The 72,089-nt window shown below is 35.0% G+C and overlaps 2 protein-coding genes and 1 long non-coding RNA gene across 6 annotated transcripts; 1 reads left to right on the top strand and 2 right to left on the bottom strand.

The window, feature by feature from the left end:
- Window positions 1-20,090: 20,090 nt before the first annotated feature.
- Window positions 20,091-24,256, bottom strand: LOC110382719 (uncharacterized). Its single transcript, XR_002429988.3, has 3 exons — window positions 24,075-24,256; window positions 23,805-23,928; window positions 20,091-23,350 (listed from the first exon to the last, which is right to left on the bottom strand). It is a non-coding gene; the product is annotated as an uncharacterized LOC110382719 (long non-coding RNA).
- A 296-nt stretch (window positions 24,257-24,552) lies between these two features.
- LOC110382718 (uncharacterized) lies at window positions 24,553-27,256 on the bottom strand. 2 transcript variants are annotated; one of them, XM_064039318.1, is made up of 7 exons: window positions 26,884-27,234; window positions 26,569-26,597; window positions 26,317-26,363; window positions 26,141-26,229; window positions 25,861-25,893; window positions 25,151-25,274; window positions 24,553-24,776 (listed from the first exon to the last, which is right to left on the bottom strand). In XM_064039318.1, exons 1-7 carry the CDS (start codon window positions 26,969-26,971, stop codon window positions 24,623-24,625), a joined length of 564 nt encoding a protein of 187 aa, XP_063895388.1. In that variant the 5' UTR covers window positions 26,972-27,234; the 3' UTR covers window positions 24,553-24,622. The 2 variants fall into 2 exon arrangements, with proteins under 2 accessions (XP_063895388.1, XP_063895389.1); XM_064039319.1 differs by lacking the exon at window positions 25,861-25,893 and having other exon boundaries at window positions 26,884-27,256.
- Window positions 27,257-28,275: 1,019 nt separating this feature from the next.
- On the top strand, window positions 28,276-56,243 carry LOC110382717 (uncharacterized). Of its 3 annotated transcripts, none has more exons than XM_021343389.3 (8): window positions 28,276-28,701; window positions 29,261-29,464; window positions 30,970-31,008; window positions 40,439-40,549; window positions 52,070-52,234; window positions 52,538-52,629; window positions 53,245-53,392; window positions 54,760-56,243. In XM_021343389.3, the coding sequence occupies exons 2-8, from the start codon at window positions 29,353-29,355 to the stop codon at window positions 55,038-55,040; spliced, it is 948 nt and encodes a 315-aa protein (XP_021199064.1). In that variant the 5' UTR covers window positions 28,276-28,701; window positions 29,261-29,352; the 3' UTR covers window positions 55,041-56,243. The 3 variants fall into 3 exon arrangements, with proteins under 3 accessions (XP_021199064.1, XP_021199063.1, XP_021199065.1); XM_021343388.3 differs by having other exon boundaries at window positions 28,276-28,707; XM_021343390.3 differs by lacking the exon at window positions 30,970-31,008 and having other exon boundaries at window positions 28,276-28,707.
- Window positions 56,244-72,089: the final 15,846 nt, after the last annotated feature.

The following is a 72,089-nucleotide window of genomic DNA, read 5'->3' as shown; positions in this document are numbered from 1 at the left end:
TAATCCAGTATTATATCCTTTTTATAAGCCATAGTAAAAGTATGCTACCATAAAAACACATAATGCGCATCAACATCAATCATTATGAAAAAACCGTTGAAACCATACTCGCCCTAAAGCTGAGTTAAAAAACATGTTCCATATTCATTGTTTGGTACAGAATTTAATATACACAACCCATCAATTTATTTATCTACACACAACATATTTCCACACGACCCACAAAATAATAGTATTTTGGACTAGCATAAAAGCGACGTGGTTATGGTTTTGAAAATGTGCCAACAGTCAACTCGGTAGATTGTGAATTGTTTGTGTCAGAGACGCAACGTCAGTTTATTTTAGAGTAGTTTCCGCCAGCGGTTTTACCCGCATCCCGGGGGAACTATTTCGTGCACCCAGATAAAATTCCTCCTAAATATACATAAAATACCTTAGTTTAAATTCAAAGCTTCAATAATACAGCGAGCGACAAGAAACAAATGATAGTGTTACAAACGTTCATTCAGTATAATAGGGAACTCAAACAAAGTTGAAACTCTGCTTACAATACGTAAGTTTCACTAATTAAATATTAGTGAGTACAGCGAAGATTCATTATGTCAATTGAGGATAGTTTGTATTGCGGACGCAAGTTTCGCTTTATTTCACGTGAAACCGAGGTTTGCTTAACAAGTTCAGCGCGACAGTGATTTTCCTATTCTTCCTATTCACTTGTAGACTTGGTCATAAAACTTGCATGATAATGGCACCTTCGCACCCAACATATCAAAGTATCAAATGTTTTGTTCATATTGTCAAACTGTCGGGACGCCTTTCACATACGGTCGGTTAGCCCCACGGTAACCTATTACTAGCAGGCGGTAACACCACTGTTGAAGTACACATACTGTAAACACCCAGACCAAAGCCAAAAAACATGCTCATCACACAAATGTTGCCCCTTAGGTAATAGAATAGAATAGAAACTAACAGTGTCCAGTCACAATATTAAGGCCTTTTAACTATCAAGAACCTGCCTATTATTTTAAGTCAAACAGTTGTATCGGCAACATGCAGACTATTTTAAGCGTTATAATGGGCCCTTTATGGTCACGTTCACACGTTTTGCCCATAGCTCATACATTTTACTCATTAGTTTATCGCGCGGGTAGTCAAAAGCGGGGTTGGTGGTTACAGTCATACATCACAATCTGACATTTGCGAAAGTTCTTACATAACTTATGAGGCACAAGGATTTATTAGAGCATTTCGCTCTGTTACCTATATTAATGTTTTTGTTTGATGGATAAGATAGTTAGTAAGAAATGTAGAGAAAACAAAAGTTATTCTATTCTGATGTGGAGTGCTAATTTCCCCCAGATGGGTGTAATCATATATTTTTCTGGCGCTTTTAATGGTTTTTTCAATTCACCAAAATAATGTAAGCAGACGACACATCGGAATTATATAGCTGACTCGGACACATTATTGTAGTATAATTTCTTCAAGAAAACTGTCGTTTAAAAAAATATATTGCTTTTGACATTGCACCGTAGCACTATGAAACAATTTTTCCTCTCACGTTAGGGTGTACACTCATTACGGGGGCTTTTGATCACCCTCATATGTAGGGCACTGTAATTAAAATTGTCGACGCTATTTTAATGAACTTACTTGGGTTTTCCTTTCGTTTGCGCTTAAAATTAACAGTTATATCTTGGGTGTTCGTATGTCTCACCTATGCAAGACGAGTGTGTAAAAGAACAATCTTTGATAATATTTTATATATAAACAACCGACGTCAATGGGATCGGGGGACCAACAGGTTCCTAGCAGGGTCTCCGCTAACGGTGGTTGTGTGCAGCGCATGAGATGGACTCAAAAAATGAATGAGACCGTTATACGCGCATGCTACGGATCCACAGAGAGAGGCACTAACGTCATTGCGTTCTGTGATAGAATTATAGGATGCTGTCTCTGTTCCAGGTATTTGAACCGACCATCAACGTCTCGGCGGAACAACGCTGTGCTTGATCGGCTACGCTTAGGAAGCCCTAGCTATCATTCACTTCCAGATGGCTTCGGCCGCCCCGCTTCGCCGAAAAGACCTAATTGACCTCGAATGAAATTGAAACTCACCTTATACCACACCTAAGTGTCAGCATCTCTGTGTAACATTACAAATAGTGTCACTTTAACGGCCAACTAGCTATGCCCCCCGAGTCAATCGCCCACCACTTTCGATTCACGGAGACGCAACGCACCTACCATCCATAGTTAGTTGTTCGGCTTCTTAGCATCCACAAGTTATCTCAATAAATTGTACCAATATATACTATATAGCGTGGCTGTAATTTTAAAAGTGTTCTTTATACTTTTTCACCCGAAAACTACTGAACAGATAATATTGTTGTAACTTTAGGTATACCTATATACCATAGGTACCACCTATACACCATAGGTATACTTTAGGTATACCCTTATGCATCAGAATAACACAGAGGACAGGTACTTTTTATATCCGATATACATACCTATAAATAGGAAATTGGCGTAACGCAGCCCAAACTTTAAACCTATAGTGACAGACGGACAAAATCGAGGGCAAAATCCAGTATCAAATAAAAGATAAAATCTTCATGCGCATCTAAAAGTCGGAGAGGCTTTACGTTCAAACAAACAAACTGTTTACCTTTATAAGAGCACAAAGTATAGGTAATACGGCCTCAGTTGCTTAACACCGGCTGTCACTCAGGCTAATTGAAAGCCTGTGAAAAGGGGCGCGTGACGTCATTATGAAATGAAAGTTCGGTGACGAAGGGCGTCTGACAACTTGATATATTCATTATACACCTGTACTTTTGTGATGTTCACATTTTGTGAGGGTGTACAGTGTACATTAGTTGGCATAACAATGATTTGTTCTAGTAAGTTGAAGCTTATGGCCATTCCTGATGTGTCTAGATTGGATCTATCCGTAGCATACATCTACATTGAACAACATTGACTAAACGTCAAAATTTCGATTTAAAAAAAAAACTTAGAAAACAGACACAGGCAGTATTGTGTGTTTATCCGAGTAACGCATGTCGCATAATCAAGAAACCACAAAGTCAACATTTCTAGATTCAGAACTATGTGACAACTATGTAAATTCCAGCAAAATAAAGGGCACTCTGTGTAGTGTACTTCTTACGTCTTCAATACAATAAGCTAATTGATCCCAAAGGTTTTCTATTTTTGTCCACATGATGACTGTCTTCTATAAAAATAAATCCTCACATATGAACTAGGTTGGGCCACACAAGGAAAATATATACGGTTGCATTACCTTTAATCATCTTCAAAATATTTCCCGTCATTATCGACACTCGTACAATTTGTGACGCTATGTTTTCAATAGCATCAAGTGTAAGAAGGCTGTTCATTAACCCTTCAATATATTCGACAAGGGCATAGTTTATCATTTACGTCATCAATCAAGTCTTATCTCAACAGCACGCAAATCTTATGTACTGTAAGCTGCCTCGAATTCATTTCATGGTGTGTATTTGTTTTCGAAGAATACGGAAAAATTATGTACAGCTAGTATCACATAAGAACACCATTTCATAAAACATATGTGGGAAAAAGGATCAGAGTTGTTTCTGGACAGAACGAATAATGTTTGCATTAATCGGAAACAGCAGAGATGAGGGTTATTTTGCAACATTGAGGAAAATTTTAACGGTGTTGTAGTGATCTACCATTTTAGTGAATACTCATTGGTACCGGCCGGCTGGTTTTACAGCTACGCTCTAGAAGCCAAGGCTTGTCAAACCAGTCGGTTTTCGTTCGCGGTGCTAACGCCTATGTTTTTCTACAATAGTGGTAATGTCTTGGAGAAGAAAAACGGATCATCATCAAATTATGATTTTAATACATTCCTAAAAAGAGAATCGAGTGTTAAATAGATAATCCAATATCTATGCATTTTAACAATGCAATGTTAGATGTTCTCAAAATGAACAAATAGCATAGATTGCTTTGACCTGTGTTTCCAAAATAAGTCGGCAGCCCAGGTAACATAAAATTGCCTTTGTGCAAGGACAGTCTTTCAAAAAAAATATACTTCGTAAATACTCTATTAAAATAACCAGCTACCTTATATAACTTTTGCAATAATAATAATAGAAAAACAAAGACGCTTCAGCTCTTCAGCCACTGATTTACATAAATACATATTCCGAGATTCGCGCTTGGCCACATTGACCATTATCATTTACAATTCTCGCAGATCCAGATGGGTTAGCAGAATTGGGAAAGTAAAATTTGTAAGCATGGCCCAGCTTAATAAAGTTTTTAAATATAATGAATCAGTAAAATTAGTACATAATAGTATACCTTGAAAAAAAATTTTTTTTTTCTTAAAACATATTTCATTGTTAATATACCAAGACGTGGTTTTATTATATTCACGTAATGGAAATCATATCTTGGATCGCCAGAGATATCAATCGCCAAAGATCTTAAGTATCTCACCTTTCAATTATCATTTTTGGATGCTTTAGATGAAATTGTGTTTAAACTATATTTTTTCACTAATCATACTTTTACAACTTAAACTTATTACGATATTCTCACCATACCTTTGCAACAAATCACGTCAACTCAATTTGTAGACTCGAACCTTAATGTAAGTCCTAGGTTAAAGTCGATGTCACCTTTCGAATAATAAATTGGAATCGTAACACCGAAAGTTCTGTCGAAGCTATTTGTTAAACACGACCAATTTCACGGCTAGATGTGTAGCGATAGTGTGATTAGTTTTCGTGATATATCGTCTCATATTTGGATCTTGCTGTACCGTTGAGAAATTATTGCGACAGTTTCATGTCATATGTGGGACGTTATTTATGACAGCACATTTTTTTATTCTTGTTAGGTAAAGGTAATTTTAGAACAGATTCCGGTTTTGAAAGATTGTTTCAATGAAATGGCATATATGTACGATTCGTGAAATGAACGGATCAGTTTCAGCAAATGTCGGAGATGTGTGAATTCAAACCTTCTATGAATTTCTATTATGCTCAGTCTGAATTGCTTAAAAAGGAAAAGGGTTAAATTATAAAAAACTCCAAACTGAGAACGAGCACCTTGCAGCCGCATCTAGGGACCACGGAGTAAGGCTATCGTTGGTGGAGCAAAGCTTACGAATGAGCTGTCTGTACCTCGCAAAACATGTATTCAGTTTGACGCTTCTTACAAAACAATAGGAAAAGTTGTAAACACAAATGCGTATTCCAATTCCGTTTCCTCGCTTACACTAGCCATATTACTTCTCAAGAAAAAGAATCTCATTTGCATTATTATAATGAGAATGAGACATTTACATTTTTCTTGTATTATCTTGGTAAACACAACAGGAAACTTATAAAGTGGGACATCCATCGTTCTAATGGCCAATTTATGTTAACGCCACTCTGAAGCCTGTCGACCGAAAATAAAGGGATGCCTCAAAGATAAATTGAATAATTCTGGGAAATCGCAGAGTAAAAGTTAAAAACATTTTTATTACAACATTTTGTTTTAAATTCGACACGGGTTTTCAGTGTGGTTTGATGCTAAAAGATTTATTTTCTACGTTTAATCGTAATGGTAGGACGGTTCACACACATTTATGGCACGTTGTAGCAGGCGTGAGGTATTACAATGTCAGGATGTTTTCATACGCAGCTACAATACCTTTTGTAATGATCACAAAATTTAAAAACTAGGATCTCTTTCTTGTTCAAATCATTTTTATAGTATCAGCTCATTTTGAGCTTAATAACAACTACTTTTCATATAAATTGCGCTTCGCATTGTATGAGGGTATCAAAAAGTAAAAATTTCCTACAACCGCTTGGCACCATTATTTACTTGTATCAGTTTTATTGCGTTGGCAATTTGGGAACTTTGTACTATAATGCTCTTTATATAATGCTATTTATGAACATTTGAATCAACGACACCGAAAAATAAACATTTATTTTGGATTTCAATCCAACACAAAAAAATTAAGCAAAATCTCCTGAACTGTCAAATAAAATATGTAGAAACTTGTTGTTTCTGGAAAAAAAGTGTTTTCAGTGTTTATGCACCTAGGATTGACAAAAATTATGATACCAAGGCCAATTTTTATGCAGAAGTTTCTTAAAGAACACAAACGCTTTCGAAAATCCCCAAAAGGTCAGATACACGTGATGGGTGACTCTAATGCGAGAGTCGGGCAAGTTTAGCAAGATGTAGGTACTCAAGAAATGGGCAGAGCATTTGAACAACTTGCTTAATGTCGATCGAGCTGTAGACAGTTAAGCAGCTAAACGATCCTCTGACTGCGTGAGATCATTTTTAGCTTTCAAAACCCGCAGAACAACAAAGCATTAAAAGGATGATGGGTAAGATTGGCCGGTATATCCAATAAAAACGATTCGTATATCAAATGATAGCTTATACCCTAGGCTTCATTTTTTATTATGGACAAAACATTGTGAACCACCGGAGAACGAAGATATGACACTTGATAGCATAGGTTAGCCCATGGACTTGAACCACTCCATTGAGTATGGGAGGGATGTTTAAGTGCATTATTATTGCCAATAATTGTCAGAACGAGTCACAGAAGGTGTCTGTGCCCATATTTTCCAAGTTTATTGAAAAAAAAAAGATTATTTAGCAGGTAGTATTTACAACGTATGGTGTACGTATTCCGCAGTTCTGGTGTGTCTAACCGGCATAACCAATGAAAACCGTTTGCATATCAAATGATAGCTTATACCCTAAGCTTCATTTTTTATTATGGGCAAAATATTGTAAACCACCGGAGAACGAAGATATAACACTTGATAGCATAGGCCAGCCTATGGACTTGAACCAATTCATTATGTATGGGAGAGACTGATGTTTAAGTGCATTATATTATTGTCAATATCAGTCAGGACGTTTCACAGAAGGTGCATGTGTCCATATAAAAAAATAACAGGTAGTATTCACAACGTAAGGACCTGACCACCCGGTTGGTTACTATTTGTGTATCACTATATAGCATAAAATAAAGTCGCTTTTTCAGTCCTTATATCCCTATGTCCATTTGCAAGCTTAACTCTTCCAAACTACGCAACGGATTTTGATGCTGTTTTTTAATATATTATTATATTCAAGGATAGAGTCATTGAAGAGGAAGGTTTGTATGTGTAATAACATCCGTTATATACTGTTTCCCGTGCGAAGCTGGGGTGGGTTGCTACTTCACTATTAAAACAATTATGCCTAGCTAAGACCGATTTTTATTGATAGTCTACCCTAGGCTTATTTCAATAAGTGATAAGTTGACTAAAATACATCATATGATTTTTTCTACTATAGATTCGATTTTAACAAAAAAAAGATGGGTGCAAAAAGTAAACTCTTTTGTGCCCGACTGTACTTATTTCCGGTAGATTCTTGACATGAACTATTTTATTTCAGTAACTGTAGGGTATAAGCAATAATATAATATACATTAGAACTTTATTGGTAATCAGGCCAGGGTTCATACAAAATTGCCCATCATCCTTTCCTGAAGAACTCTTGAAGTATAGGGGGACCATCTGAAAACTCTTCGTTAGGATATGTGCCGAGGTACGAGTACCTGATGACTTTCGAGTCTCGCGGGTGCGCTCTATATAAAGAGATTAATGACGCCTTTCGCTAAGACAAAACAAGGCTGGTCATGAAGATAGAGATTAGAATAACAACACGTTTATACGGCAGTAAATCTTTACTCAATCTCGGGGAATAGTGAACACTGTAACATAATCGCCTTGCATTCAGTAACAAACAGGATTGAGTGCGGCGTTGATCGCGTTAAGCTTCATGTGCTGTGTAGGGAACGAATAGGCACCATTTTCAGTTCAAAGCGGACCGTTTAATTGCGTGAGTTGATTCGAGTGAATGTTATATATCAAACAGCAATTTATAAACAAAAATATTATATCTTATTCAATCCAATAACAAAATAAGGGCACAATTTTCTTTTTTTTTTACTTAAAAAATATTCTGAACTTTTAAAGTTTGCGCCGAATGCTGAATGTAAGCGCATTCAGAATTGCTAACAATTACAAAAAAAATACAAACATCCTCTTTTTTGGGAAGTTGGTTCAAGTAAAAGGTTAAAAAATATTATTTACTTATTCTTCTAACTTGTTAATTGTAGCTTAAATATGCATGATTTAAAGTGTTACATCAACATTTGTAATTTTGTATGCGAGTGCTGTGTACTTCTTTTTTATTTTTATTCACCATAATGTGATGCATGTGTAACAACTTATTTGCTTGTACATTATTGGATAAGTCGTTGAAGTACCTAATAAACAAATAAATAAATAATTTAAACACGAACTAATCGTTATTTTCATCTCCATTATCAAAGCAATATTAATATAAACTGACAGGCTAATGGCACGATTCGGGACCTTATTTAGTGTTATCGTGTCATCGTGTCAATCAAAGGGTCGAGGACACTTTGGAACTAAATCATCTCCTGCTAAGTGGAGGGTGGTCTGTTGATTGAATAACGTGGACACTTTGAGGTCTTCTTAATTAAATTTTCAGTCTTCAAGAAGGAATATAATTCTATAAATTATTAAGTAGAAAGTTTGCTCTGATATTTAAAATGATATTATGTATTTTAGATTTAATCATTATTTTTGAGTGCCATCAAAAAGCAGGTTTTAATTCAGATTAATTTAGGTTTATAAATATTTATTGACCAGTTTTGAAAAAAGTATTTGTGAGTTCCTATAGTGACAGTTTGTAATTAAAGCATTGTAAACTTGAGAGTTTATAATGACAGAGTATAATAACGTTCTTTTATTAAAGACACAAATTGAAACCAGCTACACAAGGTATTTTAGGTATAAGGATTTAAGCTGTAATTTCCTATATAAAAGCATAACAATACTCTAATCAATTTTAATTGATTTATGTAGAATTAGTGATATTGGATCTGCTGAAAAACGAAACATATTGCCAAAACAAGTCGGTACAACAGACCGGTATTTCGCCCGGCTGGGTCTTCGCAGATCCGGTCCAATCGGATTAATCTCCGGATATTGTTTCAGAATTGTCTTCTTGTTATTTTGTATTAGATGATTATTTATTGTTATTCATTATCTTTATCCTACCAGCCCTTTAGCCATGATATTACTGAGCTTCTGTCACATGTGAACAACAACAATTTCCAACTTACATTCTGCACTTTTGTATAAAAATAAAAACAGAATCTTCCCTAAAAAACGTAAATAAATAAAGAAGAGAAAATACGTAAAAAATATTTTTACTACGCTTTAGATAGCTGCACGCCGACAGTTGATTGGACGACGAATGAAAACCAACGGACGCACGGAAATTGGAAATCTCATGGCGTAATAGAAATTTCACTGTTCAACTGCAGTATGATGCTTTTTGAAAATGCACTCTCTTATTATATGTATTTTTATGAAGTATTCTTATGCCGTTTACCTGACGAATATCTACCTAAACATATACAAAGTACATACGTATGTATTTTGCTTATTATAATTTTGTATAAATATAAAGCATAGTAGAATGATATAAAGGACAATGGGCGATTCCGGTCCAAATGTCCACCACGAACGAGACCTATATGGCTAGATAGCCCGTTAAATATAGAACATTTTTTGTTATGGAAGTAAAAAAAATATAATGCCAGAAAAAAGTTATAGCAAAATCAAATAAAACATTTTATAGATTTATTCAATTTCATTTTTTCAATTACTTTTCATGATGTTCGATTTTCGTACTTTCTGTAACTTCTGACAAAATAGAATTGTTCATTATTAGAGAGAAGACACCACCAGTTACATCGAACTTTCTTTCTTAGATCCAGGCACCACTGAGTATTCAAGCACTTCTGGCGCCTCAATTGGTTAGCGATTCGTACATCCATCGGTCAAAAACTGGGTTGTTTATATGCAAATGTGTCTTACTCATCTTAGTTTAAGATAAAGTGCAGAAATGGAAGTGGAATAAAATAAAAAATAATAATGATAACATACAAAAAGTACCGAAAATTAAGAATACATTTTTAGCTATAACTTTTTTTTGGCATTGTTTTTTTTTACTTTCTTAGTAAAAGTTACTCTAAATTAAGTGGACTATTTAATTATATAGGTCTCGTTCGTGGTGGACATTTGGACCAAACTTCATACATTCTTGCCCAATCTCCTTTTCTGGTTGTATGATGTATGATGCAATTTTCTTTTCGTGGTTTACCCGCATTCTGAGAGAACTACTTCCCGTGACCAGATGCCGCTCATAAAAATTAAAAAATAGTGATTACCAACTAGCATTTGTGATGATAAACAACCTGTTTTGGAAAATTCAACACTCATAGTGTAGGTAAATAGAGTAGAGTAGTACTACATACCAGAAAAAAATTACTTGTAAGAAGTCGATAAATAAATTATACCTACACTATTCCAATCCAACCATATTTGAAACCACCAACTTCTGAAATTAACGTTAACTAACAAAACAAAATAAAATATGAAAGACCTTTCAAGATAATTTAATATTCAACGAATTGTGACAACCGTAATTCCGGTAACAATTCAATGTAGATCTCTCCGGATTCAGGTTTAAACGCAAATATACTTCATCCCTCGAAATTAGAACCGGGAAACCTCATCCGGGATACCCGTATTGTACAATGGCAATGTCGCAGCGGCCGGATGTTAGCGTTCACTGATCTAATTCTGATGAAAGTTTTTTTTCTATAGGTATACCTGCTTATGTACTATAAGAGCCCCCGCAGACCACAGACTTTTTATCGGCCGATAGTTTGGTCGGGCTCTTAATCAGTACGCAGATGTAAGCAAGTGCGCACACTATGGCGATTTGGTATCGGCCGATAAACAAGTTTGATGGGCTTCCCGATTCAATTCAAACTAAACTGTCGGCAAACTATCGGCCGACCGTATAATCAGTATTGGCTCCCTACCACACGCGCACACATAACGATTTTTTTATCGACCGACTAAGCCGATTGTTCAGTTTGCTCCGAGCTTTGACAGCGAATGGTCGGTCGCGCGTGTTTTGTAATTTGTAAAATGGCGTCGCCCAATTCTCAGTCACTTATTTCGGAATCTTCGATCGTAACTTTGATTGAGGAAGTCGGCACTTTAATAATCGAGTAATTTGGAATGCATAGCGTAAAATTTTCCATTTAATAATCTATCACTAAAGATATGATGCACCCAATACTCTCGGGCTCTCTTTTTAATTTTCCTTCTCCGGTGTATGAGAGCAATAATAACATTTCTATGCAATGTTATATTAATTTTCATTGTGCGGGGCGACCACTCTTTTCACCAGTTGGTTAGAAACTAGCACATAGTCGGCAGACTGTTGGATAGTTTGCGCACTCATCACCGACTAAACTGTTTAGTTGGCTCGGTGTGCGTACTAGCAGGCCAACCCGACTAAACTATCGGCCGATAAAAAGTCTGTGGTCTGCGGGGGCTCTAACACTGACACACCATTTCTATAGGTAAATACGCAAAAAAGCGTCCTTAAAATCCTAGTGCGCCCTAGCCCTAGTGCAATATAAACTGACATTAATTTGAGTGTTTAAAATTAAATAACTATCGCTCAAAAACTTTTTTTATGAACGCTAATCGAAAGAAGTGTCCTAGCCGCCAGACTTTTTGCGTTCATAAAAAGCTCCGGTTTTTTTTATAAATGATCATATTCCTAAAATAGATTCAGTACGATATTCAATTCGTGGATTACGATTATTACGAAACAAAAATCACAAAGGAATTGAAAATCATATCATCACGACTACATTTTTCGTTTTTATTTCTATACGGTCAATTGCATTACCTTTGCTTTTCCAACTTTGACCCGGAGTTAATAAAAAGAAATTGAACTTACCTTTAAAACGTTCCTGTTGGATGTGATTTCAAAGCAATACTCAGGAGAAATACATTTCTAGTATACTTAGGAATACGGAATATTACAGACTTTTAAATTTCGCATTTTCCAGTAGAATTCGTTGGGTAATAGAGCCTAAATAGCCTTGAAGAATTAGCACTTGATAGGCAGAAATGGAAGGATGCACTAACTAGAGCTTTACACATTTTTACTTTATACTTTATAAAAAATTTGCCTACATGGCGAGAGCCAATCTGACCTACCGAAGTGAAGCCTCATTAAAATTTAGTTTAGTGTTTTGTTTTATGAAGTAACCTAGTAAAGACTCAAAGTTAAGAACAAAAATCACTGACGTAAAATGTGGACCATGAAACATTGGACAGATCAATAACTGAGAATTCGAATAGCAATATCAAATTATAAAGTTTGTAAGTCAAAATTCAACAGAAACGAACAGACTAAAGTTTCTGACTGTGTACGTAGGTATCTACAAACTTTGTTTGCGTGTTTACATAACGTGTTTCACCTCAATGAAGACGAAACTTCGTGGTAACAAGCTCATCGGCAGCACTTCTAGTACTTTGTGAACCATTTATACCACGCGATTTATCGTCACGATCCATTGTTTCAAAAAAATTAAAAAGCACTTATCAGGGTTCCGAGCAAATACGAAACACTCGAGCGCACTGTAATGCTCGATTCGATCCTGACCAGTGACCACCGCGAAGCCGAGCAAATACGAAACACTCAAGCACACCGGATTGCTCGATTCGATCCTGATTACGACTACGATGCCGAGCAAATACGAAACACTCAAGCGCATCTTGTGGCTCGTCAAGATGCAGATTGTGGTATCAATGAACAAAATGCAGCTGAGTCACGTAAACAAAGGTTTATGTCCAATTGGGAAGGTGTTTGTGAAGACTATCTTTCTGCAGCACAAGAAGGGCATTTTAAACCCATGTCACTGTTGTGGACGTTTGTGGCACAAGAAGAGTATTAAAATTTCAAAATCTTCATTGAGATTAAAAAGTGATAAATATACCGATGACTATTTGTCACAAACCCAGATGTAGATAAAGGTTGTAACACATGCACAACAGATGTACGGTGTTTTAAAATTCCTCGTTTAGCCAGAGCAAATGGGTTGATATTTCCTGAAATGTCAGGAAGGAAATATCAGTCTTACTCCTATCGAAAAACACCTAGTATGTGCTCGACATATTTTCATAAAAATTGTGAGCGTTATTTTCATAAAAGAGGAAGCGGCCTAGGATTTCAGCATGGCCTTGCAGGAAATGTAATAAATATACCTGTTGAAGTAAACACCAGTGGCGAGGCGTCCTTATAAGCCGATTCCCATCGGCTTCCCTTTCGAATTTCAAGAAAGAAGCATAGGTATAAGTTATAATATAGGTATTGGTATAATTAATATAATCATTTAAACCACACAATTTAAATATGTAGGTATAACAAAACGCCTACCACCGTAAAAAAATTGTCTATAGATTACTTGAAACATTTTGCTCCTACTAAACAAGCCGCGGCTTCCTCCTCCATACAAAACTACGCTTGCGTGACGTCATCCACGCCGCGCCGCGCGATGTTCTCAAAATAAGGGCGAGCGGTAAGCCGGCTCACGGAGCGGCTTCCACCAATCAAAACTCGCGAGTGAACGAGAAAGAACGCGTCAAGAGTAGAGTAGCTATATCTGTCTACGCGCGAGTGACAGCGCTTAGAGCTCTCAAATATGTAAACAAACAAATCAGACAAATTCACTCTCATTGTTCTTATTTTGTTTTAGATAATACCATTAACAATTTGTTCTTTGTATTACTTAATTGAATTTATTAGTGTGTGTATCATTTAGAAATAACATAGTTCGTGTGTGTACAATATTTTATGTTAGTTTAAGTGTTTTAGTTACATTATGTCAACATAGATGGCGTTGTGCATTTTTATGCAAATCCTGAATCGCGGTGTTAAGATTCTCCGCGATTTAATGACCCTACTTGGGAATTTATAATTTTTTGCGTTCATCAAGTATATAATTTTGTTTCTGTAGTTGACAGTATCATACTCCCTGCTAATCACCGCGATCGCACTGTGACCTGGTACTCAGTATAAGTACAGTGTGTGTAGTGAAAATAGAGAGACCTACGTTGAAATGAGTTATTTTGATACGTAGACAGTTTGCATCAGGTTTCTTTTTAGTGTACCTACTTTTAAAACTTAACTAGGATAGCATTTACCGCATTAGACGTTTTCCGACAGATTATTTACTTTAGGAAGGAACTTATTTTTTATAAAGATAATAAAGTTTTATAGATACCTATTAATAATCTGCCGAATTCTTCGAGAAAACATGTTGAAACTATCAGTCTGTCAGTCAGTGCTAAAAGGTGGACTGAGAAATTACCTCCATTACCTCTCCCCCCCATCCCTGAGTACTCCCCCCCCCAGTTTTTTTTTGCTGCGGCTTCCCTATTTCATTAAACCACCCTTCGCCACTGGTAAACACTATCGTTACTTCATTGCCTAGGTCAGTATCAGATACGCATGTTATTACAGTAGACCTGAAACGTAAGATGTTCCACAAACACGGACGTGAGGAGCGTATAAGACCCAAAAAATAATAATTTCAAATTTGTATTTGCAATGTAATCTTTATAAAGATCATAACATTCATATTGACGAGAATTGGTCATTTGATGATCAGAATAATAAAGATGTGTGATGAGTAATGAAAATAACACCAATGAAGACGAAGATCTTGGATGTACTGAAACGTTTTAAATCAGGTTTTCACTTTGATGTAAAAACATTAATTTTTTGAAAGACAAAAAGATGTTCATCAGGCAGATGTGACCGCTTTACAAAAATACGCAAAAACCGATAGTGAAAAAGCCACGAAAGCCTCATTCATGCTTAGTTACAAGATTGCGCGAGCTGGAAAACCTCACACAATAGCCGAAGATTTGTTGAAACCATGCATGACTGAAGTTGTTGCCTGCTTGCTTGGAGAGGATGCAGCTAAGAAAGTGTCAACGGTGCAGTGCTCAAACAATATCGTATCTGACCGTATTCACAAGATTTCAGATCAATGTTTTTTTCTTTCTTTCAATACAACGGGAGAAGAAATTTTTAAAGTTATTGATAAAAAAAAGACATAAAAAGAAAAGACTTCATTGATTGGAACAAATGTATTAATGTATGCAGCGATGGAGCTGCAGCCATAATTGATAAAGTAAAAGGAACGGTGACAAGAATTAAAACCGTTGCGCAAAATTGTACTAGTAGTCATTGTATTTTACATCGTCATGCTCTTGCCGTGTAGAGTGCTTTCATTTAAAACAGGTCCTTGAACCAGCAGTACAAATCGTCAATTTTGTGAAAACACGTCTCGACTGCAAGCAAGCAATACCTCCTATCTGACTCCGGGTGGATTTTAAAGGGGAACAATAAAACTTAATAAAATCCTTATTCCGAGGTAGGTATAATGAGATACTGAAAATCAAAGTTTTCTTTTTTTACGCATAGTATTGCTTAATAAAGTTTTTTGTTTTTATTTCGAATCTAAAGGTAGTTTATGGTAGATACGAGTTTTTTGAAACAAAAATGTCAGATAGAAGGTATTGCTTGCTTGCAGTCGGTCTACTGCAGGCAAGGCTATTCAAAAAAACGTGTGAAGATATGAAAAGTCAGCATCAATCACTCATCTACACACGGAAGTGAGGCTTTCCAGGGGAAGAGTTTTAAACAGATTATACGAATTACGCGATGAACTGCGAGTTTTCTTACAGAGCCTTCCTTCGCCTGCAACTGTTAGCCATTTTGGACTGTTAAGTGTTTTTTTGTGTTGTCAAATTACGACACAATACTTAAGTTTTCTTATTCTTAATTCTGGAAGCAATTTGGACTTACGTGTTGATAAAAATAACTATGAAGATCAGTTGAATCCAGAAGTGAAGAGAAAGCATTTTCAATTCTCAAATGGCTCGTTACATTTTGGGAGTATTGTGAAACAAAATCAGATGTTATACCTCTGTTCAATGACTTTAATTAAAGTTTACGTAGCATTAATGTGTGTAGGGTGAGGATTTAGGATGTAGGTAGAGACCCATTGGAATATTATACAGGTACATACATGTAAGTACAAACTCATGGGTTTCCCCGTGAGTTAAGTACCGTAAGCTCAACAAGACCACAGCGAAGGATTTGCTAAGGCTATTCAATCCAATCTATTATGGAATGGTTTCAATGCCTATGTAAATAACAATATATATTATTTACCACAAATACCTAAATACCTTTGTGTAAGTTGATTTTCCGAAAGAGTATCTGACAAACTCTTCTAACTAACGTTTCATGCTTATCCGCCTGCAATACCTTTGTGCCTCTAAAATGCGAATGCTGTCCTTATACGCCTTCGAGTGTGCAGGTCGACGCGTCTTTGGCAGTATTGAATAAATTGATTTATGGCGGCTATAAAATCTAAGTAAACTGGTACTCAGATTTTATGGCCGCCACGAAAAAGTTACGAAACGATAAAGCTAATAGATAGTGAAGATCACTGCTCGCAGTGAAGATACCTTGAGGAATAATCAAACAATAATTAAAAAAATATCTTCCTTTTACAGCCTTTAAAAAACTTTCAATTACTAGCTTTCATATAAAAGTATTCTATTGTTTTGTACCGCAATAGCATGTGGAGCCGCTAAGATTTCTATCAAAGTAGTCCCTAGATTACCTAATCTTGGTAGGCTTAGTAACAACCCCTTTACATATATCTCGTGGCAAGTTATTGTACCTGAGATTACACCTTGGTCCTTTAAGTCGAGTCGAGTGAGGATCCCCTAATGTCAACAAGAAAACTGTGCTGATGTACAAAAAAGCCCAGAACACATTCAAACTCAAGGTGGTATCATGAAATTGAATGAATGAAATAGTTAACGAAATTGTATTGTGATATTTTACTAAGTTTTTATTTTGTTTGCACGAACCGATGCCAAGGGCTGACCGCGACCACAGATTATATAATAGTTACTACGTAACAGATAAATCACTCCATACAAAAAAGTCCATACCTACTGTTATAAGCACCTACAAGTTCCCCAACTACCTACAAATTCCTAGCTGCGTTATAAAATGAACCTTAAAAGCTCGAGCGCTTGATTGTTATTCTAATGCGATAGCGCACAGTTCAGTGACCGTGAGGGTTGCTTCTTACAATTTATTAAATATTTAAGTAGTAAAACAAAGTTACGCTTATTTTAAGATAGCCTTTTTAAAAACTGAGTTTTTAAATAAAAAGTAATATCAAGAATATTTTTTTTTTAGTTAACTATTGTATTGCCTACTAAAATGGAGTGTACCTACATATTACTAAATATTACCTAATACGTAAGCATAGGTAAGTACTTAAGTAAAGCTTTCGTCAAAATCAAAGGCGGTTTCCAAATATATTTCGAGCACAAGTGCAACCCATATGGTACAACTCCGTCGAGTGTTGATACATACCTAAAATTGGTTTCTGCGTAGCGACACGCATAATGTTCCGAGTCGTCATTAAGTTGGACCAGAACTATACCTACTTACACTCGAGATGTGTTTTGAGCTGCAAAACTCACAATACAGTTCATATAACTAAGAAACGTACACGTTAATGCAGCGATTCCCAAATGGGGTTCCGCGGAACCCTGAGGTTCCGTGACAGGTCCTCAGGGGTTCCGCGGAAAATTTAAGATTTCCATATAGTTAAACGTTTCACTTTTGACAATATTAAATTATTATTTATTATCAATTAAATTGTTTTAAAATATTGCATTCCAAAATTACATTTAGGCACCATGTAGGTACCACTCGCGAGTGTACAGTTACCGGCACGGATATTGGGCTCTCGGCGGAAGAGTGGGCATCGCTTTGCGCATCCGTACGTATAAGGCAATAAGGCAGTAAATCGCTTCTGCGCAGGTGAAGGTCAGCGCTCAATATCCGTGCCGATAACTAAGTACGAGTTCGCGACAAGTGACGGGGGAAGGCCACAGCAGCAGATAATTTAATTCCGTGTTTTGCAAATTGTAGACTTACTCAATACCCCCAGGTCTTCGGCAATCGGCAAAAGAAGGTAGCAAGTCGGCCAAAAATCACCGCATTTTTTGGTTTTTGACAGGACGTGACGTCATGAATCAAAGTGTTAAATTATTTTCAATTTTTGCACCTCCAAACTGAGGAAATTTCGCGCTCGCTTCGCTCGCGCCTCCGTGTTACGTGATGCTTTTCTGTTCGTTTCCACGATTTGTCTTCCGTCGAGGTTTATTCATTTTTCCTTTCATATGTTTATTTTTAATTCCTCTGGTTCAGAAAAAGCAATAGCGCTTTCTTCGCTAGCAGCTCCTTATTCATTTGTATTTGCTTTTTTGTGTGGATATTGTAGTTTTTGAGACCTTATTAATTTACAGTGGTTCTATTTATTTTGTGTTGGTACTTAAACTAACAAAAAATTGGCGCTCGCTTCGCTCGCGATCACGGCTACTACTGCATGTCTTTCTATACTAGCGGGTGCTTGGAACTTCTCTTTTTAGTTAAGAAAAAATCGCGCTCGCTCGCCTCGCACCTTTACAATACCCAAACTATCTCTTTTTACGTTTACTTTGTCTGTCTTCAAATTGAAAACTATTTACATACCTAATACATAAAGTCAAGGGCGGCTAAATTGTTTTCTGGCCCGTGCGGTAGATAGTCATGCCACGCCTGAGTATACTAAGTATGTCTCTAACCATATAACAATTTGGTGCGCTACCACGCGCCATGAGCCGTATCTAAGTGTATTTACGTCTTCAGTTTACTTCTTACTTAAGCTAGGGTTCCGCCAAAAAATGGTGAAACGAAAAGGGTTCCGAAACCAAAAGAATTCGGGAACCGCTGCGTTAATGAGAACTACATACGAGTGAAGGAAACTGCCAAAAAGAGTAAAGAAATAGCAAGTATAAATTGCAAGGGATATAAGATAAACAAGGAGACAACGAAATAATTTCTGATGACCAAATAACAGAAATATTACATTGATACCTAGAAGGAACAGGAATTTACAAACAATCCGATTTTTGTCGTAATAGATATTTTACAAGGAATAAACGAATAATAAGAATTCTTATTAAATACGTTATTTTTCTAGACCTATAACAATGTTATCAAGTACCGATACTCGAATTCAATTTTTATTTAGCTTAATTTCTTAGAGAAAATTTGGGTCAAAATAATATAAAGAGAACGACTGGAGGCTGCGTCAACATGATAACAGTGATAAAGCTATCTAAAAGCGTGATGCGAATAATCCTGTGAGGTTGAAAGACGTGATACTAATAACAAGTCAACTGCCTCTATTTTGTGTGGTTATTGCACTGTAAACAACAACTACCTCTAAAAATGTATTTCCTTGACGACAGGGGGAGTGATTTCAAGGAAACGTTTGCGCGGGAAATGAACACTGACATTTTGTAAACCAATAGTGTGCTAAAAACATGGCGCCTTATATTCGAATAAGAATCATTCGAAACTCAAACACGTTATGAGATTTTTATCGGTTATAGCTTTTCTTTTTAATTTCTCGCCCAAACTTTTCGTTAAAAATCACTCCCCCTATAGGGAAAACCGGTAAAAAAATCCATGAGAAATGTTTAATATCTCCTGTTCTAGTAGGTACTTGAACAATGCATAAAGCTGTACGGACATGTAAGTAGGTAATATATTAATAATACATTATCCAATAATAATTATAAATATTGCACTTACCTAAGCTACCAACTATTTGATTTTTAGATGAAATAAACAAACTATTATGTGGTAAATAAACAAAAAATTATAAGTCAAAAATGACAATGACAATTCTTTTAAAATAATTTCAAAAATCAAAAAAATATATATAGAAAGGAGGTTTATAACAAAATTATTTATAATATAAAACCTCCATTGGGTAATGGCGTCGCCTTTAGAGTACCTTTCCACAAGAATCAATTTTGATATATAAACATTTATCTACCTAGGTATATAAACATAATTGGGTCGCTGACAAGAATACTTACAGTAAAATAAATAGCAATTCAACATTTTTTTAAACTTAAGTGGGGAGAGCAAGAAAATATTGAAACTTGCTTTTAAGAAATTACTTTATTTCAGTTTTCTAAAGGTTATAATACTTTGTTCTTTAAATAGTATCTTAATTCTTTCAGTCACACGAAACCAATGGCAGTATATACATTTTGAAGCAGGGGCATCATCAATAGATAGTAGATAGTGTAGTTAAATTAAGGATATAGAAAATGTTTGGCATATTCTTTACTTAATATAGTCTTATTGTGCGCTACACTTACCTAGACATAATAGATTCTGAAACATTTCTCCGCCATTAGTTTCGCCGATGAAAGTTTCACTTTTTTTTCACCGTTAGAATGTTTCAATGACGGAACGATTCGCCGACTCAACTGTTCCCTGGATATAAAAAACATACGTAGGTATTCGACAGCAATAATCGGTGTCACTTGATTCAGGTGTAAAGAATAAATGAAAAATAGGTCTACATGACAGGCTTGTTTTATATCCCAGGGTTAGACAAAAAGTTGTGTCGGCTAATCGTTCTTCTGTCGGTGAACCGTTCATCGGCAAAACGAATGACGGAGAAATGTTTGTCACATAATATAATAATATTTATTACGTGTAGGTACAATAAGGGCTATCAATCTTTTTTAGCTATCTTTAATCTAATCAATTAATTGTTTCTCTCATCAAATTGGTACTAAGAGTTCATGTTAGAGTTAAACGATATTAAAATAGAGTTTCATAAATAATACATTTTTCAGCTATTCAATTTTATTTAGGCGTTGTTAATTTCGAGTACATTTAGCGATTTAACTTACACATGTAGGTATGTATTTCCAAAACATTTACAGAAAATTGGCAAAGACTTCATCTTCCTGGCTTTACCCCAATTTTATTAGGGGCCAGCGCAGCCTGTTTTACTACCAAAAAAGTGGTATGCTGTGTATAGTAAATTTAAAGTCATTTTCAAAAATGTGGCGTCAAATATAAGACTATAGGTAAGTATCAATGAGAATAGATCAATATACAAAACTATTTTAGGCGGAGTATTGATCATTATTAAAAAAATACAAACTCGAGCATTTCATTTAGTTTCATTAAGGTAGTTATGTAAAAATATATCTGAATAAGAACGTTCACACTATTAAGGCAAGTTTTTCCACAAAAATGTCTTACTTCTATAGGCATAATGAGATTATAATCCCCTTATTTTAAAGTGAATGAGTTCAACTGAGCTAAAATTCTCTTAATACATATTTTTTTATAAATTCTACGTTTTTACCTGTAGCAAATGTTGGACACTTCTACGCTTAATATACATATTTACCTCGTATTTGATACAATTGGGAAGTCAGTAGCAGAAAAGAATCTAGATTATAAATCATGAAGGTATGTAGGTATATGTAAATCTAATAACCAGGCCATAACATGTCTATGGTCATTGGTCATATTAGAATTAGGGCCCTTCGTAGGCAATGCAATACTCACGTGCATTAGTGATAAGATCTAACTCACAATATAAAATACGAAGCCGTACTTGGGGTCTTTTAGTACTACAATAATCATTACTATTTAATTAATTTTACTGTTTTTATGTAAAATTACAGTTTATCTTTTACTGTAGTAATAAACACCAAATACTCGATTCAATACAAATACAATCTACCGGTACATAAATACCATCTCACTTTATAATTGAACACTTGAAAGCTACTGAAAGCTTCTAAGAAGCAAATAATTTACAAAGCACTATCATGTAGCTTGCTAAGCTCCAATGAGCCAAGGTGACCAAGACAATTATTTTTGTAATATTTTAAATATTAATATGACCTGTAAAGTGCATTCTAAAATACTATACTATTACTATACACAATCTAAACCTAATCTGTCTTCATATTAATAAAATTTACATAAAAAACTTCTTGGCCAACAGGTAGAAAATAGACAAGTATTGAGTTATCTTGTAGGCAATACTAAGTCTATTAATCATTTAGGAACTTCAGAGAGAGCTATAGAAATATGAGTCTTAAAACAGTCAAAAAATAGCAAATTAAGTTATCAAAGTATCAAAATAAAAGTATAATAATTACCTAAATTCTTTGGTCATAAATTAATACTGGTTTTCCATTTAGTAAAAACTATGCATTCCTATTACGGAATGTCAAATATAATTATAAGAGACATGCAACATCCTAGAATTGGGATTTAGAATATAATTTCACATTACACTATAGCTAATATTAACCGCACAGTGGTTTTAGTTTTTTATTTGGCAATTTTTGCTTATACAATACAATGCAATAAGTTAACATGGGGTTTACCCCAAATATATTGCAATAGATAGCTACAGAATCTTAGCCTATCACAATCATACCATTGATCAATATCCTGACAAATGCTTCAGTTCAGTCCTTTAGCAGAATTCAACAAGAAAACTCTTCTTAAAAAGATTAAAGATTCTTATAAAAACTTGACTATTTACCCCAAATAGAATCATACTCATATATCTCAGATTATTTAAAAGCAAGTTTTATCTTTAGTTTGTTAAACTACCTTCTCTGTGACTTCTAGTCAAACAAAACTTTAGTATCAATCTAACTTTTAAAGTATTCCAGATTGTTCAGTAGAGAAGCTGATGATAATTATGACAACTGTTCCCAAGAGTACCCAAGTCAGTGGGTTCTGCAAGCTGGGACTACATGCCAATTCCTATAAACTTGGAAAAGGCTAACTTGCTCAGGAGCGCAGTGTCTATAGAGTTAACTTATATACTTTAAACATACGCAAATTCATTGGTATCCCCACAGATATAGAATAGTAGATAAATTGGCATTTGAGTGATTTTAATGAAGCCAAAACTGAAATACATCAAGCGACTGACTTTTACATGGGTGTCTCAATACATATGAGCTGCATTCCTCAACTTTAAAATCAGTATTTGTGGTGTTACATAATTTCAATCATAGGATTATTTAAAATTTAAAACATTTTTCAAGATGTTGCTTGTTTTTGTTAAAGTGCCTATGTTTTAGACTCATCACGTAATAGTCAATCTTTGGAACAATAGTAGGAGCCTAAATCTATGGGTATCCCAAAACAGTATACTCCTTTAAAAAATGTTAATGTTTAAATGTAATGTTGACCAAGCAGGTTAAGCTAAAGAACAATGGCGACATCTGGTATCATTATTGTGCAGTTCTCGTTTAACTGTGGCGAATCACATTGTTTGTATTTTGGATCCAGTTTATCTAAATCCACTTTAATACCTTTCTTTTTAGCCATTTCCACTACATAACTCTTCATCTTGCGGTCACTGGAATGATTGGAAGATAAAAATTAATGATTAAATGCATTTAGTTTTTTATATAAATTATTCTACAGATATATTGATAATAGATCAAAATCAAATGTCTCTCATGGAACAATGTCACCCTAGGATGACACAATATATTTACCTATATTATAGAACAATGATGCACTTGAAAATTTTAAAGTCTACTACTTCACATGAATTTGTAAATCCAGGTTAAAACAATGTATAAACAAGTTAATATGTTAGTTTTTTTTTTTCTTGACCTCTACAATGACAGCAAGGAAATCTTAATTTAACAGTAGATGTTCATTTGAATATGGAATGCAATTGTGATTGATTGCAGGATATTCGCTCTTTTCATTGAATGACTCAAGGAAGTTTTCAATTGCTATCTCAAGTTGCGAGTTTATAACAGAGGCAATATATGCTTCAATAACAATACATTCATACGAACCTGAATTTCATACAAATACAGCATAAACAGCTTAACATCGCCATACTCAATAGTACGCCCAGAGTAGTCAGAACCATATCCATCAAGCTACCGTCCAGCATGATCACCAAAAAGGTTGTATGCCCTGTAAAAAGGTACACATACACATTTATAACATAATAAAAATGTAATGCAAAATGTATTTTCTTCACTGTTATGAAATATAAACAGAAATAATAGGTATCAACAGTAAATAAAAAACAAATGTAACTTGATGATTAACAACCGCACCTTGTTGGAAATCGCAGTAACGTCACAATAGTTTGACATCAGATATAAAAGCTCTAGCTTATAATTAACAGTATTTTAGTTTTATTTATTCAGAAAACCTCGGAAATTCAGTCAATTCAATACATGGCGCAGGCAGAAAACCGACGAAAACATAAACTAGCCTGTCAGTGTCAACTGCCAAGTTTGTCAAGTTCTTGCTCTTGCTCTACGTCAATATTAAATCCACCAATAGCGAACGAAAATGATTTTTCTAACCAATAAGGTGAGAGCGTTTGGTAGTGTTTCGTTCAGAAATTTACGTCCTATTTTGAAACAGTTTGGTACATTGTTACTACTGACAATCATCACCTTTTGTAATTTCGTTATTTTCCGTATTTAGATGAATGGGTCTTATTAGAATATAAAAATTATTAGAATGAAAAATAAAGCAGCACTCTTCATCCTAATAGATAAAATAATCAAATAATATAACAAAAAATGTACTGCGAGTGTTGTGTTGTAGTATTTATTTTTAGTTATTGATACAAAAAAAAATTTCACTTAGTAAATTAAGCAACAAAGACACCCGCTGGTTCCACAACGACGCTACAGCTTTCAGATATCGCTGGTAATGGAGCAGGCTTTGGAGACATTTTCTTAGGATCGTAGTTTGTTTTCAGGTTCTTTGCCAGAGCCTTAACGTTATGTTTCAATGTCCAATCCCTGTAAAACAAAAATGTATTTTACCTTATAAATAAAACTAGTTTTACGGATTTTATCGCGGTTATATTAATATTATTTAATCCAGACGTTTCGGATCCTTTACAACATCCATGGTCACAGACAGACTAAGGTGTTGGTCGTCTTGATATTTTAGTTACAACAGTTAGGTCTAGCAGTTTTTGGCTTGGATTTTGATATAATAGTTTCTATGATGGGGTATTCCAAGCAATTGACATGCTCCAGCCATCTTTTCTATCGAAAGGATGTTTTTTTTTTCAATAGTTGGCGAATCATTCTAGGCAGGATACTACAGCAATTAATAATCATGTTTTTTAGAGAAGCATCATTCCTTACATCAAATAGTTGGCACTTACGAGTAATTAATTCTGCAGCAGTAGATGCAAGCAGCTAGAACACAAGCACTTGCGCACGCTATGAACAGGATTACTGAGATCATGATCCCTCTGAATAGATTTTCACCTTCGACGTAAATTGATCCTGGAAATAAAAGCAAAATAGGCTCAAATTGTTGGATAAAAAAGCGCATTGAATGTAGGCATAGGATTTAATCAATAGAATTTAGATATATGTATATAGGTATCTTCTTGCCACACCCAAAGTGAGAGGAGTCATGTTATAATCATGACTTGTTGTACAAAGTCCATAGATTGGTAGATCAATATACAACGCTCTACTATAAATCTGCCATAGCAAATCGGTGTTATAAAAACATGTTGTTTAGGATTAGTTAACAATCAAGCCACATTACATTTTTAGTGAAAGCAATAAAAAAACTGTGCAAAAAGTAGCGGAGTCGGATACCTACTATGAGACCAGCCGAGAACATTTTTTTTTTAATTATTCCAGAAAACAATTGCGTTTTTTTTTTCAATAATAGGTAAGCTTAATAAATATTAGTAGAGATTACTGAAGCCACAAACAACAAAATCCTGAACTTCGAGCATTTTGTTTAGTGAAGGAATAGTTACAATGGTCGTGTTTTTTACTACTATTATTCGTTTGTTTGAATTTCTTACACAAATGCATTTAAACTCAATGCTTGATCTTGTTCTATCAGACTTACTTGCTAATTCATCTTCGGGTAAAGAGTTGACATCTGTAAATCAATTTATAATTAATATTCGTATTTTTACGATTAAAAGGACCGAGTAAAGACCTGCTACAAAGGTATGTGTAGATGCATTGCTTGCCAATGTTAAAACGCTTACTTACATAATTACTTTTTACTAGTTTTCACAAGTAAGGTCATGCTTCATGTCCACATGATTATTTTCCTAGATTTTCCTTTTTTATTTCCATAAGATACCGAAATAGGATACCTATATCATTAAGAATTTACTTACCTGTCTTAGCGTAAGGAACCATGACTTTTTTCAAAACTTTTTTGAAATTCACCATACATCTGTCATTAACGGCATCGTAGACAAACATTCTGAAAAAGTTATGTTTATTTTTAGGACAACATAAAAAATTAAATTAAAAAAACACACGACAGAAAATTATTTATTTATTTACGTACTCGTCACATCCACATTTCGAAGTTTCATTGTCCGATGGCAATTGCATCTGCAAAATAATTAAATCTGTTATTATAAATTAAAATCCTAGGAAGGTCTAAATTTTGAAGGGTCGAATGTAACTTTGTTTACCATTCGGTACATACCTATCGTGTTAAAATTCATATTAAATCTACAAAAATGATTTTTAGTAGATATTTTACTAGAATCTGCACTTATAATTATTCACTGCTGTTTAATAGGTAGGTACTTACTATATTTTCGGTTGAAACGTCTTCTGCAACTGTGTACATAACAGAAAAAAATAATTATAACTTAAAAATATTTTCGCAATTGTAGGCTGGCAAAGGAGATGAGGTCTTGCTGAAGGAAAAGTATGTATGTAATGAATAGATCAATAATAACTGGCAAATCTTCATAACATGATAATTATTACAACAAAGTTGAGTAAAATCATTTTACACTAAAACATTTATAGCAGATTTAGAGCACAAGCCACTCAATCAAAGGGTATAATTTCAGTTCTAGATCTTAGAGAATATAAATAAACGAAAAAAAAAATGACTTACAGGCAATCGAGTTGCAAATAAGAATAAAAAACAAAAAAATAATGTTATAAAACATTATCCGCACCGAATCTGTCCGTACTTGCATCATATTTAGGTATCACTTCTGAATGAAGTTGTGTCCTGTTATTAACCACACAAAGCCGCCTGCTTAAATCCTCTTTGATACAATGTTACGAAAGATTCTATTAATAATATGCAGCGCACTCAATATTTCACTGATAGAAATTATTTTATTGTATTGATTTTCAATAGAAATTCTCAGTAGTAGCGCAAAATACTACTGTTTGGTTTGCACCTTTTAGCCAAAGAGTATCCCTCTCAGAAGCGTGGGTTACCGAAATAGATGTATGACCTCGCTGCCATTCGGCTTACGAACGGAGTTATTTTATTTAATCTTCACCGTGCAGATTATCCATCCATTCCGAAAGTTTGCTATACTCACTGATATTATAAAAAAATGTGAAAGAAACTGTGCCTTCCGGGCTTTCACGTAAGAACTACCAAACCTGCCCATGAAGTTGAATTCTAGAAGCCCGCGCTACCACTGCACTTTGTATACTCTCTCTTCTAAAGAGTTTTTCTATGTGCTTCTGGGTGTAGTGTAGTTCTACGTTATATTCCCTCAAGATGAAAGGCTTATTGACTGTAGAAAATCCATACAGAAGTGTTTAATAAGATTTCAATCAATTTTAAATCAATCAGTTTTTTACATAAATTATATCAGTAATTGTATAAAAGCATCTAATAGGTATTTAGGTTCCCGAAATAATCTTGTGCGAAAGTCTTGTCTTTTGACTTATTACCTACTTGTTTAAAATATCATTTTGTCTAACATTATGATATGATGTGTTTATGATATGTTTTAGTATCGTAAAATTATGATATTTTGTATTTGTGTAATAAAAATAAAGCTACAATAATATCAATTTCCAAAATTCTTTTTCTTAAATATTCCCGGGCTTTTAAGTGACGCAATGTATTTCCCGCTTTCGTTCAACAATAAATATTGAGTATAACGAAATGTAATTTTTCGTTCAGAAACATGTTACATATTCTCAATTGCAAGAAGTAGCAAAAACAAATGATAATATTTAATGTTGTTTGACTGTATTACATTATTTGTCAAGTTATTTACGAGCAAATAAATCAAACACAATTTGATGAATTTAAGTTTAAAGCGATGTTCATCTAGTCATTCAATGAGTGCACATTGAATGCAATGAATAGGCAATGAAATTCTTACTAAAATTATTGTTATCCTTATCTAACTTACACAATACGTATATAGGTTTTCCGTTAGAGCGAAATAGCAATATTTCACTTAATTGTTTGAATCCCGTAGTTGCAACGCGGCGTAGCTCGCTCGCTCAAGAATTGAGTGAGTCAAGAAGTTGAAATCAAAAAACCAGTTTATTTACCGACCACGTCCACGGCGCGCGCGTTCTATGGCTCGTGCCCAAAATTATAGTCCGAGTTTTCTCACAGAGACTGATATCACGAAGTTAATCTGTGTGGCTAGGTGGAATTATATTTCGTGAAACATTACAATCTACTAGCAATATTCTAGTGTGATAAATGGTTTTGGAAAGTCATAAATAAAGTAACCATTGGGAGTGCTAAAAAGGTGTGTCGTGTTTCGAATTTTGAATCGTGAACAAACTTTTGTGCATTCACGTGAAAAATACAAGTGTTTTATTTCGATGAGTTCGTGTGTGCAAAAGAGATGTTGATACGGAAAAGTTTTCCAGTCAAAATCGATTGTCAGTTGCATAGTTGAGTGATTTTCGTGTGATTTCTTCAACGAGACGAGTTCGCAAGGTAAACGTGAGTAAAAGTTACGCTAAAATAACTGTTTCTAGCCTTAGATACCAACTGTTCGCTGTATGGTTCAATTAACACGATGAAAAGTTCCCACTGGGTGGTTTCTAGTGAGATTTTAATTGGAAATCTTTGTTGTGCATTCCAATAGGATTGATAATAATATTCGTTGTGCCGAAATGTTTTGATTTGACATTCCTTTGTGCTAGTATCGGATGAAGACCGGTTTGTGTACTTTAATTACTCAATAATGTTTATGATACCAGTTAAAATATCGATTGCACTTCGATAATAATTAAGTATACAGATTTTTTAAAACTTATAACTGCATCAACTGAATCTGATTTATTTCCAACTTTAAAACAGCTAAAATCTATGTTGTGTGTTGTTACCATCATTACTTCAGATAGGACACACCATTTGCTGTAGGTTCTGTAAACTTATTCTCCTTAAAAAAACCTCATTGTCCAACCATTTCCAAAACACAAAAGAACTTTTAGCGCTTCAATTATTAAAACAAGTGAATGTAGAATCAACTTTAAATATTATTCTTCTGCAGATGTGCGCATCAAGAATTCAAACACACCGAACAAGTGGCCACCAGCCCTGATGCAGTCCGGAACATTCCATGAAGTCGGCTGACATGTAGCCATGGCCAGTGGCAAGGCTCTTTATTCAATAGCGGTGGTGGCACTGGGGTTCATTTGCTTCGTAGTTGGTGCCATCGCAGTGGGCCTTCCTACCTGGGGGAACTTCCATAGCTGTGAGTATTGAAACAAAGTTTTTTATTTAATACCTATCTCTAATTTATGGTGTATTACTTTCCTGCCTTGTTAGTTTGACCTGAAAGAAGCTCGTAGGTTAATATGTTAGTAACCAAAAACTGTTGCCCTAAATGTATACACATTAGTAACAAAACATAATCACCAATTTAGTAATTTGCACAAGTTTTGCATACTAATGAATAATAATAATTAAAGTAATACACAAATGTATGATACATGAATCACTTGTATTTAGTTAATCACCTACTTCAAAGTAATTAACAAAATATCATTAAAAGCTAGAAAAATATAGAGCATGTTCTTGATCACTGCAAAAAAGATAAAAAAGTTATGCACGGCTGATTTAATAATACAGCGCCGCATTTATCTCGATGGTTAATTAATACTGATCATTTCACAGTCTAATTACATACTTGCACACTGAAAACAATATGAAAAGACAAACTACCATATTATGTTACCTGAATGAATATAATACACGAAATACAATAGAACTTAATGAATCAGACATGCTTTGTTTTAATGTAGGCTAATGTAAACCCAGGGTTACATGACGCTACTGACTCAAATTTGCTTTAGTGCTTATTTCAGTATTCCGTATACAAGATCTTTCCGTATACAAGAATTACATGAAACATTGGTTCATATAATTCATAGCAATTACCTGAATACTTTCATAATAAACTCAATTGAAGGCATTTATAAAGTACATTGCAAGTATTGTTTTAATATCAATAAAATAAATTCTTGATTGGTACATTTTTTCTTATTTTTATTTGTGGCAAATCAAAAAAGTATGAAACATATTTTTTCTTTACTCAAAAGGCACTGGGCATAATTATGTATTAGCTTATGATATATTTTCCTTCTTAGTTTATTGCTAATGCGGATACAAGGAAAAAAGATAAAACAATTTTCAGAATTGTTTGTTTCCTTCTAGGGACAGAAATATCTTACATTGTTATTCAAGTGATTACAATACAAATAGGTACTTACCTACATAGAAATCTTTTTTCACATAATGATTTAATAAAAAGAGCTTCAAAATATTTCTACAACTGCATATTTATTTTATTTTACAATTGCAAATGTATATTTTGTGTTGTTTAGTTGTTAATAAGTAGAATTACAATATATTAGTAATAGGCAAACCAAAATAGTAAGTCCCTATATAGTAAGTTCTGTGCTCCCTGACTTCGCACATCGTCGTGACGTCATACGTTCTAACGTGACGTTACTGTTAGACGATTCACACACGACATAATCCCGCAGCGGTTCTCCGCACGGTCCATGAGAAAGATACGACTGAATTTCATAGAAGGTAGAATAACAGGAGATCCTTGACTTACGCCTGCCTTGAAGGAACGCGGTGTCGTGTGTGAAACACCTTACTGTTTTGGTTGGCCTATACACTTTATTGTCACTAGTCACTAGTAACTGCTTTGTATGCACCTAGATTTGTATAAAAAACTAATTCTTTCAGATGATTCTGACTTTCAACTCTCAGTCCCTGGGTATTATTGTAAGTATGCAATCCGTTTCTTGGTGATTGGAAAAATCGATACACTTACACTTAAAATGCAATTAACTATTGTGGTGAAGGTTTTATCGATCTACTTATAATGATTTTATGTATCTGACGTGCATATTTTAATATAACATGTAATAAAGGGGATGGAATGATATTTTAACTAATTAAGCTGATGAAGATCACAAACTTGCATTGAGTACATACATAGCATGGATCATTATAGTATCACAGTACCTATTCATATCCACAAAGCTTATTTAATTGGTATCTTTAGTTACTTAATAATCGCCTTTTTCGCTGATTGTACAAATACAAAAGACACATTGCAGACAGACAGAAGTAGTTGAAATCGCTACGTCACACCGCAACTTGTTAGAAAGCAATAATCTAAAACGTGTCTTATCTCGTAACAGACTCATCAGTAAACAAATAACCGTGCACGTATAAAAACCGGATTGAAAGATAATAAAAGGTGTTAGTCTACAATATTAGATGCGGAATATGACCCACGCACACACACGCAAAAAGGTATCTTACGGCTATACACTCACACTTATGAGAACTGCAGTCAGATTACGCTAGTTACGTACTTCAGTGTAGTTATCATCCATTAGAATCTGCCTTATTATAAACAGATGCACTTGTTTGCTCCAATTGGCCTTATGAATCTAAGAAATGAACTTTAAAAAATCAAGTGTTCCTTTTGCAAACGTGTTGAATGCATCCTTTCTCGTAAAACATTTGAAAGCGATACATACATGCTTGATTAATAATACAGAAACCAAATAGGAGCAAAAATTTAGCTAAATTATATGATTTAGCAACGATATCCCTTTTTGGATAATATATTTTTTTTAAGGCTTCCTTTTCCAAACATGTCTTCACATTTTGTGTATACAACCTTCATATACAGGGTTACTGGTAAGTAGACCGCATCCTTTCAGGAGGTGATAGTATAGGTCAATACGGACAAATTTGACCCTGGGATATACTGGGCAAAAGTTGACCCGTTTCAAGATAATCGAATTTCAAGATCTTTTCTTTACAAGTCGTCTAGGTACACGAATACATTTTTATTATTAGTTAAAAGTCTCGTTTTTGCGGATTTTTGTGTGTTTTGTGCCTTTTTGGATAGCTAGATAGATGTAGATGTTTTTTAAGTATTCTGCACAAAAAAATGAAGAGTAACATTTTTGAGAAAATAACTACTAAAAAAGTCATTGCTGTTCGCTATAATTTCCTCTGTGATTTGTACAGTTTTATGGTTTGTTATTATGAAGTGATTCATCTTCTATCCAAAAACACACAAAAATCCACAAAAACGAGACTTTTGACTAATAATGAAAATTTATACGTGTACCTAGACGGCTGATCTTGAAACTCGATTATCTTGAAACGGGTTAACTTTTGCCCAGTGTATCCCAGGGTCAAATTTGTCCATATTGACCTATACTATCACCTCCTGAAAGGATGCGGTCTACTTACCAGTAACCCTGTATACTACTATGCAAACAGGAAAAACGCTTTGTTTGTGTGTGTTTCTGTGTCTCTTTTTATCTAAGGGCACACAACGGAAGTATGGTCCCAAGCTCATGCGCGCTCAAAGTGGGCCAAACCACGCTCCTACCTACGTCTACTGTTACCTTTGAAACCTTCGCCTTTCTAACTTACCTTAGTTATTTATAAGATAACATCAATGATTGCTCGTCAAATCTTATAGAAACTAGCTTCGTGTACACGGGAAAATTATACTTTAAACATTTATTATTTTCGAAGCATTGTGGTAGGATAGACATTTATAAATCCATTTCGATTTTTTGCAGTAATTACACTTTTTAGAATAGTTTGAAATAGGTAAAACTATCTGCGCCAAAATTACTTTTCACTTTTACTTCCTAGTACAAGTAAAATTAGTTACAGAAAATTTGGAGATAGTGTAAATTTCGTGTCAAATTCTACAGACGTAACTGTAATAAGATAACTTTTAAGTTTGATTTAACACCGTTACTAACTTTATTACATTTACATTGTAATAATTAATGCTAAGGCTGCTCTCTGTGCTTACTTAGGACGGTATATTCAGTGTGCATTAAAAAATGTGGCACGCCCGCCAAACGGGTTATTGACCCTGGAGACCTTTGTGACTAATTGTGACAAAACTTGTGGGAGATGTGCCAGCGGTCGCTGTTATGGACTTGTTTTTTTTTTCTAATTTATACAACATCTTGCATTCAACCTTTCTAGAATATTAAAAGTATAGAATGTATAGGTAGTTAATGCTAAATCACTTTGTATTCGTCACGTACGTTGTAAGAGGCTTTTGAAGTTGTTCGACATTCAAATCACAATAGGTACTAGAAAAAAAATCTTTGCTTTGATTCCTACTTTTTGCAACTACATGATAAATTATACAGGACAATTGATAATAATGAGTAGTTTGCACAAACATTATAATTTAATTATGATAAGACTAAAAGGCTCAATAGGTTAAAGAAAAGATTTTCTAACTTAAATAGAGTCTGGCCAACGAAAGCTGTCCAAGAAAAAAGGCGGTAATTTTAAAAAATCAAGAGCTGGCAACCCCGGCTATACGCTGCTTAAACGGAGTTGATACTTATTATTATTCTAAACTAATAAGCGATATTTATATCAGTGTTTCATATTAGAAAATTACGACTATAATAACATTATTAAAAAATGCCATAGCATAGCCATTTTTTAACTTCTGCATGCATTGAAGTCCACAGGGATGAATTAAAAAAAAAAGTTGTTACAAAACGTTTATTTGATGGATTTTTTTCTAAGTACTGTGTTTCACTCGCAAACATTTCATTATTTTCGAGAATTTTCAATTTCTTTACTGTTTCCGCAATTGTAAGTTTTGTTTCCTCGTAGTCGTTGTCCTCGTTAATATTATCTGAAAAGTAGATACACCGTGAAAACGATTGCGTTTTTTGCAAATAAGTCAAAAGTATCAAGATGTTTCAATGGAAATTCAAAAAACTAACCTAAAAGTGAAATGACTGAATCCAGTCGTCGTATTTTCTCTGCAAATTTCTGATTCAAATCACTTTGTACGTCTTTATATTTGTCAATCATAGTAAATAGAAGCTTTCTCGTCGAACTTTTGATTGTTTTCGGCATTATTTTATACAAAACCAATGAAAAGAAGATGAAATAAAATAACAAACTGACTTTTTAAGAAACGTCAATGGGACAATTTTGACAGTTCTAAAATATTGCCATATTAAAAGTTTAGAAATTAATTCGTGGTCAGCTTTCGTTGGCCAGACTCTAAACGCAAACAGGTCTCTGAAACCCGACAAATTCGTCCTTTTCTGGTCTCAATATGTTGGGATCCATATCGAACATTGGCCACCAACAAAGTTTCGGAATATTCAATTGCAAAAACATAAACTTCTCAAATTAATGTACATGAAATAACTATCAGTTGGTAAATACCACCGTAAAATTAAAGTTAACAACAGGTCTTCCGTATAATTGCGCCATTACATCGGTTCTCAGACGACAAGCTATAATTCTCGCCCACGGTAATAATGGACCTAAAATAGAAAAATGTTAGCTTATTAATTTTATATCAATGCATGTCTAATAAACAGTCGGTGTCCAATAAATGATGCAAACAGATTAATTTGACAAAGAATTTTCTTGAGCACCCAAATTCCCAATTAATAAGAAACTTTACTGTTTTGAGCGCAGCGCGTGAAACGGTACATCTGACATCATATTATAATCTGCTTTAATTTTCTTCTTATCATCGATGAAATGTAACTTACAATGGTGTTTCGTGTAACTGTTGTAGGCTCGTCATCTCGAACCAAGCGATCAATGGTCAGCATGACAGCGTCATTTTTTACTGACAGGCAACGACCTCGGCTCAATCGCAAGCACGATACGCGAAGGTCCTAAAAAGAAGGTTTTTTCATACAATTCTTTTTGTTTAATGATTAGTCTTCAGTGTCTTCATTGTCCGTGACATTGATGCTAAATGAAGTGTCAAGTCTAGTATTTGTAACAGTTCATTTTTAACAGACTGTTATGCATTCCTTTTTTACAATCGTTTGTGGTTCAGTAGGCAGTAATTAATTAAGATGTTGGCGCTATATAACACCATTCATTAACTAGATGTAGGTATCTATTACTGATATCTCTTGTCATTGTGAAGATGAAATTAGAGTTATAAAATACCTTATACATTCCTGAAGTCCAACCGTTTCTGCTTATTACTAAAGATATTAATATTTTGTTTCATTTATTTTAATATCATCCAGTGTTGGTTGTACATTATTTTATTAACAATTTAGTATTATAGCTTTTTATTTCATTTTTTTTTAATTTAGTCAAAGGACTTTGTCGCCTAGCGACCACATCGCCCTTTTATTTCATTGATGTGTTATTTTCTAGGCGTATAGGAGCACACGATTGATCCTCAATCTAGGCTATCGTTTTACCGGGACTGGTCTGGATCGTAAAATTTATCGTTGTATTTTATGACTTATTGTTGCGCAGAGTTCTTTAACGTTCACAGTTATATTCTGCCTCGCCGCTGTAAATTACAATCGCAGTCACGAACGCCTTTAAACACTACTATGTTGATTTGCTGTCTTCAGATGGACACAGACAGACAGATAATTACATAGAATTATCGAAAAATTTTAGAACAGAATATAAAAATATCACGAGTATCCATTTACGGTCGCTTTCTCTATATTCTGATGACTATTTGCATTCCAGTTTTTTTTGCAATGCGCCGATCCCGAATTTGCATATTAAGTATACTTCTGTCGAGGTGCAGAATTCGGATTTTAAAAATGTTGAAAACGTATACCTAATATTGCAGATTATTGAGGAATTGGTTTTTTTACATAATTTAGTCGGAATTTTGGTAATAGGTACGTCTTTATACGATATTAAAAAATCCCAACGAGAGATTGAATTCTTCTCTACGCAATTATGAACTTTTCGGGATTACGAAAATCGGAGTGTAAGAAAATAGTTTTTCATATTTAGAAGAGTGAGCGTATACATATTTAGAACTCAAAATTTTATTTACATAGATTCGTTTCAAAACTCAGCAACCGTTCCGTACTTATTGATTGGCTTCTGCAACTGTCATAAATATTAAATTAATGCATTTGATACTTTCGAAACGCTACTTATTCTACCTTAGCAGACGACCCGTGTTAAATTTGAAATGATAGAAATCTCTTAGAGCCTTTAAAATTTTAGATTAAAAGCGTCATGTGCTAGTTTTTTTTAATTTACGATCCTCTACGTTACGTGTAATTCTGATCAATTCTTTCAACATAAGTAGTCCTGTCAAGTGCATTGTTGACCCGAACGTTAGGTGAATGTCGGTCATCATGTAATCAATTGACATGTGACTTGTGACTCATGCCATCATTAATGAAGTGCATATGCCTCATTAGTCTAGTAGTCGCAAGAGACTTCTTTGCGCAGATTGCCGCAGAGCGGGACTATTCTATCAGTAATACAGGTGCAATTCATAGTGCACCTGTGTTTGCGCGTAATATGTCCTTTTGTTTAGCATAATATGTCCTGAGGAGCTAGCTGATTTCTAGCTTCAAGTGACATAGCTCCGTGCCATTTGCTCTTTCTTACAGTGTGTTCACAAACGAGTACCTACTAACGCCTCTCACTTTCTATATTATTGATCTTAATTACTTCACTAGAAATATAATTTAAATATTAAGTAATTAATGACATCATCTTTTGAGATAATTGAATTTTCTAGAAGCCACTAACTAGGTAAATGATCGTAAATGTGTAATAGCTGCTATCAGAAACTCAACAATTAATTAGATTTTAATGTTTCATTTGCAAAGTACGTGACATGACTGTGACTACGATCATACCTCTATAAAAGATTCATAGCCGCTGTAGTAAAATCGATAAGTGGTGTTCGGTGTGCTTCTTGAATTCTAGGCTTACGTGCTTGACAAAGAATGAAAGAGGACGAAAGAGACGGGCAATTTTCGTTAGACAATTAGCAAGGTCTCATTCGCAACACACTATGAATTTAATTAGTGTACAGCCAGGAAATCGTGATGAGGCCCACTGTACCCTTCTTAGCGTGTCGCCGGCCTTCAGATTTGCAGGCATTCAATGCATTCTGCACAGTTGACAGGCTGATGGTCATAGTACTCCTAATTCCTATTTCCCTCCTCCGTAACATGACCTCCAAATTCTTTGATGGGTTCACTAATTGTAATACAATATACAACCATTCACATTGAAACACCATGAAATAATCCAAGGTATGTTCGAAGATCGTTTCCTCCTTTGCGTAGTTGTTTAAATGCTACATGTACTTAAACTTTTGACAAGATTTTTCTATACCTGCAATATGTCGAGTAAAGAGCTGACTAGATACCGTGGAGCTCTTAGTAAACATATTTATTTGCTTTATTAAGGTATTGTTGCGTCGAAATCTGTGTATGTGTAGGTGGTTTTGAGGCCGTCAATGATTTGCGTTTGGATGCCAAGTCAATATTGTTACGTTACGTCACATGTCTATAAGAATTCTTCAATATCTCCTTGACCTCCTTCATGAGTAGTCAATATAGTAGGCCCGATAGATTCTTTTATTCGGACAAAAAAATATTTGGTAGTGCACCAAGAAATCAATTTATTCATTTTCTTAGGTAGTCTGAGAAGTATTCTAAAAGCGACCGTGATAACTAAGACATTGAAAGGAAATGGGAAAAGCTTGTAAATGATAGCAATGTTGTTTATCAGCATAATTTTGCGGCTTTCCAGCAATGCTGGCCCAGTGCCGGTGGCTGGCTACTTTCCTATATTTATCAAGTCTAGCTTGCACGTTCAACGTGTGATTAAATCTAGGGGCCTACATATTTTGCTGTGACGTAATTGAGTAGCCTTGGGTGACAGTTTGTCTTCGCAATTTATTTTAATACTTACCATCCATTAAGAGCGTGTACGTCAACCGCGCGCCATTTGGCCTAAAATGGTACTTTTCAAACCACTGTTTCTCAGTAACTACTTATCCTATAACTATGTTATTTTTTAATAACGCAAGGTAATTTCACTGTCTATATAGTTAATTGAACATAAATTTCAATTTGTGTAGTTTAAATACTTAAAACCCCTATAACGTAACAGATGTTTTATAAAATTCCCGTTCAACGTCTATTTCGAAGCTTAAATTCATGTGGAAACAGTGGCAAATCTAATCATATTTATTTTTTTACTCATAGACGAAATCCCCATGCCTATAGTTAGTTGAAAACATTTTTTGATTTAGGTCTCTATCTTTCAGAAAAAAATATTTTAACAATGTGAAAAATTGTGAATTTCAAATGCTTTTTTTACCTATCTATCTTACTTAATTTAATATAACAATTATTTACTATAGTAATATAACTCTTTCTTTAAAACATAAACTTTATATTATAATTTAATCTCTCGTTTTATTTTTTATAAATTATTTAAAACTACTATAAAACGCTGCACGCGAGTCAACTCAAACCAGACCGCCGCAAGGCTTCACAGAGAGGACGTGTCGCTCCGTCACATCGCGTAGGGTGAATAACCTTTGCCGTGGATACCGAGAATAGAGTACATTTCAAGCGCGACCAACAAATCTTGATACATTACTATTTTATTTAAAGCTCAATTTTAAAGCATATTTTTTTTATCGATTGAGTTGAAATTTTGTTTGAATGTTCAGTTTTAATGACAATGTATGATTCTATATCCAATATGGCGGTATAACCAAGATGGAGAAAAAAAAGTTTTTAATGCATTCCTACGATATGGGTATCAAATGAAAGGGCTTGCTATGAATAACTCGAAAAAAAATGTGTCGCGAGTCTAAATCCAATATGGCGGACTCCTTAGGCTAGAAATCACTTATTGCAGATGTCTGTTACCAATCGAGCTATATTTTTTTTTTTCATTTTGGATGTACCCAAATTTTGACTTTTGATCTCGAATAACTTTTGAAGCATATAGGATAGATAACTTAAAACTTTATTTGCAATGGTAAACCCAAGCTCTTCACCAATATTTGGCTTTCCGGCAATTGTTGTTATTTGACCACAATTTTTCGGTCTGGATGGACTGGACCATTCATATAAACAATCAATTTTTCAAATCGGTTCAGGCGTCTTTGAGAAATCGAGAACAATCAAATTGAGAACAATCACAAAACAATCTAATTGAAACCTCCTCCTTTCTTTTTTTGAAATCGGTTAAAATACAGAAACTCTTAACATTGTCATTAATCATCAGTCGACTATTTAGTACTGTTGAAAATTGTATGTAATATACAGAAAGTCCTCAAAACCAAGGTTTTCATAGGTGCCCGATTTTTTTGCAAAAGAGTGTAAGTATTAACGACTTATTTTCATGCTTTTATATTTTAGATATCCATAGACTTACACTATTTTCCCGCTATTAACTATTTACTAAATAATATATTTTTTGTTCTACCAATTTCACTCGAAAGGATCAAAATGGTTTGTGTGACTATACGTGAAGTATGATAGGCACGCACACAGCCGCGACGCTAGTCTGCGCGGTTTTTTGCGTTGAATTACCTAAAGTTGACATCGCGCGCCGAGCGTACACGCTCTTAATGGATTGTGGAGCTTGTCAATTAACAGAGCACGGTGGAGGTTTGTAGAATACTACTACGATAATGCTTTATGTCAGTATCACGAGACAGATATGCGCTGGGGCTATTGGTACTCCGAGAAACAGGCATTAAAAACTTTCTATTTTGTTTTCATAATATTTTAATTATTAACCTGTCTTTGGAGGGACGACAAAAATATTAACACAACGTCCTTGAATAGAAATTAAACTTAAAATAATCCAAGTACATTTTTCGCACCGTAAAACAATGACAACTAATGTAGTTATTTTATCACATAGGCTACATTCATTTACCTCGGCAAGTGTGCGAGATCTTAGGTCTAGGCAAACAATAAAAAATTCAGTTGCCTCCAGTAAACCTAACGAAACTAACTTTGGCCCACGTTATTCGCGCAACATTTTAACAGACTTTAAAAAAAGATAGGTGTTTCAATTCAGATGTGAATATTTAATGCTCATTGCTCGGTATGCTGCTATCTCTGCTTGGACGTAAAGGTCTTACATAACTGTCCTTTCATTGACTTTAAAAATATTCTATCAGTTCTTCACTAACAAAAAGTAACTCTACTTTGTGATGGTAACATAACCGTCAATTATACAATAAAACTATACAGGTCGTCTCCAACAGGTATCTGTGGAGATCTAAGGGGAGGCCTATGTTCAGCAGTGGACGTCCTATGGCTGAGATGATGATGATGACAATAAAACTTATAAAAATATCTTAAGTTGTGCTAATAAATATTCTTTCTCTTATTTACAGTAGACAATCCGAACTTCGACCAAGGCTACTTCGGACCATGGCGCGTTTGCAAGAAACTGTTGTACAACAGAGAGAAATGCGGGACGGACGTATCCAAGTTCCAACCATCGAGTAAGTTACCTATTAGCATATACTTATGGTTTTATGCACACAATGTTGTTTGAAAGCTGATGACAGAAACTCACACACATGACAGACATAATCAAACTTTTTGATTCTCTTTTTGACCATCTTTTGGACACAAGTTTTCTTTTTTGTTCGAAAAGAGAAGATTACATTTTCATTAACTACCTCAAAGATTCTTCTTTGTTTATTCCGACCCAATTATTATTTAGATAACAAGAAGTTTACAAAAAGCATAAAAATAAAAATCGAACCCCAATTTTATAGCCACTTTTTGGGTCATTGGGTTATGATATGTCTATTGCTGATCTAAATCGTTGAATTCTTCATGATTGAGTAATAAGACGCATTTATAATATTATTGGGATTATCCAGTTCACCCTTGAGACTTGAGACGCATTAGTGTTATGTTTCTTATCTAATATTACAAGTACGTCAATAAATGTACCAATAGTGCGATTGTGTTTGAAACAGTTATATTTCCGATGAATGGAAGAATGCTCTAAACTCTAATGTATAAAACATTTTTTCTATGTCATGCTCCCGAGACATAAATTTTATTCCGTTCGGTAAATGTATTCACTGACCTATTTTTGTAGCCCGGCAACGCCCTTAGTTTCTTTTTGTTGTCGTTTAATGGGTTTTAGCTAATTGTGTTATGTTCAGTCGTCATATTTTTTTCAATATTATAAGTACTGCATTCATAAACTAAAAAATAGTACAAACAGACGCATTGCGAAATATTTTTTTTAATAATAAAAGGTTAAAAAAAATATCCATTGGAAGCATGTACGTCCTTTTTACGTCAGTTTCAATTGCATTTGTAGCGTTATTTTTATTAAGTGTTAATATGTTGTATGGTATCAATTAAACATTGTATGCAAGGTAACTCTATATTTTGCTCAAAGGGGGAAGTCGTTGAGTAGGAAACCAGCGTTGTTGACGGGAAGTTAGGGAAACGGGTGCGTTGCCATAACATAAGGTCTGTGTCTTTATTGATTAGTTTTCGAAAACAGGACACGGTTTATATTTTGTTTTTGGTGTAAAAAATACTAGGCAAATATTTCTGAAGTAGGGGTTAACATTACCGAAGTTAGTAAAAGAAAACCTGTAGAGGATGCTATGTACCTCTATTATACAGAAAAAAACAGTCATAATTAAAAAGAAAAAGTTTTAAAAGAGGCTAATATAAAGCTGAGAAAGTGCTTATATCAAGCTAAAGTTGACACAAGTCTATATAGACTGGACGTAGATTACACGTGAAAGTTTAGATAAAATACCTCTAACGACAATTACTTCACGACAGACAGACAGCTAGATCGAAAATAGATCTATGTGGCTATCGTAAACTTAACGTTTTGTGACCACTTAGGAAATTGGTCAGGATGTTTTACATTGCCTTAATTGAATTGTTCTGTGGTAACCGCTCCTTTGTTGACTTTTCCTGGAAAAGTGAGGTTTTAGTTAAAGGAAATGCCTTTAAAATATAATATGGACTATTTACTATATTTTTGGCACTTGTATGCATATTCCAATTTGTTGCTCAGTATAATTTTTCCTTTTCTCCACCATTTCACTCATGCTTTTTAGTTTTAAATTTTTTATTGGTCTTTACTAGGATACTTTTTTTAAATATGTTGTAAATACGTCATTAAAATCATTAAATTCTTTTGGACTTCATTAAACGTAGACTGTCTTATGTCAATAATTGAAGGGATGACGAAGGGTATATGTCGAAGTACGTGACCCAACTTTTTATGATCATTTAACATGAATGACAATGGTCGCTTTTTTGCACGTCACATAATAATGTGTTAAGGGAAAGCACTTATTAGCACTTACCGTTCAACAAACTAACCGTCCTAAGCTAACAGAAGATATAGAAATACGTTAAAAATCAGATATGGGAATATCATAGGAATGTGGCTTGGCGTCGTGGGAGGATATGGTTTCCTCTGCCACTTCAGTAGTTTTTAGAATAGTTCATATCACTAATAAATATTATTAGTTAGGAAATATTGTCCAAGCTGCACTAAACTATGTAGTATGCGAGGTACGTACCTGCGAAGCGATTTTAGTGTACCTTGTCATTAGGTAAACATTCCTCAAGATAAAATATCAGATAGCTTTCTGTTGGCCAAATGCCACACCGGCTCACACTCCACGATTCTAAATACACACCCCTTAAGTAACAGGTCACTTATTTGGTCGCATTGATCCGTCCGCCAGTTCTCTCGGTTCAACGGACACGAGTGATAGTCAAACGTGTTAAGTAATTAACTGCTACTTACAACGTAATTGCTTAATCGTAGCTTTCGGCTGTATTTTTCACGTAATACAATCGCTTTAGCCATTAACAGTGGAAGATTACCGGATTGGTGGACTTTGAGGTGATTTCAGATTACCTTGTGTGCTCAGGCTCACTTGGTGAACAGTTTCACCCGTGTCTTGAGGGAATTTCTCCTTGCACCTGGATAAAGAGTAATTGTTTATGCTATGTTACTGCTATGTTACAGCAATATCAGCGTTTTGTAATTTTTGTGTGAAAGGTATGAGGTGTGGATGGTATTACCAAAGAACCTACATAAAACAAGTAATTCAAACGCTTAGGATGGATCCTAGCCCTCTTTCTATGAGTCTAGCCACTCTTTGTAACTATTTAGATTTATTTTTCTATTCGAAAAACTCACGCATATATAGCATCTAAATAAAGCATTCTCCTCATGAATTGATTTATGACGTATTGTTTCACGTGGGACATGAAAGTTCCACAATGTGTGAGATTCACAGAATACCTTCTTCGCCAATGCGTACATCACACGTGCTACTTTAACAATAATTGAAACTATTTAATTTAGCTACATATTATAAAGAGCTTTAACCTGAGAGAAAATTGCTCTATTTATATTCCGTTCACTTTCACTGTACTTAACTCACGATTTTCAAGATTGCCATGTTGTCAACTAAAAGACAAGCTCGTGGCGAAGTCACAGCCACGCAGGTCGATCTATCAAGCGCTTAGCAAAAGTTAAACTATAATAAAATCAAATGTTTAATTAAATGTTATTTTTCCTTCAAAATGACTGAAAAGAATCGTAGCTTTTCTTACGACAATTATGAAGAGACACAGGGAAGAATACCTATCCCTAAGCTACCCAGTACATCGAAGTCTGTGAAGTCCACGATTCGGTAAAATCGTGGCAGAGTAGTAGCTGTCGATGATGATCATCATCATCTCAGCCATAGGACGTCCACTGCTGAACATAGGCCTCCCCCTTTGATCTCCAGTAGTAGTGATCTAATAAAAATACCGTTATTGCCCTGTAGGGCTGTACCCAAGTAGGGGCGGGTAATAAATAAACCTTAACAACTAGACCTTTAAGACTCGCAAAACTACCAGGGGCCCGATTCTCCTAATTTTACTTAAGCGCCATTCGATTGACGTTCGATTCGATTCGACTGAGATCCAACCCCAACTCGATTACGATTGAAGCGAATGTGGCATTCCGCTATTTTTTCTTTGAAATAAACGTTTTTATCCTTTTCTGTCATTCAATAATGAATCATTTTGTCTGCAAATGATTTACGATTGCAAAATGATTGTACAGCTAACTATCGTATAGACCAAAATCATCAAAATAGCAGACCAATCGCACACCAATCAAATGTCAATCGAATACGATTGGTCTTTTATTAGTAGTAGAATGCCCGATATGGTTAAAACTGCTATTACGATTATATTGCGATTCGATTTCTATTCGATTTTGACATTATTAACTTAGGAGAATCGGGGCCCAGTTCTGCTATTTCTGAATCTCACATTTTTTACTTCATAAATATTCACTTGCACATATGCATGCTCATACAAGGTTCCTTATTGTTGTGTTTGTGGCTCCTAAATAATTTTTAATACCTGCGATGTTTTAAGACTAACGGGAAGCTATAGTGTTCCCCACAGTACCTACAGTCTGTTTACTCGCGTCCACGTAGTGCTAAAACAATGTCATTGTGCAGTTGACGTGTGCTTGTGTAATGCTTTCATTGTTTCCAAAGCATCCTTCGTTTAATGTGTAAGCGAAACAACAGAAATTAGTAGCGTGACTATCAATGCAGTCTCTACCTTGACCTGATGCAGACAACTTAGTTACAAGACAATTTTTACGTGGATTGTGTGAAAAAACCTGTATTACCGCCGTTACCATCGGAGGAAAACACGCTAGGCCCAGCTCAAATAAAAATGATGATGACCCCATAGTATAGATTAGAGCAGGAGGATGATAAAGAATTTTCCAAAACTTATAATCCAACAAGCAAAAATTTAAAGCAACGCACACTTTTATTTTTCATACATAGGTACCAAAGGCAGTAAATATGTACTTCACAGAATTTCATCGCAATTTCTTAACTATCCCGAATTGATCATGGCTCTCAACCGTTTTCACAGCTGATTCCGATTAGTTTCACGTGTAATTCAAGAACCGTCTGACACAAATAGAGGACTGAATGAACGGCTAGTGAATACCAATCCTATTGTAAGGCCGGTTTACACAGGTGTTCAATGCAACGCGTTAGGATTCAAAGCGTGCTGTTAGCCATATTCGTGAATCGAGCTGTTCCGTGGCAGGCGATTATAACTGTGTTGCTTTAGTTATGTTACGCAAAACTGTCTAGCGGTTGGTTGCACCAAATTCCTATAGCTTATACTACGATTTTTGCATACTTGATTTATATTGTTATCATTCGCCCGCGGTTTCACCCGCGTCCCGTAGCCGGATGGTGACAAAAACTATCCTTAAACCTTCTCCCGGGTGTAAGTTACCTCTCCTTTAATTTTCTGCCAAATCTGTTAAGCCGTTTTCATGTTATGTCGTGACAACGGAAAGCGGGTTTCATTTTTATATATATAGATTTGCATTTTATACTACTGGTTATTTGGTAGCACATGTGTAAAACATGTATTTTTATAACTTGTGTTTTCAACGCGTCATATTCAGGCTTCTTAGGTGAATTCGATGGTGACGGAGTTTATCACAATAATCAATTCTACATGTATAAGTTTTGTTAAAAAAATATGTCGCTTGCTTGCATTAAGTATGTATTGTTAAGCAAAATAAGGACAAGCTAAACAATACAGAGCCTTGAAGCATTTATTTCAAAGAAACTGGATTTCTGCTTATCAGCATCTTGTGTCACTGCAGAGAGATCTCGAGAGTTGTTTCAAATCGTGTTTTTAAACTCTTAGGTCAATGAACACGAGCTCGTTATTTTTTCTTAATAGCGTTTAACCCTCACGTAATTCAAAGTCAGCCAACCCAGACCAAAGGCGTTTCTAATTCAAGTTATCATTTTCATACAACAGTCTACAAATTAGTATTAGTCTAGCTGCTGTAGAAATATGGCTGGTACACACCACTTTCAAATCATTCACAAACAATATCCTTAGAACATGCTCATTTAGCGTTACGGGACATTTAAGATGCAGCCCCAGCACATTAATGATGAAAATAAACTGGAGCTATATACCAATTCGGTGATTGTTTTACATTTATAATTTTGTATTAATTAAAATATTTACTAGTACCTCTACCTCCTGTAATCTGTATACACATGTTAATATATTTATTACGTTGTTTGTGGTTGACATAATTATTAATTTTGGGAAATCCGACCTCAAGCCAGCGTTTTCCTTGCCGATATGGAATAGATCGAGTCATAAGAGGAAGGTGTAGACTGTATTATTCTTTGGTTGCAGTATAAAACCTCTAGTGAGTCATTGTAGTAATCGGATGCAGTTCACGATTGCATGTACTCAATTTGTATTCAACATTTTATTGTCAAGGATCTAGGAAAAAATACGATACTATTTGTGATTGCTTAGTCATCGGCCTGACTGTCTACTTACGAGCTAATGGAGCCTTAATCTTGGTATCTCAGGAATTAACTAAATTATCAACATGTTGTGGTCTTGTAATTTACTCAGAACACGTGCCAATATTTCAAGAAATAATACTGGATTTGCTAGCCTGTGAGATAAAGAACAAAATTGGCAATCCAACTGCCTGATTTCAGTGGGTTCAAAATATTCGTGTGCAATAACACTGATCCCATAGAAAGTCATTCAATATCAACAGGATGTATACATAATACTGATACTCACTGTTATTTATTTATTGCAAAATGTATACAGTTACAGAAATGCATCCTTATCCTAGGCATACATTACCCTGTTAGGACGCAGCAAATTAACTTAAAACTATCACAACACAACATATGTATTTACTGTTTAATTCTTAACTAGACTTACATCTAAAGGGACGTACTATAGTTATTTATTTATGTTTTGTGACTTAATAAATAAATACATACAGTGCTATTTAGGAGCCCAAGCGCATGTATAATTTTAAGCTAGTTCCCTTCAAACTGATATTCTGACATATCAACGATACATAAATACGAGGTAATGTTAACAAGGAAAAAACATGATTTAATATTATATTCTCATAAATAATATAATAGATCACTTAATTTGCGATCACCATAATCACCTACACTGTTAATTAACGTTTGTAATATTGCTGGCATAAAATCGACCTTAAAGAAGACAGGTACAATCTTTAAAATTATTTTTCCAAATATAATCTCGTTAAACTTTTGTGAAAAACAAGTTGTATTATTTAATATGTAACTATTATGTTCGGAGCATTAGATGATTCTACAAGACTAATTGTAATTTATACCTAGTTCCAGGTACAACATAGCTAACTATATTTACCTCTACATATATGTATAAGCAAACGACCAACCTTGCAATGTCGTGAGTCTCCATTATAATTGTGATATATCTAAGAATTGTATCACTTACCGTCATCTGTTTTTTTTTCGCAGCAATCTGAAGTGAAACTAGTATTTCAGACACTTTTTATATCGGTTCCCATAAGACCTCATTTGGCTCATATTAGTTAAATGTATCTACATTTAAAAAACTTCAAAAAAATGCCCCCCATCGCTGTCGACTGGGAGCGTGCGAGGCTCGCATCATAACCTCGTTGGATTGCCATTTCATAATTAATTTATTAGGTACAGTAAGAGTATATTTTATTGAATGCGTCCGTAGGTCTTGGATGTGAATTAATTTCCTCTCACTCTCAAGACAGTCGAGCATCGCCGACGGCATATTATTATCGTGTTTGAACGGGCGTGACTCATAGCATTGTCAAACGTGCAAAAATGTTGGCTGTCGCCACAACGTTCGACGTAGATACTGCATTCAATTCAGTTTTAAACAAGAAATCCTCAATTCGACGCGTGCGTTTTTGCTAAGCATCTCGTCTAAATGATACCAATCTGCATGGATGATTTCGTTTCGCGGGTAATGTTCCGCATATTCGCCGCAGTTAATCCGCTCAAAGGTCGGACAGTGAAAATAAACATTTGCTCCAAAAGCCTGAATTCGTTGGAGAATTTCACTTTCCAAATTTGACAATAGATGTGAACTGTCGCTGTCAAAATACTTTTGGTATGAAGTTTCAAATAAAATGTAATTTTGCAGAATGCATGCTAGTATTTTCTAATTTTACTTACCCTTCTTACCTTTGTTCCATATAATTCTGCAGCGAATACGTCTACTTCTTCCCATCCCTGTCTATGCTACTGAATGATCTTATTTCATTCTTCTACATTCATAGATGTCCTGTTTTCTCCTTCACACATGATAATGTGTATCAGCCTTCTAAGCCATATTTTTCGTGAAAAAAATCTAAATCTTTTATGAAATGATGTCATCCTCAGTCTCTCGAACCAAAGTTGCGGGAGTGCAATGTCAGGTTGTAACAACCGGTCCCGGCACCGACGCTATCCAAAAACATGAATATGACGTCATGTAAAAAGCAACACTTGGAGACAGGAATGCGCTTACCGCCACACCTGTTAACATTTTTTTCAAATCTTTTAAACCAGCGATTTTATTTCTTGGTAATGTTCTGTTGAAAATAGTCTAGTATTTAAAATTAGTTCTGTCAGCATTTAAACATACAAGAGTATTCTCCTTCTTCGTCCCCTGGTTCTCGCTATATGCCGGGAGGCGATATCGGTTCACATGTTTAATCATAAAAACAGACCTTCAATATTGTGACATTTAAACTGTAGTGTGTTTACTATAATATTGTCTGAACTTTAAACGACCATGACCTCTCTTGTTTCTTCTCGGGATCGACAGTTAGCAAACTGCGGTGCCATCTAGTGCAAAACAAAACCATTGAATGTTATTTACGCTCGACTGGGTCCTGGGTATTCTAGAAATTCTCCGAGTAGAATGACTGTCATATGCCTGTACGTCATTGCAACTGATCTAGCTAATCTAGGTCTTAAAACGACAGTTTGGTTCATTCCTGTTTATCCGTGACATATTTCGTTATCATTCAAAGACTACTGGTTTAGAAATTCACTCAGCCTATTTTCCTCTTTTATGCAGTATGTGAATTCTAGGTCTGCGCTTATCTAGTTATAATCTATAGTAAAACGATGTCCCTAATGACATTGTTGACATAATTTAGCGTCATTGCATCTTGCAGTTTCTAGAAGACAATCATCAACGAGCGGTTGCATTTTCAATGTCATGCCATTGTTTTGTTATGATGACCGCTTTTTATGTAACCATGGTAGTTATGTTGTTTTACCTACTGTTACGTTGTATTACTACCGCAGAGCTAATAGTAAGTACTAGTAGAGTTTTTATGTCATTGAAAACAATTGAAATACAAACATAAATTGACGTCAGAGATTTATTTAATGTGTCCTAATTTTTTAGTTTGACCTAAATCTTAATGGGCAATGTTAGCAACGTACATTGAGTTAAGTCTTGTTAAAAATATAAAGCAGAATGACAAAAAAAGCTTTTGCGCGTCCAGTCAAAGAAGTTCATGTATAATTTTGAGAAGAGCATTGCGAGGATTTTAACTGCATCCTTTAACAAAGTGCATTCCGAAGATTACATCACACGAACAAATGAACTTTAGCGACATTGCTAGCACCCATTACTGTCCCATCTCATCATACATACTCAATGCTCATGAATACATGTATTACGGTACATTCAACATTATCTTTACGCGAAACCTTAAGCTTCTGAACATAAGTAATACCACTTGCGTTTTCAATAGAGCTGTTATTTTCTGATATACCTTTAGCATTACAGCTACTGATCAAACAAAATAAAAAAAAAAGAGATAATTGTTCAATATTCAACAATTTCTAGGCATTGTCGAAAACAGGTACTTAATATGTATGTATTATAAGGTGTTGATTTGCATTTGTGCCATAGTTCAGGAGGACATACAATACGTAAATAATCGATTGGAATTACAGTAGATGGGAAATAACTAATATGCACTGCTTTTTTTGTCATTGTAATGTCGTGGTATTTCCGAAGTAATCCAATTTTATGAATGAAATTGAGTGATCGTTGCGTATGCTTTGTGTTTGCGTTTGTGTGAGGGTGCAGCACGGTTTTAACGCCAGTAACATACGCGCCAAGTTTAAATAAGGCTAGATGACATTTACGGAATTCCGAAAAAAAATTAAAGAAAAAAAATGACGTACCAATTTTTTTATTGATTTGGGTCGAGAATCATTAGCATAATTACCTCCCCTTGAATATGGCACGGATGCAAATCAACAGCTTGTATAGTTAAGAAAATACGTGTAAAATACATAGAAGACTGTGATATACACCAGCAGTGTTATGATTATGAGCTCTAAAACCACGAGATGGGTATGATTTGCATTCCTCCAATTTTGTACATCCGTTCTTGCATTATCTAGGACTGAACCACTCGGTTCACTGTGGAAGGCTAAGCCTATCACTGCTTTGGAGCTACCGTTGGACTGTTATGTAATACAATGTCAGGAACAGACGATGTGGAACGGATTGTTTTGGATACATTGTTGATACTAATTTGGACGAACGGACGTCGCTTGTTTACGATTTGTTTGGTGCTTGACTTGGTTCAAGTTCTGGCATCCTGAACGTTGCGGATTTCTTATTAAAAGTTTGTTTCTGAAGTAAAAAACTAAAGTTACGTTTTATAAATGGAAGATTCTAATTTTAAAACTCCTGATGAAGATGGTAAATTGACTATAGCTAAAATCGCCTCGCTAAAGATATTACAGAACTAGTACACTCCTTATAACACGATTTATTCAACGCTACACGCCATGAAACCAAATATGACATAACATACATACTAATTTCTGAATTACAAAACATGACTAAAGACAAGTCCATTAGCTTTTAAAACTGACCTGAAACATGTCACTGTAGCAGCCTTGAAGCTCGACCCAAATATGCAAAACACATAGGTAACACATTATCTTACTAATTACACATACACTGACACTGTGAACTTAGCAAATTTTTTGTGATGGTTAACTTAAAAATTTCACCTGACTACAGCTATTTTCGTTGACTTTGCCGGAACGCTGCAACTTAGGATTGGATTCAATCGAGAACTCGATTGCCTGTAGAAGCCTGAGATTCAAAGAAGAAAATGACGAATAATAATGTATTAAGAATAAAACCTAGATCTTAAAAAAGGTTAAAAAAAATCGGCAGAGGCATATGGTCCAGTTATCACCCCACGAGTCAATGCGTAATGCTCGATTATGATTGACTATTACCATAAATCCCAATAAACTTTTCCAAATAGTCACTCAAGGTCCAGAGTTTTAGTAGTCAAAAGTTTTGTGAAATATAATGAGCAAGAGGAAAGCATTGGTCGCGTGAGTCAGGTCCGAACGGCCTCCATGTCAGTCAGTTGTCTAGTTTAGACCATCCCTCAGTGGTAACGTGAGTGAATTTATTTGTACTGTGATAATTGTTTTTAGTCCCTAATTAGATTGGCGAATCGTTCCCGTTCGTCGGAGTTAGGGTGTAGCAGTAAGATCCTTGTGATGGTAGTGTTTAAACCGACTCTCTGGAAACTTATACATTTTCTTACTTACACTTATACTCTTTTCTTCTTCTTTGTTATTTAATTAAATATATTAAGTGATGTGTTCTTGCCACCTATTTTCATCAATGCTAGATTGTAGACAGGTATTTTGGTCAGGCGTTCTAAAACTGCTGTTAGGTATGGTTATTTATTCTTTGATAGTGAATTAGAATGCTACGTTACTAATGAAGTCAATGCAGTACAATAAGTGCTCTTTAAGATCAAGTTTCCAGAAAGTACATATACTTAACGTAACTTACCGGTTTCCCTATAAATATATTATATGACACAATTGAAATTAATTTTAATAACAGAGATGGACACAGACCTTATTGATATTATTCAAAAATCAATAAGTTGGTAGTACTCGTAACTCTACTTGTGATGTCTACACGGGTGCATTAAAATATGTTCTGATGAATATAGTGCTGATAACACACCCTGACTATCTTGCTACTAGACAAGAGTCCAATGAAGAAGTCGCCAGTGTGTAGTAATGAATGTTTTTATCGTTGAACAGCGGCGGTGTACATAGCGGGTGTGGTCGCGTCCGTCGGCGTGTCGGTGCTTGGCGTGTTCTGCGTGCTCTCCGTGCTGCAACTCGCCATGATATCGTCCAAGGAACGAGTAGCCTTCAAGTACACGAATCTCGTCATGATGAAGTTGGCGCTGGCGCTATTAGCTAGTAAGTACCAGACATTTTTCATAGGGCCCTTGTTGACGATAACGAACGGCAGCCCAATTTTTATAACGGGCTACGGGCCGCCAATAAGTTAGCACAGTTTGTTAATGCATCAAAACGTCGTTTCGATGCCCATCGCGTTAACGCACACCATAAGCTATTGAAAGGCCCGTCGCCCGTTATAAAAATCGGTCTTTTGTTCGTGCTCGTTAAGAAGAGGGCTAACATTAAAACAGAGCTGTGAATATCCTACAGTATTATTTGTGGGTGTGATTGTTGCGTTAACACCAAATGTATTGTTTCCAGCGTTGCTGTCAATAGTGGCGGCAAGTTTGTTCGCCGTACAAGGCGATGACAGGGGTTTCTTCGTGACGAGGGGAGAGGCGTTTTACGTTCAGGTATCTATATTTCAATATTTTCCGTCAAATAACTTTGCCTCTCTGAAGTTGCCAGTGACTTCAGATTAGAAAAGAGCTTACAACTTATGTAACTTGCGTTACTTCTGTGCGTGTAAAAGCTATAATATGATTTTATTTTGCTTACCACTAATGAATTTATTGTTTTAGTACTTCATCCTCCGAGCCTTTTTCCCAACTATATTGAGGTCGGCTTCCAGTCTAACCGGATTCAGCTGAGTACCAGTGATTTACAAGAAGCGACTACCAATCTGACCTCCTCAACTCAGTTACCCGGGCAACCCAATACCCCTTGGTTAGACTGGTGTCAAACTTACTGCCTTCTGACTACCCGTAACCACTGTCAAGGATGTTAAATGACAGCCGGGACCTACAGTTTAACGTGCCATCCGAAACACAGTCATTGGTGTCTAAGATACACTTAGAAAGTACATACAAACATAGAAAAGTTGCATTGGTACTTGCCTGAACTGGAATCGAACCCGCGCCCTCATACTTGAGAAATTGGTTCTTTACCCAATAGGCCACCACGACTTCCCTTATTTATTTTTTGTTTGTTTATTTTTTTAGTACTTACGTGGCATAAATTGTTTACAGATAGTGAGTATAGTGATAAACTCGATCCTGTTTATAATGTCGCTGTACGACGCTCTGTTCTCGCGGAGAGCGGGCGGGGATCCCACTAATCCTCTAGGAGAGCCCGAAGGGACCACTATCAACAACCCTGGATTCAAAGAAGGAAGAGGTAATTACAGTACTCACAGTGTAGACGCTCTTGTAAATCCACATTAGGCCATCAAAGTACTTTGTAATTGGGGTCTTACCTACTATAAAACTTTTAAATGAGTTATCGCCTAGCAGTTTGAGTAATCGCCTAGCAGTTTGAGTAATCGCCTAGCAGTTTGAGTAATCGCCTAGCTCACAGACTAACCCCCGCAGTCAAAGATAATTAATGATTACTTAAGTCACTCTTTAGTGACATATTCTCATAGAAATTCTGCACTAAAACGGCTTAAGTAACCATTAAATGTCTCTGAGTGTGTCATAAGGCACTAAGGGCAGACTAAGGCCCAAGTTCAACGACAACATAACAGTCGGTGTTTTTAAAAACTGTTTATGATGAAACTTGAACGTAAAAATTCATAGTAAATAGTTATTTTTAGGAAACTGACGTTTATGTTGTCTGTGAACATCTCCTAAGACCCAAGTTCATGGATCAGATTTTCTTAAAACAATTGTTTACTTTGGAATTGAATGTTGAATTACATACTACCCGTGCCAATAAAGAATGGGATTAGAAATGGCGACGCATCTATTCACTTCTCGCTCGTACATTATTTCCGTCTATACTCACACTCTTTGGTACCGACTGACAAAAAAATAACGACTTTGATTATGCGGTCCCCCCCTTTAGTGATATTGATACGGTAATTGCCGGCACCAGCAAGATGTAAAATTTTACTGGAAATAAACTAAATTATAATATTTATTACATCCTTTTATTTCAAAACTAGCCTTTGCCCACGTGAATGTTGCGAATGCGTAGAAAGTCGAAGAAGAATAAAAAGTAGCATATATGTAGTAGTAAATTAGCCTAAGCCCAAGGAAGGCCTTGGGATTCAAGCTATCTCCATACCAAATTTCATCAAAATCGGTTCAGTGGTTTAGCCGTGAAAGCATAACAGAGAGACAGAGTTACTTACACATTTATCATATTAGTATGGATATTTAAGATTATTTAAAGTTATGAAGCGAAAATAGTTTATATCCAACCTTACCCTCTCCGCGATTCAGGTAATGGTTTTGTTGACAATTTGTGTACGTAATGTAGTCTCAAAACGATCACAAATTTAACTAACATAAGCTTTATTTTAATTCATGAAATAACGAAACACTTTCAACGGTAACGATATTTTTTAACGTTATTCAGTTATTCGTTTTTATTGCTATTGCATTGTTATGCTGACGCTCCCAGCTCAATGAGCCGCCATTTCTAATCCCATTCTTTATCGGCACGGGTTGTAGATGTGTATTTCGTCACTTGTGAACGTGAACTTAACAGTTTAACATTAAAAGATAACCCTTTTGATACATAACTTAATGATATTTCAGGAATCTCAATGACAGACGCATCAGGTAAGCCGTACAGCACAAACGGTCACGGAAGCGTGGCTTCAATGAACACGACGGCAACCACGCTGACCGGCTTGTCGGACGCCAGTACCATCACCAGGTCACCACTAAGGTCTTCACTCAAGAAACCAAGGCCCAGGGAAGGTGAACCCGGAGGCCTGGGCATTCAAAACCCAGGCTACTCCGGACACTCACCACCCCTAAACAGAAATGGGAGCCAGAAGAAAGTGCGCATACAAACACACAGTACCGAGGTGTGAACCAGTCTGTATGTTAATTTAATTGTAGTTATACTAACTATTACTGAGGTGGTTTTCAATATGCTAAAAGATTGCAGTACCCAGACAATGGTATGGTAATACTTTTGTGTGATCTCTTCACTGGTATTTTCTGACTGTCTTGCATATTGAAATGGTTTGGTATGTTTCATATTTGTCTCAAGTGCGAAAATTTTTAATCTCATCAGTAGATTTATTAGAAACATGAAATCACACTAATTTATTAATCATGTTTATTGTGTGCATGTTTGTTACTCTTTCAAGCAAAATCTATCGAATGGCTTTTGATGAAACTTAGCAATAATAATATATTGAAAATGATATCACGATTTACACTTTAGACAAATGGGAAAATCGGACAAAGGGAAAATTATACTATGGAAAAGTTGCTCCTTCTGTCAAAATTGTTCAGTTGTATGTAATTGTTCAGTTTTATGCAATGAATTAAAGAGAAGGCAGTGGCTAAAAAGATACAGGTGAAGAAAATAAGATTGAATGCTAAATAGAGTGAAGCTATAATTCACTACTTTCATGAAATGCTCAATCATTGCATTAGATGGTTGAATTTCATAAAATGTGTCATTGCCTGTTGGTCACATCACCATGTGGTTTGGGTAGATCAATGATGAGATTTCTCAAAATTATGTTTACTTGAATATTTTATACCATACATTAAACAATTTTGACGTAAGGTGCAGGTGGTCTATTTATTAAAATGGATTTTGTATATGGATTTTAATATAGATTGACCTTTTAATATTAAGGAGACACTGATAAATTTTAACACTATAGTGTTAGGGAGTTTTTTAATCTTATATTTATATGTATGTAATATCTGATTAGGTAATTTTTTCAAGTTTTATAATAGAATATTCGGTTTGCGACATGAGTTGAATAATACATTACTTTAGTATTCTCTCAGTTAAGATACACCATGATTTTGTAATAAGATTCGATAACTTCTAAAATTTCAATATGCATAAAGGCGTTATAAATAACAGTTTGTGGCATCTTACACTAATCTAAACATGGAGTTAGTTTATATTGTCTGCACTCTCATTTATGATTGACAATTAAAGTGATGCCTAACTTTTGTCGTTAACTGTATATTGCACTATACAAAAATCACTAGGATAGAATAGAATTCATTGCACTTTCGCAAATGGAATCCACTTATCATAAGTATATTTTTATATTTTACAATTTATAAGACATTGCAATCATCTGTATATTTCGTTTGAACAAAGTTCTTAATTGAATATTTTATTGTGTATAAAGTGCATATGTGTACATAAATCAGCACAAAGTGTTGTATATTAAGAAACTTTTTGAATTTGTTACTTTATACAGCTTTGTTGTATGTTAACATGCAATTTTAATAATATGTTAACATTTATATTTTAGATTAAATTCCGATTTATTAGTAAGATTAAAGTTAAATATGTTTAAGTGTAAATATACATGAAAACCCACCAGGCTTTTTGAGGATCATCACATTTTCTGAAACTATTTTATTACCTTTCATAATTTTGTATTTATTGTGAGAATCGTGCCTTACCTTTTAAATCCAAATTTGTGCCTTATCCTAAAAGCCATTTGTAAACCTATTGAAAATTGTGTATTATGAACCTATTTTATTTACACCATTCAAATGCAGAATTTACTTTATTTTCAGGAAATAAAACCATTCTTAAAATATACTATAATCATAATTTTTATTACAAATTGTGAACATTTCTATATGTTAAGATTAATGTAAGGGTATAAATTTTTACTCTGTCCGTCCAAATTCTGGTCTTAAGTTTAGTTTTGACATTATTATTTGCTTAACAAGTAGTAACTGTCAGTTAGGAGCATTAAAATAAAATTATGCCTGGTTTCACCACCTACAAATAAGTTTAATTAATAAACATATCTGTTAGATAAATAGCTGAATTATATATAAGTTAATCTGGAGGATAAGGCCTTTCCAGAGTGGTGAAACCGGCCGAAATTATTGTTACTTTTGTATTGTTGAGGTAAATATGATATTTTATTCTGCATGTTTGTGGACAGTCGTTAAATTTCTGTATGTTAAATCATATTTCCGTCTTTTCATAAAAGGGTATTTCTTCTTTAAACAATTCTTTATTTGTTATCTTGTACATCAAACCGATATTTTATTTTTAATTTAACGGTATTATACGATTCCGTCCAAAATATCCCATTATGTTAATGATCTGATATTTAGTTATTATATTCTGTAGTAATATTTTGCTGAATTAAAAAGCAATTGTTTTACAACCATGTGTAATTGTTTTATTACGAAAACCTAAATTCAGTGTTTAACCGATCTGGTAAACGATAATTATACTTTTTTTAATTCAATGTAGGCTGAAAATCAGCACTTTTTGAAGGTCGCGTTTTACAAAAAACAGCTCCCAAAAACTCCTTTGTTTTAGCTGGTAAATTAGTGCATATAGCGGATACAAAGAACTAAACGGATTCTTCTAAGATATGCTATTTATATGATAAAAAAGTGCAATGGATGGTTGCGAGTGGTGTAGCTATGTGCAGAGCGTACATCACGTAGCTCGAGTTGCGCATCTTTCTCGCACCGCCTCTTTGCTGCTGCGTATTTTTCTTGTGCCGCTACATAGGTTAGCGTCAGTGGAAGTGGTCACAAAGCGAAGCTATAACATTTTCGTAGCACTGCTACATAGCACATCTTCGGTAGAAAAGCAAACTTATATATTACTAGCCGTCACTCGCGTCCCGCGGGAACTACTGCCCTGCCCGAATCCGGGTAAAATCCTCTTCCTATCTTCACTTGGGATAGTGTGGGTCAAGAGTAAAGGGATTTTTCAAATCGGTTAAATAGTTTGGAGCCTACTGGGTGGAGGGGGTCAGATAGGGCAGTCGCTCCTTGTAAAGCACTAGTACTCAGCTACATCCGGTTAGACTGAAAGCCGACCACAACATAGTTATTTTGTGTAAAGTTTTTTGTGAGGATGATGATGAGTTTGGGAGCCCATTCATGTCAAACAAACAATTAAATACTTTCCCCTTTATAATAATAACGTTGACTTGTCGTTCTCCAGCGGTTTTACAAATCGGCTCAGAAGTCACGGTCTAGTAAAAAAAAAAATTTGAATCAATTTTAGGATAGGATATATTTATTTATTTATTTGTAACGGAGTGACTTGCAACACGTCTTACTGCTAGCGCGCGCCAAATATAGCATGAAAAGAGAAAAGAATAGTTCAGTAAAAAAGTACAAACACACAACCTTATATTTTCTGTAATTTATGTATTTTTAAGAACCAGAAGCAGATTTATTTAACAAGGAATTAACAAGAAATAGTTTTAACATGAAAATCAACTATGATTGAACAAAAGTATAAAAGCGCGGCAAAATCGTATCCCCGTCAAACTATAACATGTCTTGTCACAATGACGTTCGAAAATGGAATCCTCCAAGCAGAGATACACGACTGAATGGTGGGGTGTCGATGGTCGCTCGTCTCTGCTGCCCTTTATGTAACCACTGGCAGCTAACACGGCCTCTCCTGACACCCTGACGTCCTCGGCAGGATCTGGCTGAGCCTGGTTGTGTCTCGGAACAACTGCACATTCAATAAGCGAGTTGGACCTGGCACAATTTCGTCATAATTAAATCTCGATTGGTTAACGTGGTCGTCATCGTTTTTCTGGACACATGAAACTTTCAGAATAAACATTATTCGAGGTATTACAAACCTCAAACAAAGAACTAATTCATTTAAACAATGAAAAATAAATAACATCAACTTTAAATCAAATAACAGGTACAAAATTAATAACAGAACACTGGTATACCACCCAGCGACTCGAAAATAAATAACATCAACCTTAAATCAAATAATTGGTTCAAAATAAATAACAAAACACTGGTATACCACCCAGCGACTCGAAAATTAATAACATCAACTTTAAATCAAATAATTGGTTCAAAATAAATAACAAAACACTGGTATACCACCCAGCGACACGAAAATAAATAACAAAACACTGGTATACCACCCAGTGACTCGAAAATAAATAACATCAACTTTAAATCAAATAATTGGTTCAAAATAAATAACAAAACACTGGTATACCACCCAGTGACTCGCCGGCATAGGCTCAAAAGTTTGCATACCGCGCAAGGTTTCCACACCGTAGGCATAGGCTCCAAAGTTTGCATACCTCCCAGTGACTCGCCGGCATAGGCTCAAAAGTTTGCATACCGCGCAAGGTTTCCACACCGTAGGCATAGGCTCCAAAGTTTGCATACCTCCCAGTGACTCGCCGGCATAGGCTCAAAAGTTTGCATACCGCGCAAGGTTTCCACACCGTAGGCATAGGCTCCAAAGTTTGCATACCTCCCAGTGACACGCCGGCATAGGCTCAAAAGTTTGCATACCGCGCAAGGTTTCCACACCGTAGGCATAGGCTCCAAAGGACAATGCTATTCTTTGTATGGAAGTTGGGCTCAAGTGTTGCCCACAGTAACTGCATAGTGTATTAGGTTCCATAGGCTTATATTAGGTCCCAGACCAAAGCATTTCGAAATCTATCCCGGGAGTCCTGAGAAAAACTGGTTTGACTCTTATTCAATATTACATAAAATAAGCTTACGAACTCTTAACTATTCCACTTTTATTACCTTAATTGAAATGAATTATATTCATTGACAAATACGAGGTATTGTACACGACAACTTTTTTTTTTACCGACTTCCAAAAATGGAGGAGGTTCTTAATTCATTTGCATTTTTTTTATGTTTGTACGTGCATAACTCCGTCGTTTACCAACCGATTTCAACAATTACCACTCTCATTGCTCCACTTTTAAATAAAAAAAAATAAAATAAATAAATTAAATAATTATGTTTGTCATTTTAAATATTGGATCCAGAAGGATCAATGAGTCATGTAAAATTTTCTGAAAAGCCGTATCAAAGAGGTATTTTGCGTGAGTAACACATATTAAATTTTGGAGCAAAAACCGGAGCAAAGTAACCTCATTTTACGGTATTTAATTGTTTGAAAGGGCTTACTTCCTCAATGGTTCCTTTCCTTTTTCCTCAATGATAGATGGCGCTGCCAAACACGTAAACATCACCTCCGTAATAAAAATTAATTTAAAATAGTTAATCGTGCAAAATTCAACAACAAACTATATAAATAAGTTCTATAGTGTCCAAATATACAGTGACAGTGTTCGCAGAAAAAAACTCCCTCGGAAAGTGACTTTTTAAGTATTTTCTTCATCCAGTGATTAACAAAACTTTTCAAGTGCTTAAGTACAAAATCCAGCAATATTTTCGTGTAAAGAAGAACTAAAATGAGTGTAAATAAATAAACCCATAAACAACTGTGAGTAAACAAACATTAATAAGTGAGCAAAGTAAATTTTGTTTTTGTGCAAGTCATAAGTCAAATTTGAATTACCAGAAACGACGCTAAGAATTTTAACGAACTTTACGCTTACAACGTATACGCAATATTCACGCTTGACACCTATGCTTGGATGGCGCGTGGAGAAACACTACACGCTCTATGAAATTCGGCTATCGATCGCTGGTTCGAAACCGACTCGCGCTTTTTGATTTTTGCTTTTGCTTTTACTCTCATTACAAGCTCTTTTTATATTTTCTCCACTTTGTTTGATAATTATTAGAAAGAAAATGGATTCAGAGGATAATATTACTATTCTGAGAGGGAAATCAGGATTTAACTATTCCTTCGACTCACTGAACCACTTGAACCTATCACAGCATTCAACACCATCAGATTATCTTGCAAAAAGTTTACCAGATCTCTCAGTAGTATCACACAGCCGCATTGAAGAACTCAAGAATGAAATAAAAATTCTCAAGAGTGAACTTGAGAGTAGCCATTTGGAAATAGAAAAATTGCTTCTTGAAAATAGTCAACTAAAAAAACAAGTGAGTAACGATCAGAATGTTATATCACAATTTAAAAAGATATGTACCGAATCTCCCAATATCTCAAAAACTCCGAAATCTGCTCCAAAAACGAAACCTAAGACTGTTAACAGAATTATTTCATTTACGGCCCCATCACTTATTAACAACATTGAAGAACAACATTCCTTGCAAACAGTGGCCGAATGTACAGATACAACAACGTTACCGATAGATGGCGCTAGTAAACCAAATTCTACCACTACGCGACAACAGCAGCAGCAATTGACCGAAAAACAAAATCCCGCTATAGAATACCAACGCTTTTCACTAGATGGCGCTAAACAACAAACGAAAGTAAAACTAGATGTGAAACGTAAAATACATATTTTTGGTGGAGCACAATGCAGGAATCTTGCTTCGTTGTTACTATCCTCGAGACAAACATCAGTATGTAATAATAATAAATACGGAGTGTTCTCAACAATAAAACCCAACGCTTCCGCTCAAGAAATTTTGAAGAATTGTAATAGCATAGATGATAACTGTAATGACTATATGATTGTATGTGTAGGTGAGAACGATAGCGACCCCACTCATCTATCTATTGAATTAACAACGATTTTAAAACAGTTTAAAAATATAAATATCCTTATTCTAAGTGTATTAAAAAATAAATATCTCAATGAGGACAAACTTAATTATATGTTAAGAAACTACTGTAAATACTTACCAAATTGTACACATATTGATGATACAAAGCTTCAATATTATAATTCCAACCTATATAATTGTAACTCATACTTGCATCAGATTTGTAATAAAATTAATTTCTTTATAGATTGCAATGATTATAAAAAGCAATATTTGTGTAAAACTAATAATTTGCCCATGAAAAAATGTGTTGTTGAAAATACTGTATCTAAAGCGAAATTATGTACAAACGGAAAAGGTACAATTCCGTATTATTTTAAACACACCATGAATTCCCCCGTAATAAATTCCCCTCACAAACAGCCTACCTCGTCAGTGGACACACCTTTTAAGAAAGGTACTATACCTTATTATTTTTCGAAAATAACCTCATCTGCTAAATCAGTAGATAACGTAATCAAAAACAAAACAGAGCCATTTTTTCGTCAATAATAAAAAAAGAAAATTCGATGTTATTAGTGTCTTTCATCAGAATATCGCCGGAATACTAAACAAACTTAGCCTTCTAGAATTAAGTATTGAAGAATTGTCAAAGAATAACCCCATTGATATTATTTGTCTTTCTGAAACCTTTATAAAACAAGGAGATGAGCAAAATCTATACCTAAAAAACTTTAAATTAGCCGGTAATTTTTCTAGGGAAAATCAAAAGCGTGGAGGCGTATGTATCCTACTGCGTAAAAATTTAGATATGAAACCTATTAAAATTTGTAAAGACATGGCTATTGAAAAATATTTCGAATGTTGCGGGGTCGAAATACCCTTGCTAAATTGTTTAATTATTTGTGTTTATAGAATCCCAAATGCAAACGCAACTAAATTCTTTGAAAACTTAACCCTACTTTTACACAAATTAACCTACAGAAATAAAAATAAAAGAATCATAATAGCAGGCGATGTCAACATTGATACTCTTAAACCTACCAAAAATACAATAGAACTGAAAAATATACTTTCTAATTACAATCTAATATCACACATTGATTCCCCAACTAGACAGAAGTCATGTATTGATCACATTTATAGTAATATTAAAAACACTACAAGCGAAATTCATAATCATCATTTATCAGATCATAACACGTGTCAAGTACTAAAATTCTCAACTTCAACAGAAACAAATAGACTTAAATTCTGGTATGTACTAAAAAAATGCTACCACGACGAAAATATTCAGAAATTCATTAACTGTCTGTCTAGTCTCAGTTGGTCTGATGTGTACAATGAGATCGATAGTAATAACGCATTCAATGTTTTTTATGACACCTTTTGTATGTTCTATAATCTTTGTTTCCCGACTATAAAAACGAAAATAAATGCTAACGCTATAGGTCCAAATTGGATAACAAAAGGCATCAGAAAGTCCTGCGTAACAAAGAGAAAATTAAGGTATGAAAGTTACACGACAAAATCAGATATAAAAATAAAAAAATACAAAGAATTTGATAAGGTACTAAAAAAGTGTATAACTATGTCTAAAAAACGAATAAATAATATATACGTAAATAGAGCTAAAAATAAGTGCAAGGCGGCATGGGACATTATCAAGAAAAAAAATGATGACATGAAAAGCTTTCAGAGTATTAAAAATATCAAACATAAAAATAAGATCGTAAGTGATCCAAATAATATAGCAGATATCTTTAATGAGTACTACACTACACTTAATACTTCAAAAAACGGTACCAAATGCAATGCAAATTATAATAGTGTTGAAAACATAAACTCCTCCATATTTTTAAAACCTTGCACACCGACAGAAGTAATTAAAGCAATCAAAACTCTTAACGACACCAAATCGGTCGGATATGATCAAGTCTGCACAAAAATTTTAAAAGTGTGTGCAGATATTATAGCGTTACCTCTTGCACATGTCATAAATCTATCTTTTGTTCAAGGGATGTTTCCAACAAAATTAAAAATTTCCATAGTTAAACCTCTTTACAAAAAGGATGACCTCCTTGAATTAACCAATTATAGACCAATAACTCTAATACCTGTTTTCTCCAAGATATATGAAAAGCTTATGCATAACCGTATTACTGCATTTTTAAATAAATTTAAGGTCATCAAGGAAGAACAGAATGGTTTCCAAAAAAACAAGTCGACTACACTTGCCGGATTTTCTTTAATGAAGACCATAACAGAAAATATTGATAATAAAATTCCAGTTACAGTACTATTTCTAGACATGTCGAAGGCATTTGATTATGTTAACCATTCAGTCCTATTAAACAAATGTCAACGCTATGGTATAAGAGGACCTGCCCTGGACTGGATACAAAGTTACCTCTCAGACAGAACCCAATGTGTTGAAATAAACCACCTCAACACTAATCTAGTATCCGTACCTTGTAAATCCACTTACCGGCATAACAGATCAGGAGTTCCACAAGGTAGTGTTATGGGACCGCTTTTATTCTTATTATACATAAATGACATTCCCAATATAACACCCCACCAATGTATCTTATTTGCAGATGACATATGTATTATTATCCCTAACACTGACCGAGCTAACAACCACCACCAAGAAGAGGTTAATAAAACCCTAGGACATGTAATACAATGGCTAACACACAACGACTTACAGGCTAACTTAACTAAAACTAAATATATACAATTTTCTAACTATCAAACCGTGACCAAAAAAATTACCGTGCAATATAATAATACAGTAATCAGTCCAACTACTGACATTAAATTCTTAGGTATAACCGTAGACAATTACTGCAATTGGAAATCACATATTAATTACGTATGTTCAAAAATAAACAAATTCGTTTACGCACTAAGACAGCTTAACAAAACTGCTACACAATCCACAGCTATTGCTGCTTACCATGGTTATGTAGGATCAGTTTTGCGATATGGTTTATTATTATGGGGCAATTCAACTTTAATAAACGAAGTTTTCTTGGCACAGAAACGTTGCTTAAGAGCAATATGTAATGCTGGTCCCCTTGATTCGTGTAAACCCCTATTTCAGGAAACTAAAATACTTACAATTTTTTCCCTATATATTATCGAGATTGGTCTCTTCGTTAGAAAGCACCCACAATTATTTCAAAAAGTCTCAGAAAACAGTATATTTAGCAAAAGAGATCCTAGTAAGATTCTTGTACCTAAATGCAGAACTACTCTGTACCACAGAAATTGTATGTTCATGTGTGTAAAAATATATAATAAAATACCCCGAACTATTAGAGAACTTCCATTAAGATTATTTAAAGTAAAAATGAAGCAATGGTTGGCACAAAAATGTTATTATACTATTAAGGATTTTTTAGAAAATAAGTAATTAGTTTGTAATTTATATAATTTTGTAATAAATAATAATGTACCTGCCCGAATGGGCCTTAATTATTGTATGCCCAAACGGGCTGATTGTTGTACTGTATGTATATCATTATATCTAACACCTGTAACCAACACAATCAACACAATAAAGATTACTTTACTTTACTTTACTTTACTTTGTCATCCGGCCCAGGGTCTGGTGATGGAATTTCTAAAAAAATCGGAAGCGACTCTCGAAAATTGTAGACACATATCGAGTAAAACCTTGTTATTCGGGTATATGTCTCAGACACCACAAAACTGTAAAGGTTTTAAAATCTGACCTGACAATGGAGCCGACAGAGAGACGTGGGAACTCCTCAACGATATCTACTAACTACCTCGTGTTCGAGCTTATTTTATTCGTCTTGATAAGATTTTTCTAGAAGATAGCTCATAGCGCAGGCGCCTTGTAGATTTAAACCGTAAATTCAAAAATATTGCGGTAATTGCCTTTTTTTCATAAAATCATTCCCAGTTCTTATTAGAATCCAACGCTTTTAGAATTTATTTGAAAATCACAGTAAAAAAAATAACCCATTCCAACATTTTCCAGTACTGAATCCTGACAGCGAGATCCTGAGCATTGAGATTGACTATATACGTACATATGAGTAAGACTTATTTGGCAGAAAAGTCTTATCAGATTAATTTCTCAGGACCCCTAGGACCGATTTCAAAAATATTTTGATTTCTTGTTAAGAGTGAATTAAAGAACCTATTCCAACCACTCCCACTACTGGGCAAATGGCATAGGCTTTGTAAACAGACTGTTCATGTGGAACATTTAAACCGGTTTTCCTCGGGACCCCTGGGACCGATTTCAAAAATATTTTAATTTCATGTGTGAAGTAAAGAACCTATTTCAATCACTCCCACTACTAGGCAAATGGCTCAGGCCTTGTAAAGTGACTCTTCATGGAGAATATTTGAACCGGTTTTTCACCCGGACCCCAGGGACCGATTTCAAAAATATTTTAATTTCATGTTAAGAGTGAAGCCAAAGAACCTACTTTGACCACTCCCACTACTGGGCAAATGCCAAAGACTTTGTTAAGTGACTATCTAAGGAGAACATTTGAATCAGTTTTTCTCGGGACCCCTGGGACAGATTTCAAAAATATTTTAATTTCATGTTAAAGTGAAGTAAAGAACCTATTCCAATCACTCCCACTACTGGGTAAATAAGACAGGCTTTGTAAAGCGACTGTTCATGTGGAATATTAGAACCGGTTTTTCTCCGGACCCCAGGGACCGATTTCAAAAATATTTGGATTTCATGTTAAGAGTGAAGTAAAGAACCTACTTTGACCACTCCCAGTACTGGGCAAATGCCAAAGACTTTGTTAAGTGACTATCTGAGGAGAACATTTGAATCGGTTTTTTTCTCGGGTCTCCTTTGACCGATTTCAAAAATATTTTAATTTCATGTTAAAAGTGAAGTAAGGAACCTACTTCAATCACTCCCACTCCTGGGCAAATAAGTCAGGCTTTGTAAAGCGACTGTTCATGTGGAATATTAGAACCGGGTTTTCTCCGGACCCCAAGGACTGATTTCAAAAATATTTTGATTTCATGTTAAGAGTGAAGTAAAGAACCTACTTTGACCACTCCCACTACTGGGCAAATGCCAAAGACTTTGTTAAGTGACTATCTGAGGAGAACATTTGAATCGGTTTTTTTTCTCGGGTCTCCTTTGACCGATTTCAAAAATATTTTAATTTCACGTTAAAAGTGAATTAAGGAACCTATTTCAATCACTCCCACTACTGGGTAAATAAGACAGGCTTTGTAAAGCGACTGTTCATGTGGAATATTAGAACCGGGTTTTCTCCGACCCCAAGGACTGATTTCAAAAATATTTTGATTTCATGTTAAGAGTGAAGTAAAGAACCTACTTTGACCACTCCCAGTACTGGGCAAATGCCAAAGACTTTGTTAAGTGACTATCTGAGGAGAACATTTGAATCAGTTTTTTCTCGGTCTCCTTTGACCGATTTCAAAAATATTTTAATTTCATGTTAAAAGTGAAGTAAGGAACCTATTTCAATCACTCCCACTACTGGGTAAATAAGACAGGCTTTGTAAAGCGACTGTTCATGTGGAATATTAGAACCGGGTTTTCCGGACCCCAAGGACTGATTTCAAAAATATTTTGATTTCATGTTAAGAGTGAAGTAAAGAACCTACTTTGACCACTCCCAGTACTGGGCAAATGCCAAAGACTTTGTTAAGTGACTATCTGAGGAGAACATTTGAATCAGTTTTTTTCTCGGGTCTCCTTTGACCGATTTCAAAAATATTTTAATTTCATGTTAAAAGTGAATTAAGGAACCTATTTCAATCACTCCCACTACTGGGTAAATAAGACAGGCTTTGTAAAGCGACTGTTCATGTGGAATATTAGAACCGGTTTTTCTCCGACCCCAGGGCCGATTTCAAAAATATTTGGATTTCATGTTAAGAGTGAAGTAAAGAACCTATTTTGACCACTCCCACTACTGGGCAAATGCCAAAGACTTTGTTAAGTGACTATCTAAGGACAACATTTGAATCGGTTTTTCTCGGGACCCCTGGGACTGATTTCAAAAATATTTTAATTTCACGTTAAAAGTGAAGTAAGGAACCTATTTCAATCACTCCCACTACTGGGTAAATAAGACAGGCTTTGTAAAGCGACTGTTCATGTGGAATATTAGAACCGGGTTTTCTCCGACCCCAAGGACTGATTTCAAAAATATTTTGATTTCATGTTAAGAGTGAAGTAAAGAACCTACTTTGACCACTCCCAGTACTGGGCAAATGCCAAAGACTTTGTTAAGTGACTATCTGAGGAGAACATTTGAATCAGTTTTTCTCGGGTCTCCTTTGACCGATTTCAAAAATATTTTAATTTCATGTTAAAAGTGAAGTAAGGAACCTATTTCAATCACTCCCACTACTGGGTAAATAAGACAGGCTTTGTAAAGCGACTGTTCATGTGGAATATTAGAACCGGGTTTTCTCCGACCCCAAGGACTGATTTCAAAAATATTTTGATTTCATGTTAAGAGTGAAGTAAAGAACCTACTTTGACCACTCCCAGTACTGGGCAAATGCCAAAGACTTTGTTAAGTGACTATCTGAGGAGAACATTTGAATCAGTTTTTTCTCGGTCTCCTTTGACCGATTTCAAAAATATTTTAATTTCATGTTAAAAGTGAATTAAGGAACCTATTTCAATCACTCCCACTACTGGGTAAATAAGACAGGCTTTGTAAAGCGACTGTTCATGTGGAATATTAGAACCGGTTTTCTCCGGACCCCAGGGCCGATTTCAAAAATATTTGGATTTCATGTTAAGAGTGAAGTAAAGAACCTATTTTGACCACTCCCACTACTGGGCAAATGCCAAAGACTTTGTTAAGTGACTATCTAAGGACAACATTTGAATCGGTTTTTCTCGGGACCCTGGGACTGATTTCAAAAATATTTTAATTTCATGTTAAAAGTGAAGTAAGGAACCTATTTCAATCACTCCCACTACTGGGTAAATAAGACAGGCTTTGTAAAGCGACTGTTCATGTGGAATATTAGAACCGGGTTTTCTCCGACCCCAAGGACTGATTTCAAAAATATTTTGATTTCATGTTAAGAGTGAAGTAAAGAACCTACTTTGACCACTCCCAGTACTGGGCAAATGCCAAAGGCTTTGTTAAGTGACTATCTGAGGAGAACATTTGAATCAGTTTTTTCTCGGTCTCCTTTGACTGATTTCAAAAATATTTTAATTTCATGTTAAAAGTGAATTAAGGAACCTATTTCAATCACTCCCACTACTGGGTAAATAAGACTGGCTTTGTAAAGCGACTGTTCATGTGGAATATTAGAACCGGGTTTTCTCCGACCCCAAGGACTGATTTCAAAAATATTTTGATTTCATGTTAAGAGTGAAGTAAAGAACCTACTTTGACCACTGCCACTACTGGGCAAATGCCAAAGGCTTTGTTAAGTGACTATCTGAGGAGAACATTTGAATCAGTTTTTTCTCGGTCTCCTTTGACTGATTTCAAAAATATTTTAATTTCATGTTAAAAGTGAAGTAAGGAACCTATTTCAATCACTCCCACTACTGGGTAAATAAGACAGGCTTTGTAAAGCGACTGTTCATGTGGAATATTAGAACCGGGTTTTCTCCGACCCCAAGGACTGATTTCAAAAATATTTTGATTTCATGTTAAGAGTGAAGTAAAGAACCTACTTTGACCACTGCCACTACTGGGCAAATGCCAAAGGCTTTGTTAAGTGACTATCTGAGGAGAACATTTGAATCAGTTTTTTCTCGGTCTCCTTTGACCGATTTCAAAAATATTTTAATTTCATGTTAAAAGTGAAGTAAGGAACCTATTTCAATCACTCCCACTACTGGGTAAATAAGACAGGCTTTGTAAAGCGACTGTTCATGTGGAATATTAGAACCGGGTTTTCTCCGGACCCCAAGGACTGATTTCAAAAATATTTTGATTTCATGTTAAGAGTGAAGTAAAGAACCTACTTTGACCACTCCCAGTACTGGGCAAATGCCAAAGACTTTGTTAAGTGACTATCTGAGGAGAACATTTGAATCAGTTTTTTTCTCGGGTCTCCTTTGACCGATTTCAAAAATATTTTAATTTCATGTTAAAAGTGAATTAAGGAACCTATTTCAATCACTCCCACTACTGGGTAAATAAGACTGGCTTTGTAAAGCGACTGTTCATGTGGAATATTAGAACCGGGTTTTCTCCGACCCCAAGGACTGATTTCAAAAATATTTTGATTACATGTTAAGAGTGAAGTAAAGAACCTACTTTGACCACTCCCAGTACTGGGCAAATGCCAAAGACTTTGTTAAGTGACTATCTGAGGAGAATATTAGAACCGGGTTTTCTCCGGACCCCAAGGACTGATTTCAAAAATATTTTGATTTCATGTTAAGAGTGAAGTAAAGAACCTACTTTGACCACTCCCAGTACTGGGCAAATGCCAAAGACTTTGTTAAGTGACTATCTGAGGAGAACATTTGAATCAGTTTTTTCTCGGTCTCCTTTGACCGATTTCAAAAATATTTTAATTTCATGTTAAAAGTGAATTAAGGAACCTATTTCAATCACTCCCACTACTGGGTAAATAAGACAGGCTTTGTAAAGCGACTGTTCATGTGGAATATTAGAACCGGTTTTTCTCCGGACCCCAGGGGCCGATTTCAAAAATATTTGGATTTCATGTTAAGAGTGAAGTAAAGAACCTATTTTGACCACTCCCACTACTGGGCAAATGCCAAAGACTTTGTTAAGTGACTATCTAAGGACAACATTTGAATCGGTTTTTCTCGGGACCCTGGGACTGATTTCAAAAATATTTTAATTTCATGTTAAAAGTGAAGTAAGGAACCTATTTCAATCACTCCCACTACTGGGTAAATAAGACAGGCTTTGTAAAGCGACTGTTCATGTGGAATATTAGAACCGGGTTTTCTCCGGACCCCAAGGACTGATTTCAAAAATATTTTGATTTCATGTTAAGAGTGAAGTAAAGAACCTACTTTGACCACTCCCAGTACTGGGCAAATGCCAAAGGCTTTGTTAAGTGACTATCTGAGGAGAACATTTGAATCAGTTTTTTCGGTCTCCTTTGACTGATTTCAAAAATATTTTAATTTCATGTTAAAAGTGAATTAAGGAACCTATTTCAATCACTCCCACTACTGGGTAAATAAGACTGGCTTTGTAAAGCGACTGTTCATGTGGAATATTAGAACCGGGTTTCTCCGGACCCCAAGGACTGATTTCAAAAATATTTTGATTTCATGTTAAGAGTGAAGTAAAGAACCTACTTTGACCACTGCCACTACTGGGCAAATGCCAAAGGCTTTGTTAAGTGACTATCTGAGGAGAACATTTGAATCAGTTTTTCTCGGTCTCCTTTGACTGATTTCAAAAATATTTTAATTTCATGTTAAAAGTGAAGTAAGGAACCTATTTCAATCACTCCCACTACTGGGTAAATAAGACAGGCTTTGTAAAGCGACTGTTCATGTGGAATATTAGAACCGGGTTTTCTCCGACCCCAAGGACTGATTTCAAAAATATTTTGATTTCATGTTAAGAGTGAAGTAAAGAACCTACTTTGACCACTGCCACTACTGGGCAAATGCCAAAGGCTTTGTTAAGTGACTATCTGAGGAGAACATTTGAATCAGTTTTTTCTCGGTCTCCTTTGACTGATTTCAAAAATATTTTAATTTCATGTTAAAAGTGAAGTAAGGAACCTATTTCAATCACTCCCACTACTGGGTAAATAAGACAGGCTTTGTAAAGCGACTGTTCATGTGGAATATTAGAACCGGGTTTTCTCCGGACCCCAAGGACTGATTTCAAAAATATTTTGATTTCATGTTAAGAGTGAAGTAAAGAACCTACTTTGACCACTGCCACTACTGGGCAAATGCCAAAGGCTTTGTTAAGTGACTATCTGAGGAGAACATTTGAATCAGTTTTTTTCTCGGGTCTCCTTTGACCGATTTCAAAAATATTTTAATTTCATGTTAAAAGTGAAGTAAGGAACCTATTTCAATCACTCCCACTACTGGGTAAATAAGACAGGCTTTGTAAAGCGACTGTTCATGTGGAATATTAGAACCGGGTTTTCTCCGGACCCCAAGGACTGATTTCAAAAATATTTTGATTTCATGTTAAGAGTGAAGTAAAGAACCTACTTTGACCACTCCCAGTACTGGGCAAATGCCAAAGACTTTGTTAAGTGACTATCTGAGGAGAACATTTGAATCAGTTTTTTCTCGGTCTCCTTTGACCGATTTCAAAAATATTTTAATTTCATGTTAAAAGTGAATTAAGGAACCTATTTCAATCACTCCCACTACTGGGTAAATAAGACAGGCTTTGTAAAGCGACTGTTCATGTGGAATATTAGAACCGGGTTTTCTCCGGACCCCAGGGGCCGATTTCAAAAATATTTGGATTTCATGTTAAGAGTGAAGTAAAGAACCTATTTTGACCACTCCCACTACT

This window comes from Helicoverpa armigera, chromosome 19 (assembly GCF_030705265.1).
Source record: "Helicoverpa armigera isolate CAAS_96S chromosome 19, ASM3070526v1, whole genome shotgun sequence".
Lineage (NCBI taxonomy): Eukaryota > Metazoa > Arthropoda > Insecta > Lepidoptera > Noctuidae > Helicoverpa > Helicoverpa armigera.
Note: the sequence above shows the minus strand (reverse complement) of the source record. Positions and strands in the feature narration are given on the sequence as shown.

Excerpts from the sequence above, each read along its gene's own strand:
- LOC110382718 (XM_064039318.1), bottom strand. The coding sequence starts at position 26,971 with ATGATGCAAGTACGGACAGATTCGGTGCGGATAATGTTTTATAACATT. Across the intron at positions 26,364-26,568 it reads ACGTTTCAACCGAAAATATA|ATGCAATTGCCATCGGACAA; the intron begins GTAAGTACCTAC and ends ATTATTTTGCAG. Across the intron at positions 25,275-25,860 it reads ACCCGAAGATGAATTAGCAA|GATCAATTTACGTCGAAGGT; the intron begins GTAAGTCTGATA and ends TTTTATTTCCAG.
- LOC110382717 (XM_021343389.3), top strand. The coding sequence starts at position 29,353 with ATGGCCAGTGGCAAGGCTCTTTATTCAATAGCGGTGGTGGCACTGGGG. Across the intron at positions 29,465-30,969 it reads CTGGGGGAACTTCCATAGCT|ATGATTCTGACTTTCAACTC; the intron begins GTGAGTATTGAA and ends TAATTCTTTCAG. Across the intron at positions 52,630-53,244 it reads GAGAGGCGTTTTACGTTCAG|ATAGTGAGTATAGTGATAAA; the intron begins GTATCTATATTT and ends AATTGTTTACAG.